This window comes from Brachycentrus maculatus, unplaced genomic scaffold (genome assembly GCF_059751285.1).
Source record: "Brachycentrus maculatus isolate JH-2025_06_01 unplaced genomic scaffold, ASM5975128v1 h1tg000248l, whole genome shotgun sequence".
Lineage (NCBI taxonomy): Eukaryota > Metazoa > Arthropoda > Insecta > Trichoptera > Brachycentridae > Brachycentrus > Brachycentrus maculatus.
In genome coordinates, this window is record NW_028280999.1 from 36,341 (window position 1) to 102,579 (window position 66,239).

At 35.3% G+C, this 66,239-nt stretch overlaps 2 protein-coding genes across 5 annotated transcripts in view; one reads left to right on the plus strand and one right to left on the minus strand.

Annotated features, from left to right (window-relative positions):
* Positions 1–22,745: 22,745 nt before the first annotated feature.
* LOC148306147 (cell adhesion molecule Dscam1-like) lies at positions 22,746–60,448 on the plus strand (the record flags this gene model as incomplete). Its single annotated transcript, XM_088265525.1, has 26 exons — positions 22,746–23,030; positions 24,521–24,611; positions 24,699–25,188; positions 25,900–26,035; positions 26,164–26,283; positions 33,327–33,503; positions 34,500–34,644; positions 35,780–35,928; positions 38,648–38,810; positions 41,818–41,957; positions 43,115–43,267; positions 45,204–45,362; positions 46,074–46,208; positions 47,596–47,748; positions 48,618–48,747; positions 49,906–50,096; positions 50,755–50,934; positions 52,265–52,447; positions 53,481–53,666; positions 54,341–54,501; positions 55,294–55,426; positions 56,198–56,315; positions 57,047–57,195; positions 58,409–58,525; positions 58,657–58,737; positions 59,960–60,448. Coding segments are annotated over 26 exons (4,154 nt in total), but the record flags the coding sequence as incomplete, so codon positions are not given.
* Positions 60,449–65,180: 4,732 nt separating this feature from the next.
* The window catches only part of LOC148306148 (beta-1,3-galactosyltransferase 5-like), a 7,083-nt gene continuing 6,024 nt past the window's right edge, over positions 65,181–66,239 (minus strand). For 3 of the 4 annotated variants that reach the window (XM_088265530.1, XM_088265532.1, XM_088265531.1), the window contains one exon: positions 65,181–66,239. This exon is cut by the window's right edge and continues 375 nt beyond it. In XM_088265530.1, the coding sequence (XP_088121656.1) occupies positions 65,289–66,221 (933 nt within the window). In that variant the 5' untranslated portion in view covers positions 66,222–66,239 and the 3' untranslated portion in view covers positions 65,181–65,288. The other variant, XM_088265534.1, reaches the window with a different exon arrangement.

Below are 66,239 nucleotides of genomic sequence, written 5' to 3' on the forward strand. Positions count from 1 at the left end.
CTTTGAGTGCGAGACAAAAACATGAACCTTTTTTGCATCGTTTGGTGACGGGAGATGAGAAATGGGTCGTGTACAACAACGTGACAAGAAAAAGACATTGGACTATACCTGGACAAGCTCCATTAACAACTTCGAAGGCCGAAATCCATAAAAAAAGTTATACTTTGTGTTTGGTGGAATAATAAGGGTATTGTGTATTTTGAACTCTTGGTACACGATGAGACAAGTACAACAGAACGATATTGTCAGCAATTATCCAAATTGAACATGGTCCTTCAAAAGGATAGACCAGAACTGGTAAACAGAAAAGGGGCAGTGTTTCATCACGACAACGCGCGACCACATGTGGCTATGATGACCCAACACAAGCTAAATGAGTTAAATTGGGATGTTATCAAGCATCCATTGTATTTTCCAGATCTTGCTCTTTCTGATTTTTATTTATTCCGATCACTGCAAAAAAATTTAAATGATGAAAAAAATTATTCAATAGAGCAGGTAAAAACATCCCTTACTTCATTTTTCGCATTAAAATCCACGGAATTTTATACTACTGGTATTTATATGTTGATAGAAAGATGGGAGAAGGTTATAAGAACTGATGGAAATTATATAATTTATTAAATAAATAATACACAAGAAAAATAAATTTAAAAAAAATTATGTAAAAAACGGTCAAAACTTTTGCATCAACCCAATATATTCTAAAAAAATCTGAGCAGATAATACGTGTGAATTCTAACGCAGCCGGTCGCGTACTGAATTATATATTTGAGAGTCCACCCTTAATTCGATGATGTTTGACGGCCGACAGGAGTGCTGGCGTCGCAGGAAGTTATCAACTTGAAGAGGAAATTAAATTTTCATCCAGTCTTTTCCAACCAACCCTCCCGCTGCCGAGAGAAGGGGTGTTTATTATATTATAATATAAAATGCGGTGAAAAGTTGGTGACAGATGTCTAAAAAAAAACATTCATCAGTTACTCTGTCCGTGACTTCGAATCACAACTGGTTTTAATGGTACTTGACGATAATATTATGCCTCAAAAATTACGATGGAAACTAATACATGAGGCCAAGTATTATTTATTGTTTCGGCATTAACTTTGTGGTAAGACATGTTACAATGATTAAAGAAAACACTTCGTTTTTTACCACATGAGTTTTATTATAGACTACATGTTTCAGAAGTTAAACTTCCATCATTCAGGTCTGTATAGTTACTAAAATATAAAATATAAAATTGTTCTTACTTTCCCCTCTCCTTATTTATAGAACAATTTTATAATTTATATTTTAGTTACTATACAGACCTGAATGATGGAAGATTAACTTCTGAAACATGTAGTCTATAATAAAACTCAAGTGGTAAAAAACGAAGTGTTTTCTTTAATCATTAGGCCACGTATTCGTTAAATCGCAAATTTATTTTCCCTAAATCCAGGTTAAATTCATCTCCTTCCCTGAACTCCCTTTTTCCTTTGCCTCCCTTATTATCATCAATTTGTAATTTATGTTTTTTTAATGTTCAAGTACTATCTACCCTCTGATTGCAAACAGCTATACATGGTATCAAACGTTTTGTCCAATATCACTGGTCGGTTTTTAGTTAATCGGAAGATATTGCTTTTTAGCGATAAGCCCGCCAATATACATAGTTATTTTCTGTACATGAGGTTTAAATAAATACATAATTAGGTCTATAATTTTTTTTCTTAAAACATAGCTTTTGCATTAAAAAATAAATTTTTCTTCTAAATAATTATGTGGTTTTGAAAAAGAGTTGTTGAAAGGTTAGGAGTAAAAAAAATACAAAAATATTTTTGACATATCGCTCACTCCTTTCAAGAACGTCATAAATCAAAAATTGTCAATTTTCAGTTGTGCATGTTTTCGGAATGCCCAGAAAATGTACTATATCCCAGCAAAAGTGGCATATTTTAAACTTAATATTTACCCGCTACAGAGCAGAAAGTGTTGTTTTTGCATTTCGAAGAAAGGGTATGGTTTAATTATTTTATAAATATACTAAATATTTTTCAAATGGAGAAAAAACCTCCAGGTTTTACCTAAAAAGATCTGTTGCACAGTAAAAAGTTCAATAACTGGCTTGATATTTATTTTTAATACATTGTATTATATTTTTTAACTTTAAAAACATTCTCCTGAAAAATCAAGTATTTTGATTTATGACGTTCTTGAAAGGAGTGAGCGATATATATTCTTAAAAACGAAAAAAAATCTAATTCATATTTTTTTTAATTGAGCGTAAGCACACGATCAGTCCTGAGCGTGGCTGAACGCATTTTGATTTGAACGTTCGAGATCTTAGCCTTAATGACGGAGAAAAAACAAAGAAATTGACCCGTATCATCACATATTCTGTGCAAACATTCTTCGCCTCTTTCACATTCATTCATCTCCTCACACTTTCTTCTAACCCTTATCTGTATCCAATGGTGCATAGGGCAATGCATCGTATTGATGCAGTGTTACCTTGATCGTTACTAACGTGAAGACAATGTGAACACTCCTGTCCAGGGTAATTAAATAAAATTTTAAAATAGTATTTAAAGATAAATAATTTAGTTTTATTTTTCAAGGATTTATAAAATGAGCCACAAAGTATTTGCAAAAAAAAACTTTTTTTTTTAAACTTTTTAAGCAGTTTTTTTCACTTATATTTAATTTAACCAGTGGCCGGGTTTCGTCGTTACTAACATCATTACACTGGTGGGAGGCTTATTGTTTATTCAATTAATAATAAAAGCCTTTAAACTTTTGGAAGACTTGTCTGCAGGTAGGATAGTAAGGATAGGGAAGGTAAATTATATCGTATATATATAGTGTAATGGTCAGCACGCTCGGCTATCGTTCTGGAAGTCCCGGGTTCGATTCCCAAGGGGGGTAAAATAAATATAAGTGATTTTGTCACTGTAATATTTATTCAATATTACCATGGACTGGTACCTGAAGCGGAGGGTTGATCACCCTTCCTTCATGTGTAAACGATCAAGATAACACTGCGTTTATATAACACAGTTTTCTATGCACCATTGGGGTGTGGATAAGGGTTTAATTATTTATTTATTTATATATAATTATATTCATATATGTATATTTATATTTTTTATATACTGTACAATTGTCAACAATTCATTCTCCTTTGTCCGTCTCGACTGTTTAGTCCTTAATTAAACTCGGAGCCTTGAATATATTAACAAAGTAAATAATTCAAATCATCCCTTAGTATCAAACATGTCCTTGTTCAATACCGCAAATTATCCCTCTGGCTTTGGGTTGACTTTTCAGCCACCGGCGTCGAATTTTTCAACCAAATCAAACCTTCAATCATCCCTTAAAGTACGGCAGCGGAGCGTAACGAGTTTGGATCTAATTATGTAGGCAATAACAAGTTTAATTACGAGCGGGAAGCCTAGAACTTTAGCGATAACCGCCCTTATTTTGCGGAAATTCCTGAAAGCTGAAAATCAAATCGAAACAGGTAGAATGCCTTCACGAAAATGTTTCATGTTTGTTGTTACATTCTGATAATTTTAATAATTAACGGCTGATTTCGGGAAAAGCAATTTTTGTAAATAATAAGTTTAAAAAAATAATTAAAATGGTTTTTTCTGGCGTTTAAGTATATGAATGTAATCGTGGATTCGGACCTCACATACAAAAAAAAGAGTTTCTGCTGTATAAAAAGCTAGGCTCATCCCACCATATGTGTCTCACGTATAGTTTATAGAGTTTAATCAATTTATCTCACTTATTGATGCCTTAATTAATTATCGCCTATGATGGTCGTAAGTCCTGTAAATGCCCAGTCATCTATATTCTACTTCATATATGTTGAGATCTCATAAAATTATTTTGTAAAATTTTTTTTTTTTTTTTAAATGATGAATTATTTTATTTGTATATATATATATATATATATATATATATATATATATATATATATATATATATATATATATATATATATATATATATATATGTTAATATATATATATATAAATATATATATATATATATATATATATATATATATATATATATATATATATATATATACATATATATATATATATATATATATATATATATATATATATATATATATATATATATATATATATATATATATATATATATATATATATATACATATATATATATATATATATATATATATATATATATATATATATATATATATATATATATATATATATATAAATTTCAACAAAAAAAATCTAAAAATTGTCTTAAATAAATAATAAAAAATCTTAATTAAAAGTCAATATTAATTAAAAAGACATAATAAATTAACTACATTTCTAGTGTGTCGAAATACTTGTTCACAAAATGTGGATTATCTCCAATTACAGAAGTTCTTTTAAGGTCGTCAGCCCCGTAAATGCCCAGACTTTCATATTTTTCTTCATCTTCGATGAGATTTCAAAAAATAGTACAATTTAAATTGTTTGATAAAAAAGTTCACCTCAAATAAAGGTCTTTATTAACAAAAGTACAAAAAAACTGATTACTTACAATTTTCATATCGATCAAAGGTCAATATCAACAAACAGTACTAAAAAATGGTATAATGTACAATTTTCATCTCAATCAAAAGGACAAATCAACAAAAAGTACAAAAAAACCTTCTTAAATGATCAACCTAAAAAAAATCCATAATTGTATGTCATATCAAATTATTTTCTTGAATGTTTTTCTAACTATGAGTATTTTAATGTTTTAGAATTAGTACATAAACCCTGATGATGACAAGGTTCTTGTCGAAACCGGTTGGAAAAAGTGTACTTATAAAAGTGGTTCAAACAAAATTGTATTATTTTATTTATTTTGTAAAATATCAAATTATTCTAATTGAACAAGAATTTCATTACATATTCTAACTGTCGGCTTCTGAGCAAAAATATAACTTTTCAGGACCTGTTCCTATTTTAATTCCCACCCACATAAATAAATGAAGGATTTCGTTTCGATATTCGTTCAAAACAAACTAATTTAAATTTCACCCTGCCCCGTTCTAGCACTTGAAAGTTCATAAATTACCAACTCCAGACTTTTGCCCGTCAAAAATAAAAACATACCCTTAATAACGACAAAACCAGACGCCCCGAGAAAATAAATTCGGTATAAAAGCTCCATCCCGTTTTAAAAGCGGTTTATGCAGGATATGGTGGCCATTTCACTGAACAATAACTGGCTAATTTACCAACCGTCACACCACTTCGTTTCAAAGGTAGGCAGAGAGAATATAACGCCATACCAGTCTAGCTTTGCAAACATTCTTCGCCTCTTTCATTTTCATGCATCTCCTCATATATCGCTCACTCCTTTCAAGAACGTCATATTTCAAAAATCGACAATTTTTAGTTGTGCATGTTTTCGGAATGCTTCGAAAAATTTACTATATCCCAGCAAAAGCGGCATATTTTTAGCTTAATATTTACCCGCTACAGGGCAGAAAGTGTTGTTTTTGCCTTTTGATGAAAGCGTATTGTTTAATTATTTTTTTAAATTCACCAAATATTTTTCAAATGGAGAAAAAACTTTCAGGTTTTACCTAAAAAGATCTGTAGCATAGTAAAAAGTTCAATAAGTGGCTTGATTTTTATTTTCAATACTTTTCAATATATTTTTAAACTTTAAAAACGATATCCAGAAAAATCTTTTTATTTATTTATAACGTTGTTGAAAGGAGTAAGCGATATATCCGATGACTTTTCCGACTTTACGAACAAGTATTTGACATAATTGATCATGTCAAAATATTTTCAGTCTTCCTCTGTTGCTATTTTCATACTCAACATTCGCCACAATAATATGTTTTAACGTTCTTTCCTAGCTCCTTACAATACATCTCAAAACACCTATAGTTATATAAAATCAATAAATGTGCGTTAGATGGTTTGGACATGTGAATCGAATGAGTAAAAAAAGGATAGTTTACTTAAGAGGCAAATGTTGTTGGTAATAGAAGCAGAGGGAGAATGAGGAAAACTTGGCAAAATCAAGGATTGGAAATACTTGAAAGTGGTTAGGTCAAGAGTTGGAATAATTGGCGTGCATGTATGAGAAGATGTATAAGAGTGAAAGAGGCAAAGATTGTGTGCAAAGACAGATGAGTGTGGTGTTCTATTCTCTTTGCCTACCCCTGCAGAGAAGCGATGTGATGGTCAGTTGATTATTTTTTATTTAAACCAATTTTTCTTTCGGAAAAATCGACTACAATGAAAACAGAATTTTCCAATTTACGTTGGGATATTTCATTTCAGTAGGTGTTACATTAGTTCATATTATTATGGTTGAAGCCTTAATAGTTACATTGTTATTTATTACAATCATAAATATCCGATATTTAGAAAACAAAAAGGGTTCGTTCGGGGATTCAAGGGTTGCTACACACCCTTGGGAAAAATAAATTCAACTGTTCTTAATTAAAATTGTTTTCCTGTCTTGTCCGAGCAACTATTAAGTAACAATCGTAATTAAAAGCTCAAATCAAAATTTCCTCTTTAATTATATCTCCAAATCGAGGCAGGAGCACTCAGCTCACGTATAAATTTAACGCCTGGCAATAAAACAAACTTATTCCATCATCCCTTACGTGGTAGCTAGAGTGAGCTATGTCCAAATTCACAAATCCTGTCCTCATATTGAAAATGTGTTATCAATAATTAACATTACTAATTGTAAATGCAGTTAGTTGATAAGCTTCCTTTTTTGTTGTTGATAATGTATCCAAAATAAAAACAAAAATTTTGACAACATTTTGAGTGTGTCCAAATACTTGTTCACCAAATCTGGATTATCTCCAACTGAAGGAGTAATTATTATATTTATTATTATAATTTCTATAGTTGGAGATAATCCAAATTTTGTGAACAAGTATTTGGACACACTCAAAATTTTGTCAATAAATTAACTGGTCAAATTACAAACTAAAATAATAAAAATTAAAATGTATTTTCTAACGTTTCTCATGTATGTAATGGATTATAATCCAGGATTCGGATCACACATACTAATAAAAGAGTTTCTGCTCAATAAAAAAGCTTCTTTTCATTTCACCAATAGATGGCTCTAGTGAAGTTCTAATGATTCAAGAACAACGTTTCGGAATTCGGTTCATTTATATAGAATTTGAGTAGTGTGGTTGTCAATAATGAGTAGAATTGGTGAATGTGAAAGTGATCACTTAAACCAGCCTATGACGGTCGTCAGGGCTTCATCATCTTTGATGAGATGTCAAAAAAAATATAAAATTATTGGATCGAATTCCACTTTTATTTAATTTTTTCAAACTTTTTGTACAGAAAAGAAATAAGTACATTGGTGGGCTAATTGCTTAAAAGCAATATCTTTCAACCAGCCAAAAAAAGACTAGTGATATTGATCAAAACGTTTGATACCATATATAGCTATTTGCAATCAGATAATACTTGAACTTTAAAAAAAAACATAAATTACAAATTGACATTTAAAAAACATAAATAACAAGGAATTGGTGAAAGTTACACGTGTGTAAAGTGATCATTTAGATTTAGACCAACCTATGACAGTCGTCAGCCATGTAAATGCCCAGACTTCCATATGTTTCTTCGTCTTTGATGAGATGTCAAAAAATTATATGGATTTCTTTTAATTTTATTTGTACATTTAGCACTCTGGCTGTGAGGAATGGTATATAATCTACCCTAAACACATATTGTCACGCGTTTAAACGCGGGATGCTCAGTTTAATATGGGTTTTAGTGTTAGGCATTCGACTTTCTTTACTGCTGATTTTACACCCGTCGCAGCCGCTGAACATCTGTTGGGATAATAAAATACAATTAGGGTGAAAAACCATGTAAAAAGTAAAGGTTGACGTTCCCGTGGACATTTCTTTATGCAAGTACATAAATACTTAAATAAGCTATTTAAATGGCACTGGTGAAACTTTTTTGTTTTTTTTTTTAATCCATGATAACAATGCTATCTTCTTCTTCTTCAAACCCTTATCTGCACCCCAATGGTGCATAGGGTACTGCATCGTGTATACGCAGTGTTATCTTGATCGTTTTTAGGAGGGCTGATCACCTTTCCATGAAGGAAAGGTGATCAGCCCTCCTGTCAGTCCAAGGTTATATTGAATAAATATTAGAGTGAAAAAAATACTTATTTATTTGACTCCCTTCTGGGATTCGAACCCAGGACCTCCAGCACGGTAGCCGAACACGCTTACCGTTACACCACAATATGTACCCAAATATAAAAAAAGTACACTTTGTAATTATTACAGACATGACATCGTTATCATAAGATTTAGTGTTGATATCTTACATAGATGATATTTCAATGGAAAGGAAAAATGATATCTCTCAAGCATTTTCTGGACTTTCCACCTGTCTTCGGCTGGCTTAAGTTATCACCTTATACTGCAATCGACATTTCATTGACACTGCATTGTCTATTGATACTTTATTGGAAATTTAGTAACTCTCTATTGATACTTTATTGACACTCCAGAAACTATCTAAGGATACGTTATTGACACTCCAGAAACTATCTATTGATATTTTATTGATACTTCAGTAACTCTATTTCGATATTTTATTGACACTCTAGTAACTGTCTATTTATACTTTATTGACACTCTAGTAACTGTCTATTGATACTTTATTGGCACTTTAGTAACTCTCTATTGATACTTTATTGACGCTTTAGTAACTGTCTATAGATACTTTATTGGCACTTTAGTAACTCTCTATTGATACTTTATTGACACTCTAGTAACTGTCTATTGATACTTTATTGGCACTTTAGTAACTCTCTATTGATACTTTATTGACACTTTAGTAACTGTCTATAGATACTTTATTGGCACTTTAGTAACTCTCTATTGATACTTTATTGACACTCTAGTAACTGTCTAATGATACTTTATTGGCACTTTAGTAACTCTCTATTGATACTTTATTGACACGTTAGTAACTGTCTATTGATACTTTATTGGCACTTTAGTAACTCTCTATTGATACTTTATTGGCACTCTAGTAACTCTCTATTGATATTTTATTGACACTCTAGAAATGATCTATTAATATATTATTTACATTTCTGTAACTCTCTATTTGGTATTTTATTGATACTCCAAACGTCTCTATAGACATTCTACCCCCAGATCACAACAATTCTACCGACACTGTTTGTTTGTTCAGAGCAAATGTACTTAAATATAAAATAACAAAAATACTTACCTTGTTTTCTGTGCAAATACAGGATTAAACCATTATCCACCATAACATTTTGATATTTTCGTTAAAATTTAATATATTCTACCTTATAACTAAAAACTTTATCATATAAAATTATCATGATTCTCATTTAACCAAGTCCAATAATCTCCATAGTTGTTAACCTTTCCCTCCCGGTGGTATGTATTTACTACAATTTAACTATAAAAATGAGAATATCAATATTAAAATAAAATACAATAGATACCGGCTCCGAATTTCGATATTCCTCCGTAATATAAGTATATATATTTTTTTTATTCATTTAATATATTTACATTTTTATTTATAACATAATAACATTTGAATCATTTATACATATGGAGAACTTTTATATTTCGATTCGCTGTACCTCTCCATAAAAGAGTCTGTGCTCTTGTGCTTGGAAAGGGACTTACACTCGTGGTTTAATGTTATATAATAAAAGATATAATGGTTTTTTTTGTATATTTTTTTAAAGATTTAAATGTATAGAGCTTTAATTTTTTTCTTAAGGTTTTTTATATCATCTATTTTTTTTATTTGACCCCCCTCTGGGAATCGAACCCGGGACCTCCAGAACGGTAGCCGAACACGCTTACCGTTACACCACAATATATATATACGTATTACACAAAAGTATTATAATATAATCTTATTCATTTGCAGCGACGGAAATAAATAGTTTATGAAAAAATCGGGGATAAAATCACCAACACACAAACGTTTGCCAGTGTGTGCGTGCGTGCCGTGCTTTGCGTATACGCGCACGTCATAGCGTATTTAGTAGCGCGCAGGTCGTTCTCAGCGCGAGTGTTTTTGCCTAGAATTTTCACTCATGAATTACATGAAATGAAAGTAACTTTAAACATAAAGAGTAAATCCACTCACAAGTAGGCATAGGCTATGAAACTTATAGAGTTGAAGCCTGAGTAGGGACATGATAAACGGTGTTGCATAAGCCGTAGCTAGATTTCAGAGTCACTTGGACGTTAGGTAATTCAAAAAAAAAAAGGTTGTTCTCAGCGGCGGTCGTGTCTCTACACTAGCCATTGGGGCTACTTGAGATGCATTTTTTCCCCGTTTTCAGATATTTACCAGAGTTAACATGTTACATTTTACCTTCAACTTTGGTCAGTAAAAACAAAATGTAGGAATAATTTATTTGCTGTTTCGGAATTCACTTTATGGTAAGACATGATGAAATTTAAAAGAAATAGCTTATTTTTTACCACTTACGTAATATTTACTTTATTTTAACGACTAGTTTCAGAAGCTATGCTTCTACCTTTAGGTCTAAATATAAACTATACTTATATTTTGGTTGATAATTAGACCTTTATATGGAAGCATAGCTCCCGAAACTACTCGTTAAAATAAAATTAATATAGCTCAAGTGGTAAAAAATAAGTATTTTATAATTTTTTCAATGGGAATATTCACATTTTTATATGGTGTACAAAATCACCGTTGCACGCGGAAGTTTTTAGCACCGTAAGGGAAAGGTTAACCAAGAGGCTGACTGAAGCGATCTCCATAGTTAATAATTATTGGACTATTCGGGGTATTTCCCTCCTGCGGTAAAATGCCTCGTGGAAAGTCTCGAGTATTCAAGTTCCGAATTAACTCGGTTAGAAAATTTCCCTCAAGACTCTTAGCTAAGGATTTCCAGAAATACAAATGATATTAGAATCCGAGGGTTGAGATTTCTAAGGACTATCATGGAATATGGCTTTTGTGATTCGGTTAAGAAAATTATTATCGCTGGCTTTTCCGTAGCGGGGATATTACAAGGTTGTATTTTTTGTTGCTGATGCTTTTCTCGAAGGATTTGGTTAGAAAAATATATTTTTTTGACAAGCAATTTTGTTTATTTTTTGGTAACTATTTGGCTTGTTTTATAAACACAAAAACAGATAAGAAAAATTATGTATTTTTTCTTTAATTGATTTGGCAATCACTTTGAGATTGTGATTGTAATATGTATCATTTTTTCTAATTTAAGTTTTACTTGGTAAATACCATTATTTTTTAAATCAGCCATTCGGATGGGCTGCCAAGGCTCCTCAAGCCAGCCAATAACAGCTCGTAATCTCTGTAAATGCTGAGACTTCCATGGTATAAAAAGACATTTCGTTGAGAAAACTAAAGTGGCCAGTAAAGGTTATATCCGATGCTTGTGAGCCATAAAAAAGTAATAGTATTGTAGAAAAAAATATGGTACTTTGATTTTTTTAAATGGTTTAAATGTTTCCATGGACTGAATTTGAAGGTTATTATTTAAATTGACAAGCAGGGCAGTATGTGATTCGCCTTTTGAAGTCGAATAGGAAAAAAGATCGAAAAAAGTATTTATTTGAAATATAAGTAGGGTGGGTACTAAACTAAAACAGAATTAATATCGCAAAATGTAGGCAACACTGTCAAATTGGCAAGAATTCAAATTCCGAACCGCGAATCTGGCGCTAAACCGATTTGAATTAATGTAAATTTCTAAATTCTCCCAAACCACATTTAATATTTCCCGCCATTCGCGACGTTAAATGTCACGCCGCCATTGTTCCCGCCTGATGGAGCTTGCCATAACAAAGGCACAACAACATCCATAGACGAAAATGCGATAAATCTGTCGGTACCTACGCCCCGCATTGACAGGTGTGAACGGAGATCCGAGTCGGCCGATAACCAAACGTCAAACGCTTTACAATTAAATTGAATTAATGACGAGCCCGCTGATTAGAAATAAGCGAAGGAAAACTTTTACATCGGTTTCCTGTTTGACGCGTTTCGTCGGGTTGGCTGCCATTTTGCACACAACTTATAAAAGACAAGCGATATATACCAGTTGTATCGACTAATGGTACTGGAACACTTATGATGAGGAATACGGAAACGCGCAAATGAAGACAATTATTTATTTATCGAAAATTATAAAACACTTATAAGGGCGAGAAGGACAAAGCGACGCCAATAGAAAAAGAGCGAGCGCGACGTATATGGCATTTAGGCGATTAGGCATTTTTATCGATAGTTACGCGGTATGATCGATAATCCTGAAATTATCCGGAACAGTGGTCTGTATGTTCCCCATAGTTACCTAAGACAGCGTCGGCATATATTGTTTCCCATTCCTATATAGAGGACCAACCTGCTGATGGTATGCGTGTGGGAAGAGATACCGCTATGCTGAACAATATCACGCCGGATATTGATCTGTTCCATGTGTCTGAGGGGGTATTCCAAAGCGGGATTCTTCTACATCGTTAACAAGAGTGTTATTGCTAACTTTATATATTTTTTGTGATAATATATACACTTTAAATTTTGTTTGCCTCCGTGGCGTAATTGTCAGCACGATCGGCTACCGTTCTGGATCTCCCGGGTTCGATTCTCAGGAGGGTCAAATAAATATAAGTATTTTTTTCACTCAAATATTTATTCAATATTACCCTGGACTTGTACCTGAAACGGAGAGCTGGTCACCTTTCCTTTATGTGTTAACGATCACGATAACACTGCGTTTATATAATGCAGTGCCCTATGCACCATTGGGGTGCGGAAAAGGGTGAATGAAAATGAATGAATGAAATTTAAGTTTGTAATATATATGTTAATTATCACTGAATAAATTTAATTTAAATGTTAAAATTTAAATATAGCTCCTGAGTGGAGAATACCAAGATTTGTGAACAATTATTTGAACACACTCAAAATATTATGAACAATACATGGTATAGTCGTTAATCTGGATTACTGCCCATACGCAGTAACCGAAGTAGATTGAACAGTATAATATGAAGACACCATAGAACATTTTGGAATACACGCTATTTCTCAAGGGACGAAATATCCTAGCCAAATTTACATACTGCCAACCCCGATCAGATGGCCTATTCTGCAAATGATCATGAATCTGATATGAAACTAACTTGGTCAAGTTTTTAGCTAGATGAAACTAAGATTCACTTAATGTACTATTATATAAACATATAATTTATTTATTTATTTTTTTACAAAAATGTTAATAAAATTAGTATATAACCACTCACCGAGATTTTTACGTCTACCGGTTTCGAGACGTATCCGTCTCTTTGTCAGGACAATCACTAACACAGCATGCAAACAATACTACCCTTCACCACCATAGCACCATTTACACACTCAAAACTACACAAAATGTCTAACACGAAATGTTAGACATTCACTCTCAAAACACACTCAAAACTACACAAAATGTCTAACAACAACCAAATAAATTTTACATATAGTCCATTGTTTGATTCGACATCGGTTAAACACGATTCGTCAATATCCAATTCGAACCCCGCCCACTCCTTTCATCCTACGAGTATATAAGTTGATTCGATTACAGGTCTAATTTTATGCACGTTTAACCTCGGCTCGTAAAGCATGTCTGTAATGAAAACTATAGTGCATGTTGGTCTTCGGGTCGACCAAAAATCGCATGTGTTGTGATGCATTCCGCATCATTTTCAAACACCGTATTTGAAGCTAATTCTAAATTTTAGAGTTGGGCCCTTGGGACGTTGAAGGTTGAAGAAGGAGTAGGAGCTGTTCCTTATTTTTATTAATTTATTTCATTTTCATTTTTTTTATTCCTTATCAGTGTGAACATAGACACACGTGTCACAGTAGATTTTTGGAAATAGTGGTATTTACTAAGTTAAAGTAATAAAGTAAAAGACACGTGTTCCGATGCATTACGCGTCGTTTTTAAACACCGTATGTGTTCGGCTGTCCAAATTTAAAACACAGTAAGGGACATTTTTTTTATAGTAGGTTTTTTTTGCATTTTTGGACTTAGTAGAGTCTACTTAGTCCATAAATGCTACAAAAAATGTCCCTTACTGTGTTTTAAATTTGGACAGCCGTGTTTATGATGTGTTAATCTTCTTCTTATTCTTCTTTTAGTAGATCCTAAGGATCTGTTTGTGCCTCCGCTTGTCGCTCTTGGGATGTTGACTCCCAGCTGTCTGAGGTCTGCCTGGGGGTCTGCGTCCTTCAGGGTTTCCTTGAAGGGCGATACGTGGAAGTCTGTCTTCTGACATTGTGTTCATATGTTTATGTGTTAATGAAATTATTAAAGCCAGTGCGGTAAAGAAAGGCAAAATACATACGGAGTTTGAAAATGATACGGAATGCATCGAAACACGTTACAAAATACATTTTTATAAATACTGGTATTTACCGAGTAAAATTTAAATTGAAAATAATTTTATAGTGCAATAGGCCATATTTCCTTGTACGAATGGTTACTAGCTACTTACTCCCGGTATTGCCTTGAAGATGTACTCCTACTCAAAGTACGTACATGGTACACACACGATTCTAACATGATATAATCCTAAACCACCAGATTGAGCACACCAAACATCTACAATAGGAACACATTATGTTGAGGAGCTGCAAGGAATAATCACCTTACTCCAGAAAATCGAAAACAAACTATTCTTAAAATTTATTTTTGAAGCACTAACTTTGTGAAATTCCATTTAATAATTAAAATATAACATTGTTTTAAAATCACTATAAATATTCCTTCCTATATTCCTTATCAAGAGTCTTGATAAGGAAGCGGTTAGCTTCGAAACCGGTAGACATTATAATTAAGTTATAATAAAATATTTATGGTGATTTTAAAGCAAAGTTACATTTTAACTAAAAACTATTCTTCTTTTCTGTGCCTTGTCCGTATTTAGATGTTGGCTTCTATCATGGCTCTCTGAAGTCCGTGTTAATTCCCTTCCAGTTCTTATAGTGCAAAGAAAAATAATATTCGATGCTGGTCCACGTGGTTAAGTCGTAAAAAAAGCGCATTTTCTCTACTTCTTGATTTCATACCAAATTTTATCCTGGATCATAAACAAGCTTACTTTAAATAGTAACCAAGTTACTGTGACTATGACTATGACGATGACTATGACTATGACTATGACCATGACCATGACTATGACTATGACTATGATTATGACCATGACTATGACTATGACTATGACTATGACTATGACTATAACTTTGATAAGGTTACTTCCAATAGCAACCTCATTTATTATTTATTATCTGTTATATCTGTCCGCCTCCGTAGTGTAGGGGTCAGAGCATATGGTTACCGTGTCGGAGGTCCCCATTTGAGATTCCCATTTGAGTCAAAATAAACATTATTGTCTCCCATAGGAATCAAGTGATTTTTTTACTCTGATATTACTCTGGACTTGTACCTGAAGCGCAGGGTTGACCACCTTATATCAATACAAATGTATAGTTTAATTTTTTTAAATCCCAAAATGCACATGGGAGGTTTTTGTAGGCTGTCTCTCATTCATGCCTAATATTAGTTATCTACTAGAATATTCAATTACATCGTATAATAATATTAATTGGAATTCATAATACAGCATCCCATTACTTCCTCTGGAATCCCTGTTCTATTAACTTCTAGCACTATACCCGGCTGCGCCCGTAATTCATTCATTTAGATCATCTCAATATCTTACGGAAACAACACAAAAATAAGTTCATATAATATTTCAGCGTTCCATATGACTAAACAATCATAACATAATTTTATCATTTTTTCCATTTTTTTGTTTTTTTTTTCTTTTTATTATTCGAACATCCATCACACATCTTTTTGTCACCCATTCGTCTGAGGGATCGCATTTCGATTACATTCAGTCTACTTTTATCCTTCTCCGAGTCTTGGTTCCCACCGTAATGTATATATATATATATATATATATATATATATATATATATATATATATATATATATATATATATATATATATAAATATTTTTATATATATATATATATATATATATATATATATATATATATATATATATATATATATATATATATATATATATATATATATATATATAAAATAAATATATGTATACTTAAAATAAAATCCTATTATAAGATTAATTTAAAGCTCTCAGGAGGCATGCGGAGTACATGGCCAAGCCAACTGAACCGCCTTTTCTTGACGACAGTTGTGACCAAGATTTGCCGCGTCCTACGCCTTATCTCTTCATTCCTCACAAAGTCAAACCACCGCACGCCTCAAATTCTCCGCAGACACCTATTCTCAAAACTTAGTACACTTTAGTACTATAATTTAATTATAAAATGGAAAATCACAACGTTATTGCATCAAATATAAATTATATACGTATTAATATTTATTTATATAAATACATATTTTATATTCATATTTGTGCGTATGTATTATATTATGCTAAGACAAGAATATATCCGAATTTGATAGATTATCTGTGGGATTATTTTGTGATTCGCATTATATCTGTATAATAACTTGATTAGGCACTCTTAGATGAAGATTTGAATTTAATATGAAGATTGTATCCCGAAGAGATGGAGATTATCAAACTCCGTATCGGCTTATATATAAGATCCGGACTTTTATCCATCTGAACCCCGATATACGCGATAGGTAGATACGTAACATAAGATCGCGTAACTTGAGACAAAAAAAATGTTTCGTTATTAAAAGACAAGTTCTCGCAATAACGATAAAAATAGGTTTTTTTCACAGGTAATGTAAGGTAGGTTAGTTTTTTACTAATATAATACATTTTTCATGAATGTTTTTGTCTTCCTCTAGATGTCTTTCGACGAAGATCCATGGCGATTGCTTGATTCACAATGTGATCACTTACGTTTTAATTAACATAATTTTACCTCAAATCCATGGTGACACGTGTTTCGATACATTCCAAACCCCATCATTTTAAAAACCCGGAAAATGATGTGGAATGCATAGAAACACTTTTCAAAATGGATTTTAAGAAATAGTGGTATTTACCAAGTAAAACTTAAATTAAAAATTGATATTACCACAAAGTGACTGCCGATTTTATTTTATATTTTGATATATCGCTCACTCCTTTCAAGAACATCATAAATCAAAAGTCGTCAATTTTCAGTTGTGCATGTTTTCGAAATGCCTAGAAAATGTACTATATCCCAGCAAAAGAGGCATATTTTTAACTTAATATTTACCCGCTACAGGGCAGCACTTCTTGTTTTTGCATTTTGATGAAAAGGTATTGTTTTACTATTTTTTTAAATATACTAAATATTTTTCAAACGGAGAAAAAACCTTAAGGTTTTACCTAAAAAGATCTGTTGCACAGTAAAAAGTTCAATAAGTGGCTTGATATTTATTTTAAATACATTGTATTATATTTTTAAACTTTAAAAACGTTCTCCTGAAAAATCAAGTTTTTTGGGAGTGAGCGGTATGTTTTCTTTTAATCATGCTTCTTATCTTATGTTTTTAGATGCCTTTTTACTGTACCTTTATTGCTTCATATTTTACATTTTGATCTGTGTTTTCTCGTTTGTTACTTTCTTATTTGTTTTTCAGACTTGATAACCTTAATCCCGTGTCCCAAAATGAGTCATCGAAATTACTCACAGGGAATATTATACATGTGACTTACGTATATAAATAATAATAAAACCCTTATCCGCACCCCAATGGTGCATAGGGCACTGCTTCATATAAATGCAGTGTTATCTTGATCGTTTTACGCATGAAGAAAAGGTGATCAGCCCTCCGCTTCAGGTACCAGTCCAGGGTAATATTGTCTGATGATGTCGGTAACGACGAAACCCGGTCACTGGTGAAATAAAAAAAGTGGAAAAGCTAAAAATATTGGTTGTAATCTAATAATATATTAAAAATGCAATTCCATCACGAAGTGTCAGTGGATAATATAAATCTAATATTGAATAAATATTACAGTGAAAAAATCACTTAAGTATACTATATAAATAGCTTAATATATTAATAAATAAAAAACCTCGTTGACGCAAAGTTCACGTTACTGCAATTCCCGCGTAAATCGAGGAGACGTACAGTCGAGTTCCCACTCATTCCTTCCAAACCGGGGCTACTTGTTAAAATATTCAATACAACTACACAAACAGCACAGCCAGATTTGTCCCTAAACCTCACTATAACTATTATCTAGGATTTGCATTATCCTTCCATACGACAAAAAGCTTTCCAGTTTCTACTCGCATATGTACTCGTACGTGTACACGCCATCTGCTGATTCCCTACCTAGGATTTAGGGGATGAAACACGTCGTTAGAGTGCTCCGAGGCTACACGAATTTCGGGAACGATCGCCGAATCCTGAAACTTGTTAATTCAAGGATCAAATCTTGAATATTTAACCCTTTGCAAACTGCACTACAAAAGGATTTTGAACCTCACTTTGAATGATATTTTGGAAGATCAATAAAATATATTTAATAAAAAATATCATTTGGTTTCGTTTATTTTTATTTAAAGAAATATTCCTCTTATTTAGAAACTAAGATTTTTGACAATTTACAAAGCACATACTACAAATGCAAGTGGATTTTTTTTCTTCTTGCCAGGGCTTTTTTAAAAACAAATTAAGCCCCGGAACTCACATCAAGTCAAGCTTTTTAATAAAACAAATTGTATTCAAACATCCTTTGAATAAAAATTAAGGCATATAATTTTTTGACATCTCATCAAAGATGAAGAGGAATATGGAATTCTGGGAATTTACGGGGCTGGCATCTTCTTCATCTTTGATGAGATGTCAAAAAAATAATATGAAAATTACTCCTGTAATTGGAGATAATCCGGATTTTGTGAACAAGTATTTGGACATACTCAAAATGTTGTAAAAAAAAATTAAAGCAACTTTTCCTATCATTTTGACGAGTTATAAAACATTGTTTCATCTAATTAATTTCGAGAATTTAAAAAAAATATATGTTTATATCCGTGAAAAAATGCCGGAACGCCGTTCCACCGCGTTACATAAAAAAAAAACCCTGCTTCTAGCTATAAAAAAATATTTATTTTAATCTGTGTTGGGAACACAAGGATAGCCTAGTTTGAGTCAATCAGGAATTTCCCAGCATTTGCTCATTGCTGGGAAGGAACCACGTGAAACTCCTCAAGAGAAGCCGGACTGTTGACTGTCACCAATAGGCCTTCCGTTCCATTAGAAGAGGGCTCGACATTTTGTCTCCCAGCTTGGTTTATGGTAGCAATGTCCTTCACTATTTTTATCATGTTTGATACCATCTTTAGTGACAGTTCCTTATAAATTAACACGGATCTGATGTCGAATAGGGTGCGTCGCAGGAACGCGGGTTCTTGCAACGCGCCTTTAACTGCCTTTAAAATTCATATTATTTTTTGCTTCTCTTCAAAGACGAAGAAAAACATGGAAGTCTGGGCATTTACGGGGCGACCGTCATAGGCTAGTTCAAGTGATCACTTTACACACGTGTAACATTCACCGATTCTACCCATTATTGACATCCACACAACTCAAATTCTTGGAAGTTCTATATATATGAACCAATTTAAAAACCTTGTTCTTAAATCACTAGAACTTCACTGGAGACATCTATTAGTGAGATGTAAAGAAGCTTTTTACTAAGCAGAAACTCTTATATTAGTATGTGAGGTCCGAATCCTGGATTACAATCACACACATGAGAAACGCCAGAAAATACCATTTTCATTTTTATTATATAAGCTTATAATTTGACCAGATAATTTATTAACAACATTTTGAGTGGGTCCAAATACTTGTTCACAAAAATCTGGATTATCTCCAATTACATGAGTTATATTCAAATTATTTTTTGACATCTCATCAAAGATGAAGAAGAATATGGAAGTCTGGGCATTTACGGTGATGACGACCGTCATAATAAAAATAATAAAACCCTTATCCGCACCCCAATGGTGCATAGGGCACTGTGTCTTATAAACGCAGTGTTATCATGATCGTTTTACTTATGAAGGAAAGGTGATCAGCCCTCCGCTTCAGGTACCAGTCCATGGTAATATTGAATAAATATTACAGTGAAAAAATAACTTATATTTATTGTTACCCCTCTTGGGAATCGAACCCGCACCTCCAGAACGGTAGCCGAGCGTGCTGACCATTACACTACGGAGGCGGACAAATCGACAAGACGACCGTCATAGGCTGGTTAAATGATCACTTTACACACGTGTAACATTCACCAATTCTACCCATTATTGACAACCACACTACTCAATAAGTATTTGGACACACTCAAAATATTGCCTTTACAATTTTTCAATTGCATTATTATTTCATATATTTTTAATATTTTCATTGCTACACAGCACTGTGGAATTAAAATTTGTGTTTTTTTTTTTTTTCTAACATTGATATCGTATAATGATTGAAGAAAACGCTTGTTTTTTACCACTTGAGTTTTATTATAGACTACATGTTTCAGAAGTTAAACTTCCATCATTCAAGTCTGTATAATAACTAAAATATAAAATATAAAATTGTTCTATAAATAATCATAGAACATCATAGCGGTCTTGTAAGTAATTATTTTTCGGAATTCGCAAATCACATAATAGATACTAATCACTCATTTCACTCTCATAAATTAAAATTATTACACCTTGTTCCATATAAAGGCCAAATTATGAATTATCTTGAAAATTTAGAAATCCAAAAAAAACTGAATTCTAATAATAATTTATTAAATAATATATTGTTTCAAAATTCTTCACCATTGCTTTCCATTTTTCTTTTGTTTTCAAACTCCGTCCCTTGACTAACCCCTTCCCCTTACTTTCCCCTCTCCTTATTTATAGAACAATTTTATATTTTATATTTTAGTTATTATACAGACCTGAATGATGGAAGTTTAACTTCTGAAACATGTAGTCTATAATAAAACTCAAGTGGTAAAAAACGAAGTGTTTTCTTTAATCATTGTAACATGTCTTACCACAAAGTTAATGCCGAAACAATAAATAAAATATTGATATCGTATTATTCTACCATACAAATATATTTATTCTGCAACGGGTTAAGACGTTGAGTAGGATCATTTCATAAACAGGATGAACAACGATTTACATTATTAGGAATTATGTACTATTATATTACAGGATTTGGGTAGGCAAGAAAATTGAAAACAAGAGAGAATTTAATTAATTTAAGGAGATTACTGGCGTATTTTGAAGGGATTTCCAATTTATTACGAAAATAAAAGGAGCTTATTGATGAAGGGAGGTATTTTTAAAGCTAGCTTAAAAAATCAATTAATGTAGCCATGTTTACCGTTATTTATTTATATTTATTTTTGTTTCTTTACAATATACCATACCACACCCTTACCCTTTTACTCCCTTCCTCACACACACACTACCACTCTTTTTTTAAATATTTTTTAATCTCTTAATGTTTTAATAGTTATTATAACATAAATGTGGAATTGTTAAATTGACTTTATTTTTATTACTGTAACTATTTTTTGTTAATGTAATGTTTATTATTGTTAGTGTTACATTTTTTTTAAATGTAAAGCTATACAATTCCCGACCAAATAAAATAAAATAAAAAAAAATATGTTGAGTTTGTCCAAATCCTTGTTCACAAATCTAGATTTTTTTCCGCTTAGAAGTTATTAATATTGACATCTCAAAAAAGATAAAGATGAATATGAAAGTCTGGGTATTTTTACGTAAGTATACTTTAAACATGCCGCTCACTCCTTTCAATAACGTCATATATTATAGGCATATAAAAACATAAGGTAAGAAGCATGTTTAAAAGAAAACATATCGCTCACTCGAATGAACCGTGAATGAATGGTAAAATGATAATCTAAAATAATAAAATGAAAAAGATATTTTCTAGCGTTTCTCATATTTCGCTCACTCCTTTCAACAACGTCATATATGAAAAAACTTGATTTTTAAGGAGATCGTTTTTAATGTTTAAAAATTGAATAAAATGTCTCAAAAATAAATATCAAGCCACTTATTGAACTTCTTACTGTGCAACAGATATTTTTATGTAAAACCTGCATGTTTTTTATCCATTTGAAAAATATATACTATATTTAAAAAAATAAAATAAACAATACCTTTTCTTCAAAAACAACACTTTTTGCCCTGTAGCGGGTAAATATTAAGTTAAAAATATGCCACTTTTGCTGGGATAAAGTAAATTTTCTGGGCATTCCGAAAACATGCACAACTGAAAATTGACTTTTTTTTATTTATGACGTTGTTGAAAGGAGTGAGCGATGTGTAACATTTACATTTCTACCCATGAATGACAACCATACTTCTCAAATTTTGGAATTTAAATTTACCCTCAAAGCCAAACTCGCATTAATAAAACTCAGTTGGCTTCCGGTAACGCATAGAGCCGGTTGTCGTGTCACGCCAAATTTTTTTAGAATATATAATGGATTTTTTGGAATATGTACTAAAAAAATTTTTAAATATTTTTTTCAAAATAATATATTTATTTTGAAAATAAAAGATACGATAGATGTTCCATCTCAAGTGGAGATACCTATAATATCGGCAATGCATCTCTCCGTTTACAGGGTCGGCGGGGCGCCGGGCCAAGCGGCAGGCGGTGGCGCTGGTGGAGCGCTTCCGGGCGCAGGCCGTGGCGGCGGGGGCGCGCGTGGCGCTGCGCTGCGCGGCGCGGGGCGCCTCGCGCGTGCTGTGGGCCCGCGACGGCGCTCCGCTGGGCGCCGCGCTGGCGCCCCACAGCGCCACCTACAACATCTCCTCAGTGACCCCCGAGGACGCGGGGCTCTACTCCTGCACGGCCGTGGCGCCCAACAACGAGTCTGTGACGCACGAAGCGAGAATCGACGTATTTGGTAAGTACTTCAGCCTTTGTTTCTTCCAAATGGGTTTATTCATAATTAACAACAGAACCGTTGAACAGGTGATGAAATTCAAATATATCGGAGTCGACATCAGTAGCTACGGTGATCTATATGGTGATACTCAGAAACAAATAAACAAGGCTGCAGTTGTATCGGGATGCCCCAGAGACTCGGTGTGGAGAAACAAACACATGAGAATATAAAGTAAAATTAAAATATACAAAACATGTGTTTAACCAATAGCCACTAATGGGATTGAGGCAAGAGCAAATACTTCCAGAACAAAATCTCGACATCGAACCTCCGAGATGAAGACTCTCCAATCCATAACCGGAAACACATTGCGAGACCGAGTAAGAAATACCGACATCCGGAGCATGTGTAAGACGGAGGATTTCGTGAGGTGGGGACGACAAAGAAAGCGATACTGGAAGGAACATATAAACAGAATGTCAGAAGACAGACTTCCACGTATCGCCCTCCAAGGCAACCCTGAAGGACGCAGACCCCCAGGCAGACCTCCGAAAAGATGGAAAGACAGACATCCCAAGAGCGACATGCGGAGGATCCCTAGAATCCCTAGGATCCCTAGGATCTACAAAAAGAAGAAGAAGAAGGGTTTATTCAAAGGTTTATTTCATGTTCCACTCAATTTCAATATACTGATAACACAACTTGGCCTGGGCAACGAATAGACATTGACTTATCTTTAAGAATATTAAAAACATTATGTAATTTTTCATGTGCCATAAAAAATTGTCTATATACTTATATATATATATATATATATATATATATATATATATATATATATATATATATATATATATATATATATATATATATATATATATATTTTTTTTATTATAAATTTTTTAATCAAAGATACATTGTATGGCAAAATAATCAACATAGTTACATATATATAATTTTTTTTATGTGCTACCTCACTAAGAGAGCAGATTGCTCGTGTTTAGAGAGGGAGTTCGCTTACAGGGTTATTTTATATGATATGTTTTGATAATATAATATTAATGTATAGAAATTTAGATTATGTATTCATAAATGTATGCGCCTTTTATAATTTCTCCGCCTCCGTAGTGTAATGGTCAGTACGCTCGGCTACCGTTCTGGAGGTCCTGGGTTCGATTCCCAGGGGGGAGTAAAATAAATATAAGTGATTTTTTCACTTTAATATTTATTTAATATTACCCTGGACTGGTACCTGAAGCGGAGGGCTGATCACCTTTCCTTCATGTGTAAACGATCAAGATAACACTGCGTTTATATGACGCAGTGCCCTATGCACCATTTGGGTGCGGATAAGGGTTTTATTATTATTTGTTAGAATCAATGTCTCGAATCCATAGGTGAGTCCTGGGAGTACACATGCATCGAATGTTTTTCTCTTTAGATGGATGGGAAACCGTGCCTAAAAAAGTTTTACTTCAAAAACTAACTATCTTTTTTGTCTTTTGCAGGGCCTCCCTATATACGAAGTCTTGGCCCGATCAAAATATTAGCAGGAACAACCGCTACTATTTACTGCCCATACTATGGATATCCTATAAGGTAGAAATTTATTATGTTATCAATAATGGATCTCAATCAGTCAAACAGTTTTATTTAATAATTTTAAAAAAACTTCTTATTTTGCAGTAAAGTCAAGTGGGAAAGATCAAATCTTCAACCTATTCACTATCAAAGGTTCAAAAGAGATTTGGATAACAGGCAAAACATGAGGCGTAATCCAGCCGATGCTAAATCAGAAACATCTGAAAAGTTTGATAATATAAACTTCAAAGAAACTGGGCTCAAAGACGCATTTAAATTAGGTGAAGACGGAAACAAAACCAGGCATCGCAGATCATTCACGTCTGACGAAGATGGCAAATTGATCATTCCAAACATTGACAGCTCTGAAAATGGAGCAATTTACATCTGTACAGTGACGAGTCCAAGTGGTGAAATGGCCAGAAGATCTTTTGAGATCCAAGTCTTAGAACCGCCACTACTTGACGAATTGACTTTCGGATCAAATATACAAGAAGGACAAATTGCTAAAGTTATTTGCAGCGTGAAGAGCGGAGATACTCCTGTGTTCTTCAACTGGCTGAAAGATGGTCTGCCAATATCAGCAGGGTTAAAGGTAGGTACTCCTTGTTATTTTTTTAATAGTTAAGGATATTAGTATCATAAACCAAGCTAGGACACAAAATTCTGAGCCCTTTTGAAGGGCTGTTGTCGATTGTCAACAGTTCGGCTTCTCCTGAGGAGTTTTACGTGATTTCCTCTCAGCAATGAGTAAATGCTGAGTTCCTGATTGGCATACATTAGTTTACGCTTTCTGTAGAAAAACAAAAGCTAGAAAAAAATCCCGATGTTGTTTTTAAAAATCAATAATTAATAACTACCATTTTAAAATAAAATTAAATAAGTACCCTTATTATTGAATTCGCAATAATGTAGTGCATCTGGACTAATAATAGTCTGTCTTTGAGTCCAGATTTAGCCTGCCTATGTCAGTTTTTTTAAACCTTCATTAGTTCATTTTGCGGTAGAAATCGACCAAAAACAATTCATTAAAAATGCTATTACTTTTTATTTTTCATAGACTAGGCATTAACGTTGTGGAAAAGCTTAATGATTTAATTATAAAGATAAACACTTGTCTAAGACTACTTTTGAGTTTCTCACTCCCAAACAGTTTGGATTTTCTCTTGTTGATGAGAACATCTGCAGTTCTCGAAACTAGTCGTGTTTACATTAATAATCTCAAATGTGGTCTCATACAAGTGTTTTACGTTTACTTATTTATTTTTCACTGTACCTAATTCTATTTAAATATAATATATTTTAGATCGAGGAAAGGAATCAAGATCTCTTCAGCGTTCTCGTTATTAAAAAGGTTGGTTTACAGCATTGTGGAACATACACATGCATAGCTTCAAATCACGCATCAAGGGTGAATGCTACTGCTGAACTCTTCATCAAAGGTGAGGGAGCAATTCATTCATGTTTATCGTCTCTTATACATACAATTAGTCCCTTTTATCTGAGACTGGTCAGGCTTGATCAGTTATAAATATATGTATCAAACAAATAAAGGATATTTTCTCTTTAGTGGCTCCAAAATGGCTGGAAGAACCGCAAAACAGTTCTATGGTCATCGGAAGACGAGGACAAGTTGGCTGTAGCGCGAGTGGGTATCCTCAGCCCCAGGTGCATTGGATGAAAAGAGACGGTATGGAAACACTAACCTTTTTTTTTTTTTTTTTTTTTTTGTTTTGCGTGGGAAGAGGAAAATCTTTTATAAGACGCCAGGTGACATCCGGGTCACAAGACTGGCAGTGTGGGAATCTCCCTGCTGAGGGCCTACCCACTAAAAACCTCTCCCGTGCAAGCATCTACCACACTCCGGAACCGCCGTTAGGCATTACTTCAGAGTGTGGCATTGTCAATCTACTGATCTACATCTACTTGTGCGGTCATGTTCCGCCTCCTCCTCTCACGCTCGGCATCCTCCTTCAGTCCGATCACGGTTGAGGCAAAGGCGTCCCATGCCCGCCACGTATTGTCATTTTGGAGCATTGACGGCACTACCATGTCCAAGCCTAGGCGATCGACCCCAATGGTGGTCATTAGTGACCCCCTGTGGTCCGCCCATGCAGGACACGACAGCAGCGTATGCTCTGCGTCATCATTTGCTGAGTCGCAGTGCCAGCATGCTGCAGTTGCTTCTTTGCCTATACGATGTAAGTAGGCACCGAAACAACCGTGTCCACTCAGCACCTGTGTGAGCCGGTAGTTCAGGCAGCCATGCTTCCTCGAACACCAAGGCTCGAGTTGGCTGACAAGCCTGTTCGTCCAGCGTCCCTTAGATGCCGAGCTCCAGCGATCCTGCCACTTCGACAGCGTCAGTCTCTTGTGCTCCTTACCTGGTCCCTTACCTAGGTCATAGACAGCTTTGCGTTCAAGCGCCAGTAAGTCTATGGGCGGAGAAGAAGCCAGTACCAACGCCGCCTCCTCAGAGATGGTACGGTAACCGGAGATTACTCGCAGCGCACTTCTTCTTTGGACGGCTGCCATCCTCTTCCTGTACAGCTCTGTCTCAAGCGACTTCGCCCAGATGGGTGCCCCATACAGAAGTGTGGAGTGGACCACCTCATGCAAGAGCTTCCTCCTGCATGATTTCGGTCCACCCACGTTCGGCATGAGCCTCCCCAACTGTATCGCCGCTCCGCTTGCCTTGGCAGCCGCCAGCTCGATGTGTTCCCCAAAACGGAGACCACGATCGAGTTGGATCCCAAGGTACCGCAGCGATTTCGCCAGCGGCACCTCAAAACCCTCCAGCAGCAGCTTAGGCAGCAGAGGTCGCCGCTTTCGACAGAACAGTACTGCCTCGGTCTTCTGCACGGCGAGCTCCAATCCAGCTCTGTCGAGCCAGTTCTTCACCCGCCTTAGTGCCTCGTTCCCTATAATTTCTAGGTCACGGGAAGTCCTCCCCTCGATCATTACTGCGATGTCATCAGCAAAGGCAACAATGCTCGATCCCTCTGGCATGTCCGTCCGCAACAGTCCATCGTATAAAGCATTCCACAGGGTCGGTCCTAGGACCGAGCCCTGCGGGACACCAGACGTGATCCGCCGCTTCTCTTCCACCCCTGAGGGACCATGCCGGTACTCAAGGCTTCGTCCATCGAAGTAATTCTCAAGCATGGCCATCAGATAACCCGGCACCCGGAAGCGCTCTCTCAGCGCTCTGAGAATTAATTCCCATCGCGCCGAGTTGAACGCGTTCCGGATGTCAAGTGCTATCATGACGACCCGTCGGTGGCTCTTCACCGTGCCCTGCCACGCTTGTCGGATAACGCTTACCACGTGTCCGACTGCGTCAATCGTAGATCTGCCCCGTCTGAAGCCGTACTGCCTGTCGGAGAGACCCTGTTCGGGATCCTCCAGGATTGGCTGGAGTCTCCCAAGCAGGAGCCGCTCAAGAAGCTTCCCGAAGCCGTCCAGCATGCACAATGGTCTAAAGGAAGAGGGTCCGTCCACGACGGCCTTTTTGGGAATGAGGACAAGCCTCTGTCTCTTCCAGGAATCGCCGACCAGTCCCTCCTCCAAGCACGCATTGTACACGCCGAGCAGCACCTCCGGAAACCCCCGGGCCACTAGCAGCACGATCTCATTCGGGACTTCGTCAAGTCCAGGTGCCTTACCTTTGCTTACCTTCTTGGTGGCTGCCTCGAGCTCAGCCGTTGTAAACGGCTGTAGCTCAGCGTCCTCTTCGGGGTCCGGGTCTGCCCTCGGTCGATCTTCGTGAAGGGGGAAGAGGCCATCAATGACAGCGGTCAGGTTTCGGGGATCGCTGAGAAAGGGGTCTAGGTCACGTCCTCGTAGTTTCTGTCGTACAATTTTGTACGGCAGTCCCCAGGGGTCGCGATCCACCGCCTCGCACAGTTCACCCCAGCGCCTTTCCTTGCTGCGCTTGATGGTCCTCTTCAGCTCCTTCTTCGCTGCCCTGTAATCATCATAGATTAATGAATCAGCCCAGTTTGAGCGTTGGGCTCGGCGCCGTAAGGCCAAACACGACCGGCGAAGGCGGGCAATCTCCTCAGTCCACCAATAAACATTTCGCCTGAGGGCGTGCCCACCTCGCCGTGTCATGGATGCCTCGCAGGCGCGCCTGACCACGTCGCCGAGCCCACTCACCTTCTGAGCAGCTCCGACCGCGTTAGCGATCTCGTCGCTGCCACTCTCGATGATAGCACAAAAAGATTCGGAGTCAAGGGAACGAAGGCTCCAGCCCGTCATACCAGCACCAAAATTCAAGCCCGGCACGGCGGACCGCGGCCCCTCTGCCAACGAGAAGGTCACGTACTGGTGGTCGCTGTGCGTGTGGTCATCAAGCACACGCCAGTTTCTCACCCGCCCAATCATTCCCTCGTCAGCAAAGGTTACGTCGATGACAGAACCCGTGGCACCCCTGCAGAAGGTGAACTTCCCGCCTACATTTGCAGGAAGCAAATGTAGGCCCGCAGCCATCTCACACAGAAGAGCGCCCCGTCTGTTTGTCACCGACGAGCCCCAGTCAGTCGCCCAGGCGTTGAAGTCACCAGCCAGCACAACGGGCAGTACCGCGCCCCTCACGTCCTCCTCGAGAGACCGCAGTTCACCCTCGAATCGGTCAAGCGGGCTGTTAGGAGAAAAGTAGCAGCTGTATATTCTACAACCAGCCACTTCAATCCAAGTCCATCCGCTAGTGCCTGTTGGGGCTCTCCCAGTGATTGATGCTCGCCGTGACGGGAAGAAGATGGCAGCCACTCCAGTCTCGTCCGAGAACCAGCAACTTGTACAGTTGCGGTACTGTTCAGAGACAAGAACGACGTCAACCTCCCTCTCCCGAGCCACTTGGAACATCAAATCCTGGGCAGCCTGGCAGTGGGCCAAGTTTATCTGTAAAACGTTCAAGGTCATGGTTATTTGTAGGTTGTCGTCTTTGCGGCCTTCAGAGCACGCCTGAAGGCACCACACTGTGCGCTTCCGCACCAGTGTGCCGCCTCCAGGCCTGCCACCGAGCACGGGGCACACCGCAGCGGGGCTTTACACCCCGCTGCCATGTGTCCACCCTCGCCGCACCTACGACAGATAGGGATGGGCTTACCTGTCGCCTTACCTGTTATTTTGTTGCCCACAGGGCATCTTGATGCGATGTGTGAGAATCTGAGGCAGCGGAAGCACTGCCTTACTTCCACTCTCGGCTGCAGCCGGCACCGGAGCAACCCGACCTGCAATCGCCCTCGCTCCAGCACCTCCGTGCTGGCCCTCGACCACGGGATCTTTGCCGTGCAGGCAAAGGTTCCCCGTGGTCCAGGCCTCACTGGGCCGACCTCCACGTTGGCATCTCCAACCGTGCTGGCCAGCGCCGCTTTGACGTCATTTATCTCTACATCCTCGCAGAGGTCTCGTACAAAGACTGTGCGCTTAGGCGCCAGTCTCTGCACTCTAAAGCCACTGCCAGCCGCGCTGGCCAGAAGGCTCTCTAGGGCAGGGCCCCTGTGGTCGCCCTTTGCCAGCGTTATTTTCAAGGTGCCATTGGCACCCTTTCGGATGCAATGGACCACCGGCAGCTGGGTCCCTTGCCCCTCTTCACTCCCCGTTATCTTGCGAAGAACTCCCGCGTACGATAACGGGGGATTCTCCGCCTTCAGGGGGGCCAGGATAACCGTCTCAGGAGGGCTCCTCTGAGTCCTCCGGGGTCGGTTCCTGCCCGCTTCGAGCCTTTGGCCGTCCTCCCTTGGGTGGCTCTTCACCTCGCCGCGTCTTCCAACAGTGATCCACTTGTTTGGTGGATCATGTGGGGTGGCAGTAGGCGGGTCAGGCCGCTTGCTCTTCTTCTTCCTTCTCTTTTGCGCCCGTTTCTGCACCTGTGAGGGTGCGCCACCTCCTCTTGAGGCTGTCGGACGCTCCTCTGTCATTGTTGGCCCCGCCAACAACGGCTCGTCTTGAGCCGTCCTTCTCCTCTGTTCGTGAAAGACAGCTCTCGGGGAAGTCTGCGTGGTCGCCACCGCCGTCGTGGCCCTTGTACAGGCCGGCAACGGTGACGTCGTTTTTGGTTCGCCTTCCCCTAACATTTCGGCGAGCTCAACGACCGCGAACCTGATCACCCTTGTCAGGTCCTTAATTGGGAGGTGCACATTTCGTGTCCTTCCCACAAACTCCTCCAGCTCAAGGGTTCTCTCCTTGAGCTGGTTCATAACAGCGTCGATTTTTTTAATTATGGTTGAATTCATTTTTGTTCCCACGAGTATACAGGAAGTATAAGTCCGGCTGACCAGAGCCTTGATAGCCAGCTAAGCCTTCATACATGGAGGGGGCGGCAGGTACCTCCAGAGTACGCTCGCGACTGCACGATTAACGTCACTGCAGCCACGAACCCATCGGCACGTCGTCTGATCCTTCCATCAATGATGGAAAGACCAGACCCTTAGGTTGTGACGTGGTTCGCTTCAGATCTCAGTGTCGACGTCCATTCTATGATCCATCCTCATAGTTCGACACCAAGACCCCCTGACCACAAGGATCCGAACCGTGAGGGGAACCCAACCCAGTCTAACCTAATTTAACTTACTACTAGGAAACTAACTACCCTACCACCACCAATCTACTGACTAACCCGTCACCACCTATTCTAAACCTGGGCGCTCAGGAGGATACATCCCCGCGAGCACCCAGGGGTGTATGGAAACACTAACCTAACATAACCTAACCTAACCTATCATGTGTTCCGTGTTCCGTGTCTGTCTTCTGTGCTGGTCGGGATTGTAGGCGTCTGTGTACCGGCCAACGTCGAGTTGGAATTGGATCTAGCTGACTAATTGAACTAAACACTAATCCCTTTCACTGCCTACACTGGGGTACTTCTAGAAAATTTGGTGATGGACTTACAATCTTGTATTATTTAGATTGGCAGTGACAGGTATATTAAAAGCTTTTAAATGTAAATTCACAGTAAAATCAGGATAAAATTTTATATTGTTTCACATTTTCAATAAATTTCGCAGCTTAGTTTTTAAAAAAATTGGTTAGCAAGAACAGATCTTTCAGGAAGCCTAGATGCTTCTATATCAGATCTGGGCATGCGGTGTGACAACTTTCAATAACTTATCATGTATGACCCACATTGCACTGCACAGTCATCCCCAAGCCAAAGAACTCCCAGGCAGACCACCAAAGAGATGGATTGACAGCTGGGTATCAACACCACACGAGACTAATCCCTCTTAAAAACCGGCCACAAGGCATACACCAAGCTGAAGAAGAAGAAGAAAAAAGATGTGTCACCTATGACTGTAAATCTTAACCTATGAATCTTCATCTTTTTTCTTTTTCTTTTTTTTTAAATTTAAAAGAAACAAAAATCCAATTAATGATATGTTACCTTGTACATAATAAGCAAGGTAAATAATAAATACAATTTCTATCTTTAAAAAAAACTTTGAATATATGACCTATGTATGACTGTAAAACTCAACCTATGAATGTATGACCTATGACTGTAAAACTCAACCTATGAATGTATGACCTATGACTGTAAAACTCAACCTATGAATTTATGACCTTATTGTGCTTATTTTTGTTTTTTTTTTTAATTCTATTTCTATTTTTTTTACCTTAAGTGTACTTATTTTTGTTTTTTTTTTTTAATTCAATTTCTAATTTTTAAAGTATTAATATACATATTCCCCTAACCCTTATTCTCACCTCCTTAGTCTGCCTCCAAAGTGTAGTGGTTAACATGTTTGGCTACCGTGCTGAAGGCCTCGGGCTCGATTCCTAAGGTATCAAAATAAATACAAGTGATTGTTCACTCTTGTATTTATTGAATATTACCCTGGACTGGTGCCTGAAGCGTGAGACTGACATTGATTCATCTGATCTCGCTCCTTCTGACTTCTTCTTGTTCCCCGAACTCAAAAGACCTTTGAAATGGAGAAGAAGATTTGAGAGGATTCTGCAGATTTAGGCAAATGCATCGAAGGAGCTGAAAAATATCACAAAAGAAGCGTTACAGGACTGTTTCTAAAAGTGGAAACACCGTTGGGATAAGTGTGTGCGTCGGAAAGTCGAATACTTTGAAAGTCGAATACCCAGCCATGTAACTTCGAAATAATATTTTTTGTTTTATGACGTTAGTCTACTACATCATTATTATTAATAAGATAAACTTACAATATATAATTAAAATGTAACTTTGTTTTAAAATAACCATAAATATTTTTTTATAACTTAATAATAATGTCTACCGGTTTCGAAGCTAACCACTTCTTTATCAAGACTGATCAATACTAAAACACTATCTACTAAACAATATTCAAAATATTATGACGGTTAGGGAAAGAAGCTCAGGTAGATCTCAAGTGGCTTATTTTTTGTGTTGATTGGCAGTCACAGTCAAAAGGGATCAGGGATGATGAGTGATTGGAAACATATTTAATAATACACAAGTAAATGATTTTGCTAAAAGTCCGTTATTAAATATGTTTTCATACTACCTAAGCTTCTTTCCCTAACCGTCAAAATATTTTGAATATTGTTCAGTATATGGTGTTTTAGTATTAATCAGTCTTGATACAGAAGTGGTTAGCTTCGAAACCGGTAGGCATTATAATTAAGATATTATAAAATATGTATCGTGATTTTAAAACAAAATTACATTTTAATTATAAAATGGAAAATCACAAAGTTAGTGCTTCAAATATAAATTATATAAACTTACAATTTCAGAGGGGAGTGGAGGCTGGAGATCTGTACTAGAATTGAGAGGAAGTGGACTTCAAAGCCTCCCGAATGGAAGTTTGATCTTGGATCTCGTTTCTTCAGGAGATGAAGGAATATACTCTTGTAGAGTCGAAAATGGAGTAGGACAACCCCTTCAAAAAGACATCCTCATCACAGTTAACAGTATGTATTACTTACTTCATTATGAACTTTATAAAAATTAATGCAGATGCGCTATTTTTTTACATATTTATCGGGATTTAACCTAATTGGTATATATATGACATATGTATATAATATGTTTTGAAAAATAAATAAATTAGTTTAAAAAAAATTGTTTCATGTGAAACTTCAAAGTCTAAAGAAGCACTCTAAATAAGCAAAACTGTTAACATATTCCTAAGTAACTTGACACAAATCTACTTCACAATTAATTACTCCAAATTAACCTGTGGATGACATTGAAAACTGGCGGATCAACAGATACGTTTCTGAATAGGCCCGGAGGTGACTTGTGGACACTGCTACCCCCGTCATGGCCAACGTCTCGATAAGATCATCTTAGCTTAAGACGACCCATCCCCCACCCTTAGCTGGACCAACTTTTATAATTTACTTTGCAAATCTATTAGAAGGAGTCGAAATCCCACATATATGAATTTTAATTAGATAACTTTAGATTTAAAAAAGCTATTTACTTCATACTTTTTTTAATCTTAAAAAATAAAATTAAACAAAATCCTCTTTTTTATATTCATAATTTTAAATCGTTAAATATTTTTTTTAAATATATTTTTTTTACTATAAAAATCACAATCAGTTGGTGCCGCGAGATCTGTGTACTTATATTTTAACACGTTATTTTTTTGTCTGCTAGCGGCATGTTATTTTTTTCAATCTAATAAATGTGGTACTACGAGAGAGCGAGACAAGTAAACTAGTCGGATTTCATTTTATACGATTTACGGCCTCTCGCTTATCGAATAGCTGCGCACTCAGTCGCTGCCTGTCAGCGCGTTGAGAAGGACGTGGTACTTATGTCTTAGTTAACGGTGAGTTGGTACTTGCTGCGAGCTGCGTACTACGATTTCCATACAAATATGAAATGGGATCTTTTGTTTCCCGTATGGGAAAGGATATTCATATTAGTATTTCTACATTTGATTACTATGATTTCAGGACCAGTTACATTCGAGTCTGCTACGTCTAATATCACCACTAAAGTCGGACATTCTATCACCGTCATGTGTGAAGTTTTTGGAGATCACCCAATAAGGATATTCTGGACACACAACTCTAGATCTCTGGATTTTGTGTCTGATAGGTACCAAATTTAAAGCTCAATTTTCTGTATAAATAAAAATGTATTATTATTAACATTTTTGTGTAAAAATAAATAAGTAAAAATGACTTACCACAAAGTAAATGCTTTAAATATTAATCATATTAAGAATATAAAAATGTAAATATTAACTAACTTACTAACCACACTCATTATAAATAATTTCATTGACTGATTCGGCAGTCACTTTGTATTTAATCTATCAAATTTAATTAGAAATATATTTTTTTATTTATACATAAAAGTAACTCCTGTAATTGGAGATAGTTCAGATTTTGTGAACAAGTATTTGGACACACTCAAAATGTTGTATTTAAATTTAAAATTTACTTGGTAAACCACTATTTCTTTAAACACGATTGATTAAAGTATGCATTTAACACATTGACTGCCAATGTCGACCGCCAGTAGCTGACGCAAGGCGTTTTAATTGCATTTTGTCGGCCATCGAAGGCTGACACTTTGTACCTTGTATTTTCATGTAAGATCAATTTAAGGTGCAAACTGTCAGCCTTCGGTGGCCAACGAGACACAATTGAGATGCCATATGTTGGCCGCCGGTGGCCGCCGGTGGCTGACATTGGCAGTCAATGTGTTAAACACACAACTCTTTAAATAAAGACCAAATGGTCCTTAACTTCCTTTACATTGATACAAAATAGTTGTATTTACCAAGTATAACATAAAGTCCGCCTCCGTAGTGTAATGGTCAGCACGCTCGGCTACCGTTCTGGAGGTTCCGGGTTCGATTCCCAGGGGGGGTAAAATAAATATGAGTGATTTTTTCACTGTAATATTTATCAATATTACACTGAACTGGTACCTGAAGCGGAGGGCTGATCACCTTTCCTTCATGTGTAAACGATCAAGATAACACTGCGTTTATATGACGCAGTGCCCTATGCACCATTGGGGTGCGGATAAGGGTTTTATTATTATTAACATAAATTTAAAATAAATAAACCCTTAAAAGAATGTAACCATGTTGATAAAGTTAAATTATTATAGTAATGTTGTCCATTTAGCAACCATTTTAATTTTGACCCTTTCAGTAAAACATAACTCGGTATTTAAGTGAATACTGGTGCAAAATGCTAATAAAATGATCCTTTTCTAGAATGAAGATAACAAGCCACCAGACTCAAAAGGGAGCAACAAGTGAAATTTTGATAAGCAGTACAGATCCAAGCGATTCTGGAATATGGATATGTAGAGCAACCAACACCTTCGGATCTGCCCAGCATTCTTCTTACCTCACTGTTCAAGGTAAAGAAATCCATTAATTTATGTCCTAATTTTAAATTAAAGACATAGAAAGGAGAGGGAATGCTGGGAACAAAGTGAACGGTGCACTGAAATCAGTTATAGTTAATAAAAACCTATCAGCGGAAGCTAAACTGGCAGTGCACAACGGAGTCCTGGTTCCAACTCTAATGTATGGAAGTGAAACATGGAGTTGGCAAAAGAAGGATGAAAGTAGACTGAATGCAGTCGAAATGCGATCTCTCAGAAGAATGTGCGACAAAGCGATGTATGATAGATGTGCGAAGAGTGAAATAAGGAAGGAATGCAAAGCTGAGATAAGCATTATCGATAAAATTAAGAAAGGTGTGTTGAAATGGTTTGGACATGTGGAACGAATGAGTGACGAAAGAACGGTAAAAAAAAAATTATGAGGCGAATGTTAGTGGGAAAAGAAGCAGAGGAAGACCGAGAAAAACATGGCACGATCAGGTATGCCAAATACTTGAAAGTGGTCAGGTTAGGAGTCGTAACAATCGGCGGGTATGTATGAGGAGATGCATGAGCGTGGAAGAGGCGAAGAATGTTTGCAAAGACAGAGTGGTGTGGCGCTCTATTCTCTCTGCCTACCCCTGCGGGGAAGCGGAGTGATGGTTAGTTAGTTAGTTAGTTAGTCTAATTTTAAATCAAATACAGATTTTTTGAGTCTACTAAGTTGTATTTATTAACAAAAACATATAAAAAATCATTATTGTGACAATTGTTTCGCCTTGTTAGGACATTATCAAACGAATGTTTGTTTTCGTTTGTTGAATTCGTTTGATAATGCCCTAACAAGGCGAAACAATTGTCACAATATAATTTTTTTATGTGTTAATAAAATACAACTTAGTAGACTCAAAAAATCTGTGTTTGATTTAAAATTAATACATAAATTAAAATGGAGTTCTACAAATCAAACGCCAAATCAATAAATAAATCTATTAATCCCTATTGGCTTCCAAAATATGGATATTATTAATAATATGGAATATTATTTTTAAAAAAACTAGCTAACTAACCATCACGCCGCTTCCCCGCAGGAGAGGCAGAGAGAATAGAACGCCACACCACTCTGTCTTTGCAAACATTCTTAGCCTCTTCCACGTTCATGCATCTCTTCATACATACCCGCCGATTGTTACGACTCCTAACCTGACCACTTTCAAGTATTTGGCATACCTGATCGTGCCATGTTTTTCTCGGTCTTCCTCTGCTCTTATTAATAATATTATTCATTCATATAATACAAAAGATGTTTCATCTCAAGTTGAGGAAATAAAAATAAAACATAATATGTATTACTATAATAGCAACTCTATTGTAGTACCTATTTTAATCAATCAGCGGTTAGACAAAAATTCTTATTCTTTCACTGGTTTATTCTTCCTGTTCCCAACACAAATTAAAATAAAACATAATATTACTACTATTACAACTCTATTGTAGTATTTTAATTAGTCAGCGGTTAGATAAAAATTCTAATTCTCTTCACTGGTTTATTCTTCCTGTTCCCAACACAAATTAAAATAAAACATAATATTACTACTATTACAACTCTATTGTAGTATTTTAATTAGTCAGCGGTTAGATAAAAATTCTAATTCTCTTCACTGGTTTATTCTTCCTGTTCCCAACACAAATTAAAATAAAACATAATATTACTACTATTACAACTCTATTGTAGTATTTTAATCAGTCAGCGGTTAGACAAAATTTCTAATTCTCTTCACTGGTTTATTCTTCCTGTTCCCAACACAAATTAAAATACAACATAATATTACTACAATTACAACTCTATTGTAGTATTTTAATCAGTCAGCAGCTAGATAAAAATTCTAATTCTCTTTACTGGTTTATTCTTCCTGTTCCCAACACAATTTAATACAAAATATTATTTTACTAGATCAAACAAAAATCCACTAATTGATCCATAAAAATTCTACATAAATAATAAGCTAGGTAATAAATACAACTCCATCTAAAAGAAGTCAAACAAAATTGGAAAGCTAACTGGATGGGGAAGATTTGATTTCCTCTTGACCATACTAAGAACCGAAATATGATAGTCCGAACATTTTTAATTTGTTGCCGACGGATGTTAGAGGTCAAAATAAAATACGGAACAAAGGCAAAATAAAGGAATGGGTAAATGATGTCCGCCTCCGTAGTGTAATGGTCAGCACGCTCGGCTACCGTACTGGAGGTCCCGGGTTCGATTCCCAGGGGGGTCAAATAAATATAAGTGATTTTTTCACTGTTATATTTATTCAATATTACCTTGGACTGGTACCGGATGCGGAGGGTTGATCACCTTTCCTTCATGTGTTGACAATCAAGATAACACTGTGTTTATATGATGCAGTGCCCTATGCACCATTGGGGTGCGGATAGGGGTTTGAACGAATGAATGAAAAATGATCAAGAGTTAATTTTATAAAAATTGTAATATGTATATATTCTTAATTTTTCTCTCTTTTTGTGTGTATTAGGTTAAAATGGCTAAAAACAATAAAAATGTGTTCAAAAATAACTCCACCGACAAGACACACAAGGTGGCTTGGTAGGTCTCTGCAATTTTTTTTAAATATGTTTAAAATTGTGATTTAAATAAATGAAAAAATTCATGTTAATAAAAAAATTATAATAATAATAAGTGGGAAACACCATGTGAGACATGGTTTAAGCAGATGATTACTTTCAGAGCCCCCTGGGCCCCCGTCGGAGGTGGCCGTAGAGGCTGTGAGGGGGCGCACCGCCCGCCTGGGCTGGAGGGCCCCGCCAGTGCCCCCCTCCCTCTATATGCTGCAGTACGCTCCCCACCATCACCTGCACTGGGAATCCGCCACCACCCTTAATGTCACCAGGTACCAACACACCAAAATTATTACACCTTGTTCCACATAAAGGCCAAATTATGAATTATTTAGAAAATTTAGAAATCCAAAAAACCTAAATTCTAATAATAATTTATTAAAAAATATATTATTTAAAAATTTCTTCACCTTTGCTTTCCATTTTTTCTTTGTTTTCATACTCTGCCCCTTGACTAACCCCCTCCCCCTAACTTTCCCCTATCCTTATTCATAGAACAATTTTATATTTTATATTTTATAAAACTCAAACTGTATATTGTATAAAAACAAGTGTTTTCATTAATCAAGGTACCAACAATATGCAAACAATCGTCGTCTCTTCCTTATTCATGCATCTCCTCATACTTCTTCTTCTCAGGTCCAATCTTTGTTACGATTGGTTGGCGTCTTTCATAGTCAGTCTCTACCAGACTCTATCCTCCACTCAACTTTGGTCCATGTAGTTTAAACGGGTCGCATGCGCTTGTAGCATCACATCTCAAAAGCCTTGTAACCATCACATCTCAAACCCAAGATGCGCTTGTAGCATCACATCTCAAAAGCCTCCAGCTGCCTCCGTTCTGCCTCCTACATACCCGTAGATTATTTCAAGTTATGACCTGACATACCCAAGTTTTTTCTACTGATCGTATTTCCAACTAAATTCTCTTCATATATTTGGTTTACCGATCTTTTCTCACTCATTCGTTCCACATATCCACTTCATCTTAGAACACTCTATAAGATCAAGATAATGCTAATCTCAGCCTTGCATTCTTTCCTTTTACCACCATTCGAACATTTATCAAACACCGATATGCCACACTGAATGATTGCATTTTGACTGCGTTCAGTCTACTTTCATCTATCTTTTGCCAACGCAAACATCCACGGTTCACTTCCACATATGTACTAGGGATTTATTATGTTTCACTATTATTATTATTCATTTTTGATTTTTTTTGACATCTCATCAAAGATGTAGAAAAATATGGATGTCTGGGCATTTATGGAGCTGATGACCGTCATAGGCTGGTTTAAGTGATCACTTTACACACGTGTAACATTCACCAATTCTACTCATTATTGACACACTACTCAAATTCTTGGAAGTTCTACATATATGAACCAGTTTAGAAACCTTTTTGAATCACTAGAACTTCACTAGAGACATCTATTGGTGAGATGAAAAGAAGCTTTTGATTGAGCAGAAACTCTTATATTAGTATGTGAGGTCCGAATCCGCGATCATGGCACAAAAACATGGCACGATCAGGCATGCCAAGTACTTAAGAGTGGTCAGGTTAGGAGTCGTAACAATCGGTGGGTATGTATGAGGAGATGCATGAACGTGGAAGAGGCGAAGAATGTTTGCAAGGACAGAGTGGTGTGGCGCTCTATTCTCTCTGCCTACCCCTGCGGGGAAGCGGCGTGATGGTTAGTTAGTTAGTTAGTTTAGGTCCGAATCCTGAATTATAATCACATATGAGAAATGCCAGAAAATATTATATTATATCATTCTCATTTTTATTATTTTAGCTTATAATTTGACCAGTTAACTTATTATGACGGTTGTCAGCCCCGTAAATGCCCACACTTCCATATTCTTCTTCATCTTTGATGATATGTTAAAAAATAATATGAAAAATAACTCCTATAATTGGAGATATTCCAAATTTGTGAACAAGTATTTGGACACACTCAAAATGTTGTATATTTCACTATAATTCCAGATCCATTTGAACATCTATCATTATCGTTTTATCACAGATTCATCTGAGGGATAGCATTTTGACTGATTTTAGTCTACTTTCATCTTTCTTTCTCCAATTCCAAGCTTCACATCCATATATTAGGAATCATAATTGTCCTATACTTGATTCTATTGAACCTAGACTTTCTATAGTGGGAAGAGAAATTCAAGAGTGAGTCTACCCAGCTGGTAGTAATATGGAGGTTTTATTTTAAATGGGAGTTGCATTTACTATTTACCTTGCTTATAATGTACAAGGTAAGATGGATAATAATAATAAAACCCTTATCCGCACCCCAATGGTGCATAGGTCACTGTGTCATATAAACGCAGTGTTATATTGATCGTTTACACATGAAGGAAAGGTGATCAGCCTTCCGCTTCAGGTACCAGTCCATGGTAATATTGAATAAATATTACAGTGATAAAATCACTTATATTTATTTACCCCCCTTGGGAATCGATCCCGGGATCTCCAGAACGGTAGCCGAGCGTGCTGACCATTACACTACGGAGGCGGACAAGATGGCGGTAAGATGGATGGTTACCAAAAATGAGATGAGCTAGAGACCAAATTAGGGAGATATCGAGATCCTTTTTAACTCTTACCACTCTGTAGGCCAGACATTCTGGCCCATATGATCCTAGTAGGCAGCTTCGTGGGCCACAGTGTCTGGCCCGGCGCAGGTATTACTTTAATCACTGATTTCTCTATCACCCAAGTATATTCTACCAAGAAATATTTCAGATAAATACATTTACTTTACTATTTACATTACTTAATTAACATGGTTATACGAATTGCCAGACAGAGTGTCCCGAAATTAAGGAACCAAAATATTTATTTTAATGGTAAAAATTGTCACATTTTTTTGACCAGAGTAGCTGATCAGTTATGAGAAAAAATGATCTGAGTGGAATAGGTTAAATGTTGTGTTCAACATAGACTATACCAAGAAAAAAAATGGCGAATCGCCCTCATAATCTTAAACATCTAAATAGACTTTGATCCGAGGCATAAAGCAAAATGAGAAAAAAGACTTCAAAATAGATCATACAGAGTAGCTGTTCTTGGTTGAGGCATTATTGCTTCATCTTTTGCTACTCTTTCATTTATCGATAGGTTGATCGAGAATGTGACCCAAAAGAGTAAAATATGGACCGCAGAATTTACAAATCCATCTCACACATGAATCCCTTTTTCTTCTTCCTTCTTTTCCCTATCTGACGACTTCCTATATTTTTACATCACTGTTTTATTTTCAGTATTCCAAGCCAACCAAGACAATTTGCAGAAATTTCTGGACTGCGACCAGCTACTCCGTACGCTGCAAGAGTGTGTTCCGCAGGAGTCGCTGGACTAAGTTCTTACACCAGACCTCTTCTTTTCACTACTATTGAAGAAGGTTAGACATTTTATTTATAAAATATTGTTTTAGTACATTATTTGTTGTAATATACTATTAAACATTTAATAAAATTTAAGTTTTGTACTGACCTTTCTTAGTGGAACTGCATTTTATATAATAAAACACCAACAATATAGTTTTTTTCAACATTTGTTTTATTTGACCGTTGATGAGTTTTCGTCGTTACTAACATCCTCTAACTGGACGAAATTTTATGTAATACAGTCGAACTCGGTTATAACGAGGATGAAGAGACCGACTGAATTTGCTTTTTATAACCGTTCCTCTTTATATCTGAGAATAAGTTTTTTTATCACATGAAGTAAAACATACTAATCATATGTTGCAATTGAAATAAAATTCATACAATTCACCTATTACACACATGTCACATTTTTCTGTCAATCCAGTTTTCCTATAAAAATTTGAAAATACTATGTTGCTTGAGTACAAAACGATTGTAGCAGTTTCATCAATATTCGTACGATCACAGTTCCTTTTTTTTTTCGAGTCCGTGATGTTCTTTTTAAATGCAGATAAAAATATAATATTGACACTGAGAATGATGAAAACTTTTCATGCTATTCAATAAGTTTTTTATCATTAAAAAAATTTTATGTACATAAATATAAAACACAATTTTATTTTATTTTATTTACGGCTTATGCCTTTAACAATATTAACAAAAATATGTACAATAACAATATGTACAATAACAATAAGAATACACTCATAAAAATTCATCCCTTACAGTAATCATCACTATTGTACAATAGATTTAATACAATAAAATAGATTTTTAATACAATTCCTCACATAAATGTCATTTCGTAACAGAAAAAAATCTTTGTTTAAATTAAAGCGTGAAATGATTTTTTTTTAAAAGTGTATTTATTTTTTATACTAAACCATATCCGCTCCCTAGGTGGAGCATATGGAGTCCACAAACTGTCTCCAAGCTTTTCTGTCGGCTGCCAACTCCCTTGCATTCTCCCAACTCAGATCCGCATCCCGAAGTTCTGACGAGAACTGCCGACGAAATGTCAGCAGTGGTCGTCCTGGGCGGCGCGAACCTGATGCCTTGTGCCACCACATAAAGTATTTTTAGTAAGCTGTAGGATTTATTTCTTAAAATATAGTTTGAATTATTTCAGCGCCATCATCCGCCCCCTTGAATGTTCAAATCGACTCAGGACCTAATCCTGGAGAGCTGAGTGTATCCTGGCTACCTCCTCCTCCACACACTCTCAATGGCCTGCTGCTGGGCTACATCATCCGGGCGGTTCCTCAGATTGCTATTCATTCAGGTTGTTATTTTTTTTTTAAACTTTAAAACGGCTAATGCCTTAAACAAGATTGAAAGAATACACTAACAAAAAGACTTGAAAATAAAATAACAAATTGTAAGCTTTTGTCGCAAGCACTGATCAATGCATGTCTCCCACACACGGCAGGGAGAGAGAGTGAAACACAATGTTTAAATTTATCCATGGGAAAAAAATGCTGAGAAGGTACAGATCTCAAGGTGGATAACAATATGTTAAATATATTTTCATATTATATATATAATATATTTATTATATATATTATATTTTAATTGTATATAACATATTATATTAAATTATTTTATTATATTTATTATATATATATATTATTTATTTTAAATATATATTAAATATATCAAATATATTTTCCCCTCTCCTTATTTACAGAACAATTTTATATTTAATATTTTAGTTATTATACAGACCTGAATGATGGAAGTTTAACTTCTGAAACATGTAGTCTATAATAAAACTCAAGTGGTAAAAAACAAAGTGTTTTCTTTAATCATATTAAATAAATATATACTCTCAAAAGCATTGGCTAACATGTAAAGCTGTGGAATCGGAGATAACATAGCATAATTTGCATATTATGTTATAAAGCACATCGCTCACTCCTTTCAAGAACGTCATATATCAAAAATCTTCAATTTTTAGTCGTGCATGTTTTCGGAATGCCCAGAAAATGTACTATATCCCAGCAAAAGAGGCATACATTTAACATAATATTTACCCGCTACAGGGCAGAAAGTGTTGTTTTTGCATTTCGAAGAAAAGGTATTGTTCAATAATTTTTTTAAACGTACTAAATATTTTTCAAATAGAGAAAAAACCTTCAGGTTATACCTAAAAAGATCTGTTGCACAGTAAAAAGTTCAATAAGTGGCTTGATATTTACTTTTAATATATTGTGTTATATTTATGAACTTTAAAAACGTTCTCCTGAAAAATCAAGTTTTTTGATTTATGACGTTCTTGAAAGGAGTGAGCGACATGTCTGGGCTCACTTTTACCCAGACGTCTGGCTCTCTAATATTTTGACCTATTTAAAGTGCCGTAACTTTATAACTAACTTAACTATAACTAACAATATAGAATTCTGAGTAAGGAAATAAAGAAGTCTGGAAGTTTACATGAAACAAACCCAGAAATTATGAATACTTGGAATATGATAACATTTTTTTAAAATGGGAATTGCATTTATTATTTATTATGTACAAGGTTTATAGATCGTTAAGTGGATTTTGGTTTCATCTTACTGAATAAATTTGTATATAATTTATATTTGAAGCACTAACTTTGTGATTTTCCAGTTTATAATTAAAATGTAACTTTGTTTTAAAATTACTGTATAGTGATTTTAAAACAAAGTTACATTTTAATTGTAAATCAACTTATTTTTATTTAAATCTGTGTTGGGAACAGGAGGGATAATCTAGTGTGGGCTCAGGTACTTATCAGCATTTGATCATTGTTGGGAGGATATTCTGAACATTATCCTTTTACTGCATGACTTTTTTTTGCATGACTGCATGACAGCATTGACAGTTCGTCTTCGAGAGACAAGCGAAGTTATTATTTTGGCGTTCATAGCACGTCTTTTGGCTAAATTATAAACTATATACGTGAGTTATGAATGAATCTAATCAGTAACAACAAAGAATGGTTGGTTTAATTAGTTGGTTGGAATATTTCTAAAGGACGTTTTAACACTCACTTTTGGGTATGTAACAAATTTGATACACTATGCAGAGAAGGGTTATAGACACACTCAAAATATTGTGTTTTTAAACCTTTTTATCTTGTCTTCAAGTTCCCATAATAAACTCATCGTCTTGTCTTGTATCAAATTAAAGTACATTTTGAATCTACTCAATGAAGTGCCCTATGTTTGACTGTTTGTTTATTTAAATTGTAGAAGAGAAAGCCAAGGTGTTGAAGGTGGAGCCTCACGGCAAGCAGGCCATACTGTCTGGATTGACCAAAGGCGGACGTTACTCTGTGACAGTCAGTTGTTACAACAGCGCGGGATCTGGACCGGCCTCCCCTGCAGCCTATAGAGACACCCCTGAAGGAGGTGAGACTATATTTTTTTCATTATTTACAAAAATACTTCAATTTCATACTATATCTGTGAGCCTAAGCGGCTCATTATTAGAAAAAGGTATCAAATTATGGTAAAGTGGGTTCTAACCAAGAAACTCTGACTCAAGAGTCCACGACACTAACCACGGGACCACAACCTGATACAATACATAGTAAATAATCCAGTGTCTGGTAAAAGTATAAGTTATTATTTTTTCACATCTCATAAAAGATGAAGAAGAATATGAAAGTCTGGGCATTTACGGGGCTGACAACCGTCATAGGCTGGTTTAAGTGATCAGATTACACGCGTGCAACATTCACCATTTCTACCCATTATTGACAACCACACTTTTCAAATTTTTGGAAGTTCTATATATATATGCACCAATTTAGAAACCTTGTTCTTGAATCACTAGAACTTCACTTCAGACTTTCATATTCTTCTTCATCTTTGATGAGATGTCAAAAAATAATATGAAGATAACTCTTGTAATTGGAGATAATCCAGATTTTGTGAACAAGTATTTGGACACACTCAAAATGTTGTAAAGTATAAGTTGTTGATATCTCAGTAGTTTCTTTGACTCTCTCATCTTATCACATTCTAAACCATAATATCCATGTCGATGAATAATATCCTATTACCTACAACATACAACAGAAGGTATAGAAGAAGAGTAATCGACTTGTATATTTCCAGTTCCTGAAGAAGCTCCGGAAGACCTCCAATGCTCTGCTGTGAGCAGCACTAGTCTTAGAGTCAGCTGGAGACCTCTTCCATTACATTTACAAGGAGGTGCCATGACTGGATATACACTTTTCTATTCTGCTATGGGTAAGATTTTTTTAATTGATTTTCACTTACCATAAACATTCAAAGTTCTGCATATATTCATTTATATTTATGTAAAAAAATATAATACAACCTCAATTTGAAAGATTATTTCAAAATATCAAAATATATAGTCCAGTACAATGCCGATTTAAAATTTTTGGTGAGTAAACTGAGCTGTATACACTCATTTATACTTGCTTAGTAAGACACATCGCTCACTCCTTTCAAGAACGTCATAAATCAAAATACTTGATTTTTCAGGAGAACGTTTTTAAAGTTTAAGAATATAATACAATGTATTAAAAATAAGTATCAAGCCACTTATTGAACTTTTTACTGCGCAGCAGATCTTTTTAGATAAAACCTGAATGCTTTTTCTCCATTTGAAAAATATTTAGTAGATTTTAAAAAATAATTAAATAATACCTTTTCTTCAAAATACAAAAACAACACTTTCTGCCCTGTAGCGGGTAAATATTGAGTCAAAAATATGCCTCTTTTACTGGGATATAGTACATTTTCTGGGCATTCTGAAAACATGCACAACTGAAAATTGTCGATTTTTGTTTTATGACGTTCTTGAAAGGAGTGAGCGACATGCGTTGACAGTGTGACACAACTAGAGACAACAAAAAATGGATATTTTGCACTTGAAAATGTTTTTTTAATAGGTGTAATACCATAAAGTATTGTTTGGATTAGAGATAGGTAAGATCCGATCATTTAGAAGATCCACATCAGGCAATCCGTACTCTAATATGGGAACAATGAATCTGAAATCACACCGATAAGGCTGGAGAATATTTATTGCTTATTATGACAACTAAGAAATAATAAAATAAAAAGATCAACAAGGCATTATACAAATATTTTCAACCATGAAGATGACATAATTGAGATACTGTCCACAATATCTTGAGTGTGTCCAAATACTTCACAAATCTGGGTTTTCTCCGCTTAAGAGATATTTTGTCCGCCTCCGTAGTGTAATGGTCAGCACGCTCGGCTACCGTGCTGGAGGACCCGGGTTCGATTCCCAGGGGGGGTAAGAATAAATATGAGTGATTTTTTCACTGTAATATTTATTCAATATTACCCTGGACTGGTACTTGAAGCGGAGGGCTGATCACCTTTCCTTCATATGTAAACGGTCAAGATAACACTGCATTTATATGACGCAGTGCCCTATGCACCATTGGGGTGCGGATAAGGGTTTTATTATTTATTATTAAGAGATATTTAAAAAAATCTATAGCTAAAGTCTATAGTTATTAAAAAGGATTTGAATATTTCTTTATATTTTATGGTCTTTGAGTATGCACCATATTCATATGTTCCATAAATATTTATTATACTCCTTACCCATTTTCTTTTACTTCCTTTATAGATGGTAAACAGTTTAATACAACATCTGTCCATGGATCTGTTCAGCTAGAAAACCTTCAGAAGTTCGGCAACTACAGTCTTTGGGTAGCTGGTTACTGCCGTTTGGGAATGGGACCAACGTCAAGACCTATCATTTGCTCAACTCTGGAAGACCGTAAGTTTGCTCTTGGTAAACGAAATGAATATCTTATGACCATGTAATGTATATATATGATTATATTATGTGGAGCATATGGAGTCCATAAACTGTCTCCAGGCATTTCTGTTGGCCGCCAGCTTCCGTGCATCCTCCAAAGGCAGGTCCGCGTCCCAACGTTCAGGCGAGAACTGTCAGCAGTGGTCGTCCTAGAAGGCTCAAACCTGATTTGCTTTGTAAAAGAGGCAAGCTTGATTTGGGCTCTCGGGAGGCATGCGGAGTACATGGCCAAGCCAACTGAATCGGCTTAATGATAATGTAGGCGCTCCTAAATGATATAAAAACAAATTGAAACACATCAGTAAAAGAGAGACATGATGTAAAGTGAAGATACTCCATTAGTCTTGCTATTAACCAATTATGATTAAAATATCACCATTGTATAAGGATCACATCGCTCACTCCTTTCAAGAACGTCATAAATCAAAAATCGTCAATTTTGAGTTGTGCATGTTTTCGTAATGCCCAGAAAATGTACTATATCCCAGCAAAAGCGGCATATTTTAAACTTAATATTTACCCGCTACAGGGCAGAAAGTGTTATTTTTGCATTTTGAAGAAAAGGTATTGTTTAATTATTTTTTTAAATATGCTAAATATTTTTCGCATGGAGAAAAAATATTCAGGTTTTACCTCAAAAGATCTGTTGCACAGTAAAAAGTTAAATAAGTGGCTTGATATTTATTTTGAAAACATTGTATTTTATGTATGAACTTTAAAAACGTTCTCCTGAAAAATCAAGTTTTTTGATTTATGACGTTCTTGAAAGGAGTGAGCGACATGTGATATGACCTTCAAAAATGTTGATAATGTGTTTGATTTTTCAGTTCCAAGTGCTCCTGCAGATATCAAGGCACTTGTCTTAACATCAAGCTCTATAGTAGTGAGCTGGTTGCCACCTCTCTTTCCAAATGGAAGAATCACTCACTATACTGTGTACTTCAGACAAGCCTATGGGTAGGACTTATTCATATACAATATTTTATATCAAAAACTTAAAACTACAATCTATCTCTTCTTCTTTATATACTTTATCAGATCCCCTAACTAAGAGTTTGTGTCCTCGTCTTGAACAGTCCCTGTATTAGGTACAATACATCATACTTTTCTCCCCTAAGCACATACCCCAGATAGAACACCTTCGAGTCTTTGATGTCAGTGTGCAACTGTCTTTCTGCTCTACTCTTTAGAGCACATTTGTGCTGCTGACCATATCGGTCCACGGAGTGCGTAGCATTCTACGATGCAACCACATTTTGATTACCTGAAACCGGTTCATAGTGCTGATCCTGAGGACCTGTCCCTAATTTATAATATTCTTCATCAGCTCAATGCAACTAAATAAATTCTTCTTGGGAGAGAATACATTTTTTTTTTTTATTTTATTCAAGAAAAGAGAAATATTTGTGTTTTTATTATTTACATTTGCATTTGCTTGTCCACCTCCGTAGTGTAATGGTCAGCACGTTCGGCTACCGTTCCGGAGGTTCCGGGTTCGATTCCCAAGGGGGGTAAAATAAATATTAGTGATTTTTTCATTGTAATATTTATTCAAAATTACCATGGACTGGTACCTGAAGCGGAGGGCTGATCAACTTTCCTTCATGTATAAACGATCAAGATAACACTGCGTTTATATGACAGTGCCCTATGCATCATTTGGGTGCGGAAATGGGTTTTATATATATATATTTATATATATATATATATATATATATATATATATATATATATATATATATATATATATATATATATATATATATATATATATATATATATATATATATATATATATATATATATATATATATATATATATATATATATATATATATATATATATATATATATATTATTTACAAAAATATTTCAATTTCATACTATTTCTGTGAGCCTAAGCGGCTCTTTATTAGAAATAGGTATCAAATCGTGGTAGACTAGGTTTGAACCGAGAAACTCTGACTTAAGAGTCCGTGACACTAACCACAGGACCACAACCCAACACTATTCTATTCCTCAATCATATCATTCATCTCATCTCATCGTCTGAATAATAAAAAAGAAATATTAATTAAGAAGGTAGTTTTAAATTCATTTTCAATTTTATTCCAGTGGTGGAACAATGCAGACCTATCGAGTGGCTGAGCAAGCTCCTGTCGGGCATGAGAGACAGCAGGAGTCTCTGTCGCATGCCATCAGGGCGTTAGAGCAGGGCAGGAGATACGATGCCTGGGTCACTGCGGCTACCATCGTTGGTGAAGGAGAAACTTCTAGAACAGTCAGTGCTGAACCCAGCGATAGAGGTATGGAGAATGAAGAATACGTAATTGAAAAGAGACTTCATTTTATTATAAGATAACTTCAAAAGACACACATCCTCATTATAAAAAATGCATTGTCATATTTAACCTTTCTCTTCCGGTACTAAAATAAACGCGTGTCCCGGTGTTGGGTAGTACACAATAAAAAATTAGAGATTTTAAATCGGAAAAATACGGACATTCATAGCTTATCCCCTTAATTAATTATAAATAAAGTCAAAAATTATAATACTTTAGATTTATTTGCTGAAAACATGAAAAAACCATCTGGGAACGCTCACAGAACAAGAATAGGTCCACTCTTGTCGGAAGCCCGAGAGTTACTGCCGCTAGCCAGAGAATACTGAGCTTTGAGCTCCTCACGCTTGGACAGTGCAAATATGCAAGAGTGAGATGCGAATATAGTGTCGCGTTTCTCGCACACTCTTTACGCTAATTAGTTTCTGATATTCACAAAATATCTCCGATGTACCCAATAAATTCTGATTATTAATTATATTATTTTTTATATCAATGCGTAAATATGTTATGGAGGAATACCTTAAATCTTAGCCTAGCATTTATTATATTTATAGCGGTATTATGGTTATTAGAAGCAATGTGTACAAGTGAGAGTCATAAATATTTTCCTTTTTTCTAGTGGTTGCCGGTATATCCTCCCTGGGTTCTCGAATCGTGGTAGCTGCAAATACGGCGCTCAAACTGGCATGCAGAGCATTGGGCAGTCCTCAGCCCCGCACTGTCTGGTACCATAATACTAGAGTCATCACTCATCACCCCAGCTTCATCCTTAATCCTGACGATAGTCTACTCATCAATAGTAAGTGAAAAGCCAAGTATATTTTGTATATTAAAAGCATTGTTAACTTTGTGGTATGATAATATAATACTCTCCTTATCATTCATCGTTCACTTTGTGTAATACCACTTTAAAAACACTACTTCATGACTACTGGTTTCAGAATAATCATTCCATCATAAGGTTAAATGTTAATTAAAATTACAATGTTGCTGTCTGACATTTACACAAAAAAAAGATTGTATAAGTGTCAGACCACAACAATTTCATTTTTATTTACATTTGACCTCCTGATGGAATGATTATTCCAAAACCGGCAGTCACGAGGTAGTGTTTTTAAAGTGGTATTACACAAAGTGAACGATGAATGATAAGGAGAGTGAAAAGCCAAACGTTGATGAAGTAAAAAATTACTTTCAGTATATTTTTCGCCTCTCAAACGCCTCCATTCTAATTTGTGCTGCTCTGTGGGTGCAAGTCGTGGCACATTACCAAAATTTTAAGCTAAAAACTCAGGAGTTTTGAAAACTGTAAGGCATGTGGGTATGTTGGTAACACGTTTGTGACAACATAGCCTGGCAAGCGCATTCTAGATTTGTCTCTCCTAGTTCCATTCTTCTCACATACCATTGTCTGCTTTGTTGTCTTCCCCACCTAACAACGTTGCTGGTTGTGTCGTGATTCCGACTACTTTTATTGTGGCGTGTTGCCGTGGTCACTTGTTGGTGACCTCGTGTTTGTGATGTGGGTTTGGTGACCAGAATGAAAATAAGACAATGTACTTACAGTTACACAACGTCTTGGATCTTGCATATTGCTCTTATATATAAGAAGATATTATTTATTGATTCGGCATTAACTTTGTGGAATGACACAAAAATTACAATAAGAGAACATCGCCGTGGACTAACAAGTAATTATTTTTCGGTATTTGCAAATCATGGAAACTAACCACTCATTTGACTCTCATACACTTAAATTATTACACTCTGTTACAAATAAAGGTTGAGTCATAAACTTAGAAAATTTAGAAATACATAAAAATTTTAATTCAGATAAAATATTAATTAATAATATACTGTTTCAAAATACGTCACCATTATTATCAATGTTTCCTTTTACAAAAAATCTTGTTCCTTAACCCTCCTCCCTTCTCTACATTTATTAACCTATATAAACACCTAAATATATTTTTGTTCGTTAGTTTTAATTTGTACCAGAAGATGAAAACAACTGTCGTTTTCGAAACTAGTCGTATATATAAATAAAACTCATTAAAGTAATATATTCAAGTGTTTAATTTTAATAATATAAGAAGATATTTTGATTCTAGTCAATGCTTTTTTTCCAGATATAAACCCATCGCTGGAAGGCAACTACACGTGTGTAGCCAAGAACCTGTTTGGGTGGGACAGTGTGTCCTACCTGGTGGGGGTAGTGGCTCCCCCCTCCCCTCCGCGCCTCAGGGCTCTTCCAGAAAGACAGGCGCTTCTTCTGGAATGGGCGCCACCCAACCACACTTCGCCCATCTTGGGTAAGTACCTTCATCCTTGTTTATGGTCAATACATACTCCAAATTGGGAGGGGCAGAAGACCCTATCTGGACACTGTTTGAGTACAACATTTTAAGTATGTCCAAATATTGCTCACTCCTTTCAACAACGTCATATATCAAAAAACTTGATTTTTCAGGAGATCGTTTTAAAAAGAAATATCAAGCCAATTATTGAAATTTTTTCCGTCCCACAGATCTTCTTAGGTAAAACCTGAATGTTTTTTCTCCATTTGAAAAATATTTAGTATATTTAAAAAAATAATTAAACAATAACTTTTCTTCGAAATGCAAAAACAACACTTTTTGCCCTGTAGCGGATAAACATTAATGAAAAATATGCCGCTTTTGCTGAGATATAGTACATTTTCTGGGCATTTTGAAAACATGCACAACTGAAAATTGGCGACTTTTGAAATATGACGTTGTTGAAAAGAATGAGCGATATGTGTTTTTTTTAACTTAGGTGTTAATCGTAACATTGTGGCTTCGCAACATTCGCATCTGGACCGGGATGAGAGGAGTGCAGGAGTTGTTCTGGACGGCGCAGAACCGCCAAGCCTTTACCATAGTGATAGTGTAACCATGAAGAAGAAGAAGTTATTATTTATATTTTATTAACATTTTAACATGAAGAAGAATATGGAAGTCTGGGTAAATATAGGGTTTATGACCTGTCATAGGTTGGTTTAGTGATCACTTTACACACTCGCAACATTCACCATTCTACCCATGATTGGCAACCACACTACTCAATTTTTCGGAACTCCTACATGTATCATTAATCTCATGACGCTGTAAATACTCACACGTTCATATTCTTCTTCAACTATGTTGAGATGTCAAAAAAATGTACTTGTATAGTTATTCAATCCATTCATTATTTTGCAATTGAAACTATACTTTTGTTAATAGCAACTACTTTTTACGAGTATATCACTACTTTGGTCAGTATATTTCAAATGGTATAGTCATATTTCGACGACTCAACTGACGATGCTTCTTTACTTTCAAGGTTACACCCTAAGCTGGCGTGCAGAATTTGATGTTTGGCATACTGAAGAGATTGCTGGTGGCGTCGCAGGATCTAAAAGGATAACTTCTCTAGGATGTGGGAAACTGTACGAAGTTCGGTTGATTGCCCAAGGAACTGTAGGACCATCAAGTCCTGCGGTAGCAGTAGCCACCACACTGGGAACAGGTGAGACAATAAATTCCAGTTTTGTAATCTTTCAAACCAGCACATTTGACTTTTGTCAATGACAATTGTAGCTGGGTAGACGCTCGACTGCGAAAGCAGCGTCGCGGGTTAGATTCCCGCCAAGTGCAAAATAAATACAAGAAAGATTTATTTTCAATTGGTCTGGGTATTTGTAGTGTGTTTTTCACATCTACCTTCCCTATCCTTACTTTCCTACCTGCAGATAAGTATCTAATAAAGGCTTTACGGGTTATTCCTTTAAAAAAAAATAACAAAAAAATACATCTTTACCTCTGGAAATCAACCAAGATATACTTCTTCTCCATCTTATTCCTCATTGCTGAGAGTTGTGACCCTTACAGAAGCAATGACTCTTCTCCAGTTATCCCTTGACTGCGCTACACGTAGCGCTCCAACCACTGAAGTGCCTGCTGCTGCCTTAATTTGATTAGTCCATTGTGTGGGGATCTTCCTCTCCCCTTCTTTCCCTCCAGGCTACCAATCACAACTAGCCGTTCCAGGCTATCCTTGTTGGCACGCGCAACTTGTCCAAAGAGCTGCAAAATCCGTCGGGTACAGACATTGGCCAGAGTATAAGATATGTTATCATTTGATAAATTATTGTGATCAGGAGATAGATCTTCGCGTTGGACTAAATAATGTTTTTGTTTCAGTGATGACCGCACCAACTGGGAGTGACTGGATTTTGAGCAACTCCAGCCACTTGTCTCTCCAGCTGGACCACTGGAGGGATGGAGATTGTGGAGTGGCCCGGTGGAGCGTGGACTATCGTCCTCTCAACACCAGGATCTGGCTTCAACCAGACCCACTACCAGTTAGTTCTTCCTCAAATTGTCACATCTCCACACTTTGACTTTAATTTCATTCCTAACTAAGCTACCTAGCAGAATATATAACCAGTGTTACAGTATCACTAAGGTAATCAGTAACTTTGCACAATCAAAGACATTTTGGCTATATTCTCAGCTATGCTGTCTAATTGAAGGAATATGTTGGGAAAATAGCACGTTTATGTTTGCTGTAGTCAGCCAAAACATAAATAAAATATAATAGCAAGATAAATAAAAAAAAACAGATAAATTAAACATTATTCAGCAATTCAAATATAAAAATAAAACAATTGTATACGACCAATTTTGAAGATATTTACTTGTATGTAAACACGACTAGCTTAAATTATTTTTCGACATCTCATCAAAAACGAAGAAGAATATGTAAGTCTGGGCATTTACGGGACTGACGACCGTCATAGGCTGGTTTAATGGAAAAATCACTCTACACACGTCGAGTGTGGAAATTTGGAAATGACTCCTGTAATTGGAGATGATCCAGATTTTGTGTATTTGGAAACACTTAAAATATTGTAAACGACTAGTTTAATCCGTAGTTCTCGAAACTAGTCATGTTTGCATGAATAAACTCAAAAGGTGGTCTTACACAAGATTTTAATTTTTCTATTAAAAATAAACATTTTCGATCAGTGGAACCTGAATAGATGAATCGAATTTCAAGTGCTTTTTTTTTAATGAATATCAATGTATAATTTAGAAATTTTACTTTACATGTTTCGTTTTTTTTAGAATTAATTTACCATATATGTCTCTAGGTGGAATCTGGTCATTTACTAATACTGATGGGGTTTAAACCGGCTCGTTGGTATCAGATCAGAGTGACTGCTACTAATCTAGCCGGGCCAATAGCTGCTATGTACACTGTAGCCACAAAAACTGAGTCTGGAGGTACAGTATTTATTTTTTATTTTATTTATTTGCAAGGCGTAGTTTTACAGACGCTCAACTGTGAAGTTGAAGTCGCAGGTTTGATTCTCTAAATTAAAAAAAATTATAATAAAGGTATATTTTCACTTATTTATTTTTTTACAGAAATGTTAGTAATATTAGTTTTTACCACTAATCACAAAGTAAATGCTTTAAATATGAAAAATATTGAGTATATTTTTAGTTTGGGTTAAAGTTAAGTGGGAATAATTTTATGATGATTAATTATAAGAGTTTCAGAAATAAAGTCTCTAAGGAGCATATCTGGGAAGAGTCTACGAGATAGAATAAGGACTACTAGGATCAGAGAAATATGCGAGATAGAAAATGTGAACGCAACGCAACAACGCGACAAGGCAACGAAGAAGACAATAGTATGTGGGGAAAATTGAACAATCCAGCCTCCCGCATATTGCATTGAATGGCCAACTCCAAGGTAAACATTCTCGGGCAGACCACTAAAGTGATGGATAGATAGCAGAAAATCGAGATTGCAGGAGTCTAATTGCTCTTAAAAACAAGCTACAATGTCTACACAAAGAAGAAGAAGAATTGTATGATGACTGAATCTTTCTGCAAATGCTTTGCCATGCCTTTGTTTCTATTTGTGTTGGTCTGGGCTGTGGAGTTGCATAGTGTTCGGCATTTTGTATCCTATCATGATATGTATTTAAAGCCTTTATCGTGAATATCCTTAAAATCCCTTTTATATATCATCCTTACAATTTCTAGGATTGATTGGACCCCCAAGTGACCCTCTGGACACCAGTATCCTGGTGATGGTTTGCAGTTGTGTTCTCTTGCTGTTGTGCATGATGGTGTGCGTTTTCGTAGCTGTGCAGAAACACAGGTATTTCCATAATTCTAATCACAACATTTGGCTGCATTTTGTAAATTATCAAATGTCTTAAAATCTCTAAACATTCCTATCCATTGAAGTGGAAAACATTCGATGACGATTTCGATACGATTCGAGACATTTACCCTAACACAATCAACATAATCATATATAAACTCCGGTTATAAATTGGTTCATATATAGAACTTCCAAGAATTTGAGTAGTGTGGTTGTCAATAATGGGTAGAATTGGTGAATGTTACACGTGTGTAAAGTGATCACTGGTTAAAACCAGCCTATGATGATCGTCAGCCCCGTAAATGCCCAGACTTCCATATTCTTCTTCATCTTTGATGAGATGTCAAAAAATAATGTTTGGATAAGTGAAAAGACCAAGGTAACAGATGTGGCTCAAAGAATCGCGGAACAAAAGTGTCAGGTCGTGTGGCACGTATGCCTGAGAATAGATGGATGACAAAGGTGCTCGACTGTAAGCCTAGAATAATGCAGAAGTATGGGTAGGCCCCAGACAAGATGGTCCGATGACATTAAAAAAGTGGCGGGCCTGCACTGGAAGAGAGTCACATCCAACAGACAACTGTGAAAGTCCAAGAAGGAGGCCTTTATTCAATACTGGACACAAGAAAAAGGCTGAAGTAATCACAGCAGCTATCTATGTAGGATTTAGAAAGCTTTTATTGTTTTTAGCAAAGATATTACATTTATTTGTTTTGTTTTTCCAGACATCACGTGATGTGTGGTTCTTCCGCTGAGAGCGTTTACAAGGAGAGAGGGATGCCACTTCCCCCTCCCCCAAACACCTGCCCTCCTCTTCCAGCCAGACTGTATACATCCCCTACAGCCAATAGAAAAATTAGCAATACAAATGAAGGTTTGTCTCATTCATACATTGTAAAAGATGCCATTATTATTCCTTCTTTTAAATCCTCAGATCTGTCTGTTGCACTATCCATCTCTTGTGACGTAGACTGCTAGCTGTCATGCTTCGGAGGTCTTCCATGTGGTCTTCTTCCATCTGGGTTCTCTTGAAGAGCAATTGGGCCAGTCAGCTTTCTTGCATTTTATTGACATGGGTATTACAGAATTGTCTTCGCTGTCTTCCCTATCTGACTGTATCCTCCATACTTCACACTGTCCTAATTTTCTATTTGGTCTCTATATGTGTTTCCTTGAGAGTAATTGTGCTTGTCTTGGCCATCTTTAAACAGTGCCTCGACTGTCCTGATCCACGTCCAAACTCGTATATTCCAGATCCAAGAGATTTATCTTCAGCCAGCACCTTTTTGACAGTCTGTTTTGAATTTTACGATAAGATTAAATAGATGATACTAGTCCCCTCTTAGCACATGCCCCAGATGGGACCTTCCGGACCTTGATATCAGTCAGCAACTGTCTCCCTGCTCTTGCTCTTTGGAGCACATTTGTATTGCTCACCATATCGGTCCATGGAACGCGTAACATTCTACGATATAGCCACATTTGGAATGCCTCTAATCGATTCATAGTGTTAATCTTGAAGGTCTACGATTCGACTCCACATAGAATTACTGACCAAACATAACACCAAACCATTCTTTACCAAAGTTTCACTGAGGCTAGCATTACAGAATATATCTTTCATCTTATTAAAAATGCCTTTAAATAGATATATATCGCTCACTCCTATCAACAACGTCAAAAATCAAAAAACTTAATTTTTCAGGAGATTGTTTTTAAAGTTTAAAAGTATAATACAATGTATTAAAAATAAATATAAGCCACTTATTGAATTTTTTACTGTGCAACAGATCTTTTTAGGTAAAACCAGAATGTTCTTATCCATTTGAAAAATATTTAGTTTGTAAAAAAAATTAATTAAACAATACCTTTTCTTCCAAATGCAAAAACAACACTTCCTGCCCTGTAGCTGGTAAATATTAAGTTAAAAGTATGCCGCTTTTGCTGGTTTATAGTACATTTTCTGGGCATTCCGAAAACATGCAAAACTGAAAATTGACCATTTTAGATATATGACGTTGTTGAAAGCAGTGAGCGATACCTAAAAACATGTAATTATTGAAATAATATATCTTTTTATGTTACAGAAATGTTTGAGATAAGTCCTTACGCTCAATTCAGCATGGGCTTCCAAACATTCGGTCATGTGGACAACCAAGACAGGCCGGCCTATGGCAAATCAAAGCAGGGTATATTTAGTACAGGTAAGAAAATTTTGTGATTGAATTTAAAAAAGACTTTTTAACACAGTATTAAAATACAATTTGTAAGACATTTTTTTAATACCTGAAATTCTGTTCTCTGCATTCATTTATGTATAACTATCTCTTTCTAGAGACCAGATTTCAAATGGGGTCTGATTCGGAAGACAGTGACAGCATGGCGAAACCAGTTCCTCTTTCAAACTCACAAAATAGTAAGCCAATTATAAAAGTCTTTGTGAAAATACACATTTCGATAATTTGTCTTCTTAATATGTATTAAAAAAATCATCTCAATATTTCATCCACAAATATATTTTTTTTAGCACAATTTTATATATTATCTACTAAACATGTTTTAAAAAACCCATCTCAATATTTCATCTTGTAAATATGTTTAAAAAAACACAACTCAATATTTCATCTACTATATATATTTTTTAAAACACACCTCAGTATTTTGTATACTTTATGTGTTTTAAGAAAACACACCTCAGTATTTTGTCTACTAAATATGTTTTTAAAAACACACCTCAGTATGTTGTCTACTAAATATTTATATTTAAAAAAAACACACCTCAGTATTTGTCTACTAAATATATTTTTAAAAAAACACATCTCAATATTTCATCTACTAAACATTTTAAAAAACCCATCTCAATATTTCATCTCTGCTAAATATGTTCTAAAAACACACCTCAGTATTTTGTCTACTAAATATGTTTTTAAAAACACACCTCAGTATGTTGTCTACTAAATATTTATATTTAAAAAAAACACACCTCAGTATTTGTCTACTAAATATATTTAAAAAAAAACACATCTCAATATTTCATCTACTAAACATATTTTAAAAAACCCATCTCAATATTTCATCTCTGCTAAATATGTTTTAAAAACACACCTCAGTATTTTGTCTACTTAATATATTTAAAAAAAAACACATCTCAATATTTCATCTACTAAATTTGTTTTCAAAAACACACCTCAGTATTTTGTCTGCTAAATATATATTTTTTAAAACACATCTCAATATTTCATCTACTAAACATGTTTTAAAAAACACATCTCATTATTTCATCTACTAAATATGTTTTAAAAAACACACCTCAGTATTTTGTCTTCTAAACATATTTAAAAAAAACACATCTCAATATTTCATCTACTAAACATGTTTTAAAAATCCATCTCAATATTACATCTCTACTAAATATGTTCTAAAAAACACACCTCAGTATTTTGTCCACTAAATATATTTAAAAAAAACACACAGATCTCAATATTTCATCTACGAAATATTTTTTAAAAAACACACCTCAGTATTTTGTCTACTAAATATATATTTTTTTAAAACACATCTCAATATTTCATGTACTAAATATGTTTAAAAAACATATCTCCATACTGTTTTTTCTTAATTCTTCTTCTCTTTTTCAGAAACCTGTAGAGTACAGTATCACAGATAACATGACGGGAACAATCAGAACGTCAAGCGTTATAAGAGGAAGTGTTTAGGTGAAAAACCGAATTAATCTAAATATACATAAATTTTATTTTATTTAAAATTTATAAAGTGTTTCTCAGATTAACTGTTATTAACAGTGAACAGTTTCATCCAATGATGTAAGGAATATAATGTTCTTATCTTTCTGCAAGCAAGATATTGAAATCCAACGACAACCCAATGTGTTTTTCTTTTCAAACAATTTTCTTAAGACGATATCTTTCTCAAAACTTCAAAATGTCACCTGAACCCTTATGATGGTCAACCCGTCATATTGTGATACAGCGGAACCTCGATATAACGAACCTCAAGGGGTTTTGAGCAACTTTCATATATCGAGTCATTTGTTACATATAAAAACTATTATTTTGAGTTTCGCTCTTATTTTTTTGACCTCTATATAAAAAATTCTATGAAATTCAACCTCGTTAAAACAATTTTTTGTCTGCCTCCATAGTGTAGTGGTCAGTACAATTGGCTGCCATAGTGAAGATCCTTGATTCACTCTACTTGTTTCATTTTACCGTGAATTTACACCTAAAGCGCAGGACTGATTTTCATGCCTTCATATAATAAATTATATAAAAATTCATAAAAATTGCATCAATTTGGTGCAGTGCCCTATGCACAATGGTACGCCCAAAAGAATGTGGATAAGGGTCAGTCAGTCATACAATTATTAATCTATTTGGTATTAGAAACGATACAGTAAACACATTGCAATTGATATATCGCTCACTCCTTTCAACAACGTCATATAACAAAAATCGTCAATTTTCAGTTTTGTGTGTTTTCGGAATGCCCAGAAAATGTACTATATCCCAGCAAAAGTCGCATATTTTTGACTTAATATTTACTCGCTACAGGGCAGAAAGTGTTGTTTTTGCATTTTGAAGAAAAGGTATTGTTTAATAATTTTTTTTAAAACACAAAATATTTTTCAAATGGAGAAAAACCATTCAGGTTTTACCTAAAAAGATGTGTTGCACAGTAAATAGTTCAATAAGTGGCTTGATATTTTTTTTAATACATTTTATTATATCTTTAAACTATAAAAACGATCTCCTGAAAAATCAAGTTTGATATATGACGTTGTTGAAAGGAGTGAGCGATATGTGAACTACCATCAACGCCACACTCTTCTGTCCAGACATACTCTCCTAGCTTTCTTCTCATCCATACATCTAGTCATACATGCCCTCCAATTACTTAGACTTTTGAACCCACCAGATTTAAGGTTCTGATTGATCTGGTCGTGCCAAGTCTTTTTTGGCCAAGTCTTTTTTGGCCATCATCTGTTCTCCCGTTCACATTTTCCAAATTTACATTCTTAGTCATTCTCTCGTTATCCATTAGCTCCACATGTCCATGTGAATACTTCTTCTTCATCTTCAAACCCTTATCCGCACTCCAATGGTGCATAGGGCACTGCATCATATAAACGAAGTGTTATCTTGATTGTTTTAACACATGAAGGAAAGGTGATCAGCCTTCCGCTTTAGGACTGGTGTCCAGAGTAATATTGAATAAATATTAGAGTGAAAAAATCACTTGCATTTATTTGACACCCCCGCCTGGTAATTGAATCTGGGACCTCCAGAATGGTACACGAGCGTACTGACCACTACACTACGGAGGCGGACAATACTACTTGTACATACATACCCAGTTTTATTTTACATATTACTACTGCTGCATACTGAAATTATAAATGCATGATGATATTATGGTTTCTAGTTGAATACCAATTTAATTTAACAGAAGGGAAGCAAGATGAAAGCGGATTACTTTTAACACAAATTTATTCAGTTCTATAAAATTACAATCAAGAAATACTTAAGAATAATCGCGTGATTCTAATATGAGAACAGTTGAAATACGTGTCGATCGGAGGACGGGCGGTGACGAAATGTGACGGGCCAGTTTCCGCTCGTTGCGGGCTCAGTAGGGTGTTCGGTTATTCACTCGGTTCGAGTTGCCATAGATGTGTGGGTTGCCACAATATTTACAAAAGCTTACTTATTTTCATATGTTTTTTTATTGAATGCTGTGGGCAAGTCAAAGATTTTCAAGAAAATTTGTTACGTCGAAGAATTTCTTATATTGAGGTTTCTTACATTGAGGTTCCACCGTAATAAGTTAGTATTTTGATGTGTAAAGGTGCCAAAATTATGTCATGTAAAACATACATAAAACAGTGTTTAAAATATACTTATTATAAATATACTTATAAATATGCATAATAATATAATAGTGGAATGAATATCGGATGACGGAATATATATTTTTGTAAATAATTCAATGTGACAAAATGAACATTGGCAAAATGATGATTGGCAAAAGAAGGATGAAAGTAGAGTGAATGCAGTCGAAATGCGATCTCTCAGAAGAATGTGCGACAAAATGATGTATGATAGATGTGCGAATAGTGAAATAAGGAAGGAATGCAAAGCTGAGATAAGCATTATCGATAAAATTAAGAAAGGTGTGTTGAGATGGTTTGGACATGTAGAACGAATGAGTGAGGAAAGAACGGTAAAACAAATTTATGAGGCGAATGTTAGCGGGAAAAGAAATAGAGGAAGACCGAGAAAAACGTGGCACGATCAGGTATGCCAAATACTTGAAAGTGGTCAGGTTAGGAGTCGTAACAATCAGCGGGTATATATGAGGAGATGCATGAAAGTGGAAGAGGCGAAGAATGTTTGCAAGGACAGAGTGGTGTGGCGCTCTATTCTCTCTGCCTACCCCTGCGGGGAAGCGGCGTGATGGTTAGTTAGTTAGTTAAACAAAATGAACGATTCGAGACTTAAATGGAACATAAATTTATTAATTAATAGTTTAAAATTAAATACAAATGAACAATATTTAAATATGTATAAAATATCTTTATAAAAATATGTGAATAAGTATATAAAATAAACCTTTTTTTTTTTTTAAAGTGTATAGAAATTGTTTTTCTTTGCAATTTTAATTTTTTATGATTATTGTCATTTTACTAGACACAGTTGATAAAATCCTTTCTAAAAACCGATGCATCTAATGAATAATGTAAGATCAAAAATAAAAATATTTTTTTTTTACCAAATTCGTAAAACTTTTTTGCAGACAATAATAAAAAATTAATACACAAAAACTGAGCCTGTTCAATTGATATGCTCACTTCATTAACCCGAGATAACTAAACTATATTTGTAGTTACATAGTAACTAAACTTTCGTCAGGCAAACTACGCAATTAATAATAATAATAAAACCCTTATCCGCACCCCAATGATGCGAAGGGCACTGCGTCATATAAACGCAGTGTTATCTTGATCGTTTACACATGAAGGAAAGGTGATCAGCCCTCCGCTTCAGGTACCAGTCCAGGGTAATAATATTGAATAAATATTACAGTGAAAAAAATCACTTATATTTATTTTTACCCCCCTTGGGAATCGAACCCGGGACCTCCAGAACGGTAGCCGAGCGTGCTGACCATTACACTACGGAGGCGGACGCAATTAAAGACGTGAAAATGATCAAAAGTATTTATTAAAAATAGGAACTGGTTAAATGACACTTAAGTTTGGTTTAGTAGGAATGAATGTATGAGACATTTAATAATAAATCAGTATTCCGCACAGCTTCTACATATCTCAATACTGTGCGATCCACAAACGGCATTTTTGCATTTCATCCATCAATGTTTTGTCATCCTACAAGCCTTCGATATAAATTGATATAAATAACAGATTTTGCGCACATTAGTCACATTTAAACAGGAGTTTCAGGGTCTGACGACTCACGAAGAATATCTTTAATCATGACCTTGATGTCACAATAATACACACCTTTTTATTTATTGTTTCGGCATTAACTTTGTGGTAAGACATGTTACAATGATTAAAGAAAACACTTGTTTTACAAAAAAACCTAAATTCTAATAATAATTTATTAAATAATATATTGTTTCAAAATTCTTCACCTTTGCTTTCCATTTTTCCTTTGTTTTCAAACTCCGCCCCTTGACTAGCCCCCTCCCCCTAACATTCCCCTATCCTTATTTATAGAACAATTTTATATTTTATATTTTAGTTATTATACAGACCTGAATGATGGAAGTTTAACTTCTGAAACATGTAGTCTATAATAAAACTCAAGTGGTAAAAAACAAGTGTTTTCAACATTATTTGTTGGATGTGTGAAAAATATTATGATTTAAAAATTCCACAATATGAATTAAAATCATTTTGTATAATTTATTTATAATTAAATTTATATATTATGAACCCATTGGTGCTATTTATTTTAAGGTTGGCCATGACAAAATCCTTGTTATCAAAAATATAAGATTTGAAAAATGTTTTTAAATTATGATTGCTAGATTTAATTAAATTTATAAATGTTTTGTTGTATAATTTTATTTTTAAGTTCCCAAATTTGAAAAATGATACCATTATACATTTTAAGATATTTTTAATGTAAAAATAATACAATTTTACATACATATGTAATGTTCATAAGAATAAAAATATTCAATAACTTTTTGTCTTTATTTTTTAATACAATATTCTTCTGTTAGAAATCATTCCTTGCTGAAGATAAAACATTCTATCCATTTATAGATTTTGCGTTTAATTTGTAGAACTCCACATTAATTTATAAAATTTAATATTAAAATCAAACATGGATTTTTAGAGTCTACTAAATTGTATTTTATTATTTAAAAAAAAAATATTTATGAGTTTAAAAATGCCAGTACAAGGCGAAATAATCGTCACAATTTTTTTTATGTGTTTTTAATAAAATACAATTTAGTAGACTTAAAATCAGTGTTTGCTTTTGATATTTAATATATATAATAAACTATTTTCTTGATTATAGTTATTAGACAAAAATAAATGGTCACGTTAGATAAGTCCTGTATTATCAGAGGGTAAATGTTTTTAAAATTGTATTTTTATTAAATGACGCATTTCCGCTGTTAAAAATATAAATATACAATTTTAAACATTAACCCCTTATAACGTTCCCTCCGATAATGCGGTACCCATCTCAACGTTATAGGGGGGGTTCTTGTACCTGGGATCTATACAAACTGGTTAGTCTTTGCTTGGATCTCAGTCCGAGGCTTGGAACATAAATATGTTTGTCATAAAATAATAATTTATAACAAAATGGAAGCATGATTCTTTTTTTATAAATTTATTCAAACATAAGCATACAATTTATTTAGTTATATTAAATTTAAATTAATATTATGAGTTAAGAACCATTTCTAAATTTCACAATCAGTGTCTAAAAACTTTCTCCAGAGTTCATATTGTTCTTTAATGCTGACTTCGTGTAAACTTATTAAATGTCGCATGTCACAAATTCCTTTGGAGGGTCTCGAATTGCTAAACTGGGGCACATGGACCCTCCGTATATTTAAAACTTCCGCTGTTATACCGGTGAGAAAAACATCTTCGAGCTTCAGAAAGGGCAGATTCAAAGACGCGTTCAACAATGGTTCGGCCAAAACTGCAGGGAACAGATATGAAGGTCCGTTTGTAAAGTCGGGAAAAACGCTGTATCGAAATTCAGACTTGGTGAGGTAATATTTTGACAGTGGGAAACGCATCGGTTTTTCTTTGTGTTTCACTTGCCCAAATATTGCATTGTCTTCACCGATATGTTCGTCTATAAACCTCAAAAGATTTGTGGTGTTTATATACATATCATCATCCGTTTTCAAGACAAACTTGGCTTTCGCACAAAAGCGTGTGATCCACTCTAACATGGCCATGGATTTTAATGTCAAGTTGTTGTAACTTTCATGAAACTGTGCTCGAATAATATCAAAATACATGCTATTTTCTCGTCTTATCGACTCATAGTCCATTTCCTTGTCTAAACCCATTAGAAATGCGATCGCCGTATCTTTTCTCGTATTGGAAAGTGCCCAGGTACTTCTGATTGCCATTCGAGCATAGTAATTTGACGGGTGACTTATTACTATTATGATCAGCGTTAGGTTTTCTCCCGATTCACTGCAGATCTCCGCTCTGGGTTGTATAAACCCGGGAACGTAATAGGACTTTGCCAAATCTGTTCGTATATCTCCGTAAGTTTGGCTTACGCTGTAGTATAAAAGGTACAATGTAAAATATACTATGAAAAATAGTAAAAAGTACCTCAGTTTGAATCTCACAAATGATATATTAGACATTATTTTTAATGTAATTAA